At 46.5% G+C, this 70,441-nt stretch overlaps 3 protein-coding genes across 7 annotated transcripts; 2 read left to right on the plus strand and 1 right to left on the minus strand.

Annotated features, from left to right (window-relative positions):
* Positions 1–1,384: 1,384 nt before the first annotated feature.
* SNCB (synuclein beta) lies at positions 1,385–41,552 on the minus strand. 3 transcript variants are annotated; one of them, XM_079965142.1, is made up of 6 exons: positions 41,475–41,552; positions 24,905–25,039; positions 7,049–7,087; positions 6,338–6,456; positions 2,870–2,959; positions 1,385–2,173 (listed from the first exon to the last, which is right to left on the minus strand). In XM_079965142.1, exons 1-6 carry the CDS (start codon positions 41,524–41,526, stop codon positions 2,141–2,143), a joined length of 468 nt encoding a protein of 155 aa, XP_079821268.1. In that variant the 5' UTR covers positions 41,527–41,552; the 3' UTR covers positions 1,385–2,140. The 3 variants fall into 3 exon arrangements, with proteins under 3 accessions (XP_079821268.1, XP_079821269.1, XP_079821270.1); XM_079965143.1 differs by lacking the exon at positions 41,475–41,552 and adding an exon at positions 26,115–26,373; XM_079965144.1 differs by lacking the exon at positions 41,475–41,552 and adding an exon at positions 25,527–25,723.
* On the plus strand, positions 29,256–36,274 carry EIF4E1B (eukaryotic translation initiation factor 4E family member 1B). Of its 2 annotated transcripts, XM_079965141.1 has the most exons (7): positions 29,256–30,085; positions 31,554–31,642; positions 32,869–32,964; positions 33,460–33,523; positions 33,781–33,894; positions 35,147–35,286; positions 36,022–36,274. In XM_079965141.1, exons 1-7 carry the CDS (start codon positions 30,080–30,082, stop codon positions 36,134–36,136), a joined length of 624 nt encoding a protein of 207 aa, XP_079821267.1. In that variant the 5' UTR covers positions 29,256–30,079; the 3' UTR covers positions 36,137–36,274. The 2 variants fall into 2 exon arrangements, with proteins under 2 accessions (XP_079821267.1, XP_079821266.1); XM_079965140.1 differs by lacking the exons at positions 29,256–30,085; positions 31,554–31,642 and having other exon boundaries at positions 32,523–32,964.
* A 2,683-nt stretch (positions 41,553–44,235) lies between the features above and the next one.
* TSPAN17 (tetraspanin 17) lies at positions 44,236–66,083 on the plus strand. Of its 2 annotated transcripts, none has more exons than XM_079965139.1 (8): positions 44,236–44,354; positions 55,507–55,557; positions 59,839–59,985; positions 61,116–61,286; positions 62,780–62,905; positions 63,448–63,495; positions 63,858–63,974; positions 64,517–66,083. In XM_079965139.1, exons 1-8 carry the CDS (start codon positions 44,319–44,321, stop codon positions 64,580–64,582), a joined length of 762 nt encoding a protein of 253 aa, XP_079821265.1. In that variant the 5' UTR covers positions 44,236–44,318; the 3' UTR covers positions 64,583–66,083. The 2 variants fall into 2 exon arrangements, with proteins under 2 accessions (XP_079821265.1, XP_079821264.1); XM_079965138.1 differs by having other exon boundaries at positions 44,241–44,405.
* The last annotated feature ends 4,358 nt before the right edge of the window (positions 66,084–70,441 follow it).

Genomic DNA, 70,441 nt, shown 5'->3' on the forward strand with positions numbered 1-70,441 from the left:
ACCTCCCAGTGTTGCTGTTGGGAGGTGGCAGTCCTGGTCTAGGCAGGAGAACTGCTGGCACCAGGCCTGGGGAGGTTGTCCTGGCCTTGAGACAGCTCTGCCTGGTCCATCAGACTAAAGGTTTATCTATCCAGCATCCTGCAACCTTCAGTGGACAAGTAGACCCCTTGTGGGAACCTACAAGCAGTACACAAAGGCAATAACCCTCTCCCATAGCGGGTGGCGCTGTGGGTTAAACCACAGAGCCTAGGGCTTGCTGATCAGAAGGTCACGGTTTGAATCCCCGCGACGGGGTGAGCTCCTGTTGTTTGGTCCCTGCTCCTGCCAACCTAGCAGTTCAAAAGCACGTCAAAGTGCAAGTAGGAAGTACAGCGGGAAGGTAAACGGTGTTTCCATGCGCTGCTCTGGTTTGCCAGAAGCAGCTTAGTCATGCTGGCCACATGACCCAGAAGCTGTATGCCGGCTCCCTCGGCCAGTAAAGCGAGATGAGCACCGCAACCCCAGAGTCGTCTGTGACTAGACCTAATGGTCAGGGGTCCCGTAACCTTTTTATAGTTATTCCGTAACAACTGCTAATTCAAAGGCGTACACTTTCTGCAACTGGAGGTAGCATATAGTGACCATGGCTTATAGCCATTGATAAGACTTGTCCTCCACAAATTCCCATTTAAAGCTATAATGCTAGTAGCAATCTCATCCTGTAGTAGCATATTTCATAAATTAACTATGCACTGTGTGAAGAAGCACATCCTTTTCCCATCCTAAAACTTTGTTGGGTGATCCTGGGTTCTAATGTTAGGAGAGGGAGAAAGTTTTGCCCATTTTCTCCAAACTTTGCATAATTTGATAAATCAACATTTATCTCCCCTTACTTGCTTTTTTAAAAATAAAAAACCCTCCAAGCTCCAAATGTAGCCTTTCCTTATAGGAGTTCCAGCCCCAGTTATTTCTGTTATGCTTTTCTGCCTGTTTTCTCACTTCACAATATCTTTTTTTGAAATGTGTTGGCCTAAACCGTACACAGTTTTCTAAGGGTGGCCACATCATGGATATCTATAAAAGCCTTTATAATACTATCAGTTTTATTTTTGATCTCTTTCCAAGGTTGTATTTGCTGAAATGCCTGTTTCATTTTAAATATTAAAAGGAACCTTGTTGTCCTTTGCATCTGGGTACCTATACTTGAGCCTCCACTGGTGTTGAATCTGTTTTTACTTTTCCTTGCTAGAAGCGATGCCTCTCCCTACTCCTAGGATATATTCATTGCACTGTTTCAGAGTGGCTACAGGAGACCTGGTCTATAAAAGCCATCCCTGGTTGCAGCACACAGCAAGGCAGCTGCTTTCCTCTTGACTTGTGAACAATGTGGAGGCAGACAAGAAGGTACAGACAAGAGTTGGCTTTATTCATGGACACAGGGGCAGCTGTGTCACTGGCAGTTGCCCCAGGATTGCACACACAGCGACAGTGGGAGGTATATATCCATGCCACAGTCACAACACAGAGCGCTGGGGGCAGGAGAGGGAGGGTATTCCTTTTGTTTGGGATACACAGACACAACTTCTGAACCGTCAAAATCAGGGAGTCTCTGTTACAAGGCCAGGGGCGGGGGCTCAGGAAAGGGACAGATCACAAAGGCGTAAACAATCCATTCAGAGATATAAAAAAAAGTTCCACCAATGGTAATGAAGCGGAGTTGGCGTGATTCACGTGCAAGCAAATGTACAGCAGGCCCAATGCAGGGTCCTGGCCGAGGTGATGGAATGCTCTGCTTAAAAACGGAGGAGATACAACATGCTTCTTACTGACACAAGGAAGCCTGGCCTTACTGCGCTGGGAGGGAGACAGGGCAGTAAGGCTGGGCTCGCAAATGTGCGCGCACACAAACCGCTGCAGCCAGGGTTTGCCTTCAGAATTCTTCTCTTAATGCTAAAGACCACGATACATAAAACACAGATCCCGATGAGGTCCCTTGGAGCAGAACTGGAGGAAGAACTCATGACAGGATGGGGTGTTGGGGCTCCTCTCCATCGCCATCTGCATCAAGGCCTTCCTTTGGAGAGGTGGAGGAGGGATGGGAGGGGGAGGGTCATTATTGTTATTGTGCTGCTGGTGGAAGTGTCGGGAACAGGGGTAGCCATTATGCTTCCGGCTCATATTCCTGATATTCCTCCTGAAAAGAATAAATGTCATGAAGTGAAACGAGGGTGTGAGTCAGAACCCAGCACTGGAGGTGACCAGGTAGACCCCACATGGATAAGCTTACCTGAGATACAGGCCCTGGGCTTACTCCTATATTGCCCTTGCTAAGCTCCTGTTAGGTTGGCTGTGCCAATTGCATTAACCACCATACGTTATAGCTGTCCCCAAGCTGGGCCCTAACCAACTCAAACATACAGCCTTTCCCACATTCTGTTCAGTTACATTTATCTGCACAGATTAGACCAGTAAGAGCTGCTGTGAATGCAGCTACTCTACTCTCCTGCATGACCATACAACCAGTTTGCTTCCTCAAATTCCCAATGAAGCCTCCCAGTACACAAGACCAGTAGTCTATCACAGCTCAATATTGTCTACATTGGGTTTCAGGTCTCTCCAAGGTTGCAGGCAGGAGTCTCTCCCCAACCTACCTAGAGATGCCAGGATTGAACCTGGGACTTACAACATTTTGCATGCATACTATAGTATTTCCCCTTTCCTCACCACCTGCTTGCTTGTGACCTCTTAATGGAGACCACACCCATCCTGCATCAGTTGTTAGGACGTGTGTGGGTCTGTTTCACAGGGAGCTGGTGGGAGGCCAAGATACTTTATTTCACAGCACCCCCCCCCCATTTGTTCATCAGGTTGCCTTAATTTTTCCACTCACCTGCGGGGGTTCTTCGTAGTTCTCACCCTCAGGTTCCAACAGTGGCTCTATCAGTGGCTCCTCCACAGCTTCCTGACCAACCTCCTCAGGCTGTGGAAAGAATAACATCTTATTAAGCACTGACAGTGTCTTTCCCATGTGTCTCTTCTAGAAAGCCCAGCAGAGCCAAAATCAGCAAGCTGCAGATGCTGTGGGAGGTGTACTGTAAGATGTGAGCACCTTTTACAGTAATATTTTAGAAAACTTTTACTAAGAACAAAAAAGAGCAAGTACTTCATAGCACTGAGCATTCCTGACACTATGGAAAGGAGAAGTAAGTAAGCCCAGCGGCCCCTAACAACCCTAATTAATCAGTTGAATACTAATATAATTGGTATATTAGTTGAAAAGGAGAAGTCAAGGGCTGGAGTCCACCTCTGCAGTGATAGGGCCCTAATAACTAGTCCTATGGTCACATAGCTTTTTGCTTTTGGATATGCACATGGAGGGAGAGTGCAGATGAGGACAGGGTTTAGCCCAAGGGCTGCCAGTTGTTGCTACCTACTCTTTAGCTTTGCTGACCCTCATCCTGATTCTGTTGCAAGTGTTTTTACAGCTGCAGAGAGGCAGGCCTTATTTTCTGCAAAGTCCCAGGCAGGTTTATAGGCATCAGTCCCTAAGATGTTTTTTTTCTAACAATTAATTACTCAGGAGCTTTCTTGGAATGCCTCTCTGGATTCTCAGGTCTTGTTCTTGCAGGTTTGGCCAGCTGCCTTCAAGACCCACCACCTTGGTAGAATAACTGCCTTCATGCCCTGTATTAAAGTAGTCCCATTCTTATAGGCTCCTCTCTCCTCGAATTTTGGGGATTAGAATCTCTCTACTGTAGGAGGACAGGTAGTAGAGGAATAGGTCCCTCTGGGGCTGGGAAGACCATCTCCACTTTTCATTTGGGGAGGAGGGAGGTCCTCTCTTTTCAACCCCCAGGTGACTTACTGTCTTCATCACAGGCAGACTCCAGCATTTTATGAGAGCCAAACAGCAGTTGCCACCCATTATGGCAAGTCAAGCATTGGGAGAGTGGAACAGAGAGACCTCTCATAGCTTGTCTTGTTCCGATTCGTAGCTTGGCTGCATTGGCAGGGATAATTTGTCCCCTTACAGCACACTTTGCCTCTTTCCTGCATGACTAACGTCAGTGGGAGTTTGAAGTCTGGACCACTTCCATAGAGTGCCAAATAAGAGGAAGAGATTCAGTACCGCTGTCTATGCTCACTTCCCTCCTAGGCTTTCAAACAAAATGTCATACAGCTCCTCGCTGCATGAAATATGGTCATGGCAGATCTGCACAGGGACGTCTTGGCGGGAAACCCCCCCACAAGTGTTGCCCCAATGGGACAGGGTGGGAGAGCACTCAGGCAATCAGTGTCGTCTTCTCCAAGGAAGACCAGAGGGCATCAAGAGTCAAAACACTCCCCTACCCCACTGCAGTAAAGGGGGATAATATCCATCCTCACTTTGAAATTTCTTTGGATTAAAGCCGCCTTTGGCCACGGCCTCACCCAAGCATGCTGTAATATTCCCAGAGCAAAGAACAGAGCCTCAAGCAATACATTCCCCACAGGGCTAGAGGGAGATATCCCATGCATAGCAGCTGCAGAGGTTATCACAGCCACGGGTGTCACAATACATCTCACTTCCTCACACTCCAACAAAAGGGACACTGTAGGTCCAGGAGATGCTACTGCTCTCATTCAGCATCCTTGTTTATTTGTATGCTGGTTTCCCACAAAACTGTCCCACAAAAAGTGGCTCACGATGTATTGAGTGTATAATGATTCAAATGACACATTAGAAGCAATTAGAAATAATCGTAAGTAAATACAAAAAGTAAATATATGAACACAAACTAACTTAATTTAACAGCTTCAGGGTTTCCCAAACTTGGGTCTCCAGCTGTTTTTTGGACTACAACTCCCATCAGCCCTATATAACACGGCCAATGATCAGGCACAGAGGGAGTTACAGTCTACAACCTCTGGAGTGCCACAGGATCGCCATTCCTGCCCTATGGAATGATTTGGAGGTTCACCCCACACATAAGTGGAAAGGTGTGTTATTACTGCATATTTTTATCAATAAATTCATTTTTACTTAAGTCTGTAGTCTGCCCTTCAGAGGCCCAAATTCAATCTGTTGCTGCCTCTGTGGGCTTGCTTGTTCTAATTTAGAGTTGTCATTAGAAATGTTGCCTTGGTTTGAAGTGTCTCCCCTAAATATTAAAATTGGAGAATTGCCTTCTTGACCCTGGAGGGGCGGCAATCCCCACACATATGAAGAACAGAAATTGTCACTGGTACATATAGAATTTCCATTTTTGTTCCATGCCCAGAACTTAACTTCAAATATGTAGTCCGGCTGACCAAAAATGGCAGGTCAGGTGGCCTGTATTACACATGTTTAGATGTCTGGATGAAGCCTTAATATACGCTTAATTATTCTGTTTCCCCAGTTCAGTTGCAAAAGTGGCTGGCAGATCTACAACCTTCCGTTTGAGGAAGGGCTGAGCTGTGATTGGCCCTGCACAGTGCTTCTCATCGAGTGACAGGAGCTGTTCAGTGGGGAGAAGGGGGGACGCTGCACAGCTCCCTTCCCCCATGCTGAGTAGAACAGAGTGCCTGCTCCTGCCTGGCTGCGCTGGCCTCATTTCTTCTTCAGCTGTTGCTATTTTAAGCTAAGCTGGAAGCAAACGGCTCAGCTCGTTGTGGCAGCTCGGCTGCAAGATTCGAGAGCCCTTCCTCAGATCGACCAGCCCTGCAGCTGCCAGACCGTTTCAGTGCAGGCTGCCCGCCCACCCACCTACTGTGAGAAACACACTCATTCTCAAACGTGCACGTAGGCAGGCTTCAAAGCACATGCCGGCACAAACGTACATGTTCGCACACAACATGAATGCACACGGAAGTGAGATGCCAACATAAATGTATGCAAACATCCCTCTGGAATGTGCAGTTGTCACTGGCCTGGAGACTTACAATGTGCCCATGTGGGCATTCATCACATGTTGATATGTAGCACACAGTACACATATTCTCATGCAAGGGCATTTGTTCTTCTGCCCATGCATGCCTGTATCTGTCCACACTGCTTATGTACCTCAGTCTGAGAGGTGCCAGGACAATGGGCATCCTGAACATGTTCATGTCACTGTCACACAAGTTTGTTGCCTTTCCATCTTCTGCTGCTCAACCAATTGTGCTTATCTTCTGTCAAGAGCAACATACAGCAAAACTCCATACCATATCCAAGATTCTGTTTTGTGGGATAGAGCAAGGCAAGTGGAATCTTGCACCAATCCCAAATGCCCATCGTATCTACTGATAGTCCCAGTAGGCTCCAAGGATCAGCTGCCTTTCTATGGGAGACTTTTATATGGCCAAGGGCTATGTGCTTTTTCTCAAGGTCACCTGAAGAGTGTGGGATGCTCACCTTCAGGTCAGTGGGGAAATCTTCCTTCTTGACCAGGCCTGTGGCAGCTGCAATATTGCCGGCCCCTGAGAAGACGGCTCCACCCAGCTGAGATGCCTGCTCCTTCGTCTTCTCAGCAACTGAAAGCCAGAAGAAAGCGACCAACATATTGAGGCCACGCAGCTAGCTCCTTATTCTAGATTAACAGCATGTGGCCTTTCGCATCCTGAATGAGGGGCAAAGGATCTTATCATCTGGAAGGGAGTCTAGCAGGGGTCTGGTAACTGAAGGCTGCTGTAGCAGACGTATGAATTGTATCCATCTCCTCTGCTATCTATGTACATGTTTCACAAGGCCAAGCAATAATCCTTCTTCTATCACAGGACCCCCCCCCCCCCCGTTTGGGCCCTCACCCGGCATCACAGTTTCTTCTCCACCAATGTGCGTAAGCTCATTCCTTTACCCGCCCTAGTACTTTGCAAGTTCAAGTTCACCAAGGCTTCCAGGTTTGTATGCCTGCTTCTCTGGAAAGCTGGGGTCAGGTATCTTAGCCAATCCCCACAGCTGGCTCTGCAGACGCATGAGAAGCAGCTGGAAGGCTTTGTCCTGGGCCCAGTTACATAAGAGGTTTTAATGACAGCGCTTGTCCTGTTAGCCTGTGATCGCTTTAGCACAGCCGCCCACTCAGTGACCAGGCAAAGCATGGGAAAGGAGAACACAAGCAGCCAATACCTGAGGCCACACCTGCAACACCTTCCCGAGTTTTGCTTCCTAAAAAGAGAAAGAGAAAGGATGCATAGTTCAAAAACGTGTGAGAAGAGCAACGTCACCTGAGAAAATGTGCAGTGCAATAAATAGCCACACAGCATAAGGAGAAGCAAGTAAAGCTTAGCCAATGCCCTTCAGACCCAGCCCAAAATTTCCTCAGCATCCCAGCCGCAGACTCTTCTCAGAGAAATAATCTTCCTGCAAAATAAAAAATTTGTGAGAAGGAACACTTCCAAATATAGTTAATCTTTCATCCATATATTGGATATGGTCAATCCTATTCAAGTTGCCTTCTTCAGAACGTGGGAGGAAATTTAGGAGATCAACCCTTTAGGAAGCAGGCAGCATTTCAGACTTTGTGCCTATGTCTCAGAAACATCTACTTCTGACCAATCTTCAGGTTCTGTGCCAGAAATGTGGCCTTCATATTTTGGGTCTTCAACTCCCATCATCCATAAGCAACTGGCTGGGGTTCATGGCAGTGGGGTGCAAGAACATCTAGAGAGCCACAGTTTCTCCATTCCTGTATATTTTACCTCAGCAGGCTTGTTTGCCCAGTCAAAATACCTGAGATAAATCCTGAAGAGCCAGCTGTGTGCACATATTACTCACACATATTTGATGTGAATTACTACTCCATACTGACCTCCCCTCCCCCATTGTTCTTTTTTCCTGGTGGTGTTACAGTGTTATGTTAGGGTAGGAGTAGCCAACATAGTGCTCTCCATATGTTGGGACTACAACTCCCATCATGCCTGGCCATTGGCTATGCTGGCTGGGGTTGATGGAAGTTGTAGTCCAGCAACATCTAGAGGGCCACGGGTCCCTGCTCCTGACCTAAGTGCTCACTCAAAGGAAGGCCCCACTAGTACTTCAGCTGACCAAAAGCAAAGGAGAACACAGATCCTGGGTCCTTAATATTTGAGGAGGGGAAAATGAGGCTGATACAACTTGCCATATAAGGACACAATATGTTCCACATACTGAAATTCTTTTTGAAGGATAGAGTAACACAACTCTCAAAAGGAGAGGAGCTCACTTGATTTGGATCCCTCTGATCCTTGTTCATTGTTCTGAAACTTAATCCCCACCTCTTGGAGACTACACACCTGCTTTTGGCCCTCTTGGAGAGTCAGCCACCTCCCCATCTCCCAGAACTCGATCAACCAACCATACTGAGACCAGACAGTCACCCAAATGACTCCATGCCACAAAGAAGAAGGGTTATGGCACCAAGAGTAATAGAATGTAGGAAAAAAACTGAAAGAAGTGAATGCCCATATTTAAAATAATTCTATACTGCCTCTCCTGCTCTTGGGCTGGTTCACAACATGGTGGCAGGAAACACAGCCTTCTGTGGGGTATGTAATGAAGAGAAAGGAAAGAGTGATCAAATTGTATCTGTGCAATTATGCCCTTATTGCCATGGCCTTTTAGTTTGGAAAGGTAAACATGTGAGGTAGGAAAGGCTGAGAAATAGTGACTGGCCCAACATCACAGTTGGGTTTCTATGTGCAAGGGTACATCAAAAGCCCATGTGTCTATGCCCTTGGTCCTTCTCTTCCTTCACACAAAATAGACACAACCACTGGATTGTTTAATTCACATATTTATTAGGAGCAAGGTGTGCCATCACACTCCGATTCCCCACTGAATACAATCCAGCAGTTCCCTGTTGGGGAACTGGTTAGTTGTCATCTGAGGCCTCTCCCTGTGGCCTGCTCCTCCTCTAGTTCTTCTCCAGCACCTTCTTCCTGCTGGGCTTGGCTGGACCCTCACGCCCCTTACCTTCCTCCTCAGTTATAAGGAACTGCCCTGAGATCTACGGATGAAGGGCAGTATACAAATTCAATAAACAACAATAATAACTCTGAACCCTCGCTGTCCACACCTCTGTCTCTCCCAGCTGTTCCTTATCAGACCTCACTGCAAGGCAGAAAAATGGCATGGCTTGTCTAGCTGCCAGCTTGCCTCTCAGCCACTCTCCACCAGCAAGCCCTACTGACCACCAGGGCCCCCACCCTGCATCTATGCAAGAAGGAAGGAACAGGGCAGTCCCTGGCAGTTGTTCCTAGTCATGGAATGAGGTTCATGGCTCTAGCAATGATCGAAATCTGGATCTTTCAGTCCAACACTCTTAACTACTGCACCACCTATGACCACAAAGTCAGGTTGCAATCCTGAACCCATTGACTGAGACTTACCGTAATATGAACAGCTCTGCGGTGGCCAACTAGATGCCTACAAGCAAGACATGACTTTTACTGGTGATTACCAGCAGCTAGCAATCAGAGACATACTGCCTCTAAGACTGGAAGCAATGCAGACACCATGGCTAGGGGTAGCCGTTGTGTGGAATGTGTGACTTGAACTCTTTCCCCAGCACTTGCTTTTCTGCTCCCAACCCACCTACATTTCCAAACATTTCTGGAACCCCAAAGTGAAGGGTTGGGAATATTTCAAGGCAAGTGGTGTCCAGGTTAAGCACTCCCTTCCAGCCTTCCTCACTCCAAATCACAAGTAGCTCTCAGGGTTTGAATGGACATGTATGGTTACAACAAGCAATTTGTTCCTTAGGTCCTCCAGATGACACTCTGCCACCACACACCACACATCATTGAACATCGGGGGGGCACAAGTCCCCCATCCTTTAGACTGATGTTCATAGCGCTTGGTCCTCTAGTCAGACAAACTTGAGAGCTAGCCAAGAGACCGTGTCTCAGAAGGGAGGCAGGGGGCTGCGAAATTACTGTAGAGCGATGTGAGAGAACAGTAGGCAGCAGCTGTGGGGAGGGAAAGGTCCCTGATTCTAAACTTGCTGAGCTATAAAAAGCTGTCTAGCACACCCTGACACCACATACACACGGTGTAGTGTTAATAAAAGAAGATAAACCTCATTAACAAAACACAAGGCAGACAGATGATCAGCTCCCAAAATGTTGCATCGCTCACAAGGTTCTAGGCAAGAAGCTACAACTGGGGAGATTGGGTTTTAAGTTGAACTGCCCATGCCAAGTGCACAGATCTGACATCACCGCTGACTCAGAGGCACCAAGACAAGATCCAAATAAAATGAGGCTGGTTATCTCAAAGAACATGGGTGGTGGCAGCTGCCTATCATTCACCATGGAAGATGCCAATAGCAGGGAAATATGACAGGCAGAATAAAGCAGTTGTTGTTGGCAAGAGTCATACTCATTATGAGGTCTGCAACAAATACTGAAAGGTGGAGCTGCTTATCCCTTGACAGAAGGAACCCTGTGTACCAAATTTATTGGCCTTAAACTCATCTGACATAATGCAAAAGGCCCCCTTGTGGTGAAATCTGGCTTATTCCCAGGAGTTCATGACTGAAATTGCTACCCCTCTGGATTTTTTTTTTTTAGTATTTCAGTACACAATAAATGCACAAATGTTACACAATTGTTGCAGAGAACCCAGGTGTGTCTTTCTTCAAGGCAGCACTTGTGTTGAATGTATATTGCCCAGTTCCAACCTACAGACGACGTTTTGTCACTGAGAAAATAGCCTGACTGGTAGGCAAGCAGCAATGATGGTTGTGAACGATGTGGGTGCTATGTAGGTGCAAGAATATCACAAGCATTCATTGGCTAATGCCTGTGACATCACTAGGAATGATTGATGCAACTTCCCCTTTCTCCCCACATCTTTTTTAAACTCTAAGGAATCAACTGAGGATGCATGATGCAGCCACCTGCTGAAACACCAAGCTGTTCTTTGTCTGGTCAGTGCCTGGATGGGATTTTAAATTCTTCCTTGGAGGCAGAGTCTCTACCAATGAAGTGTGTGGGTCCACATGCACCCATTTAATTTTTTAAAAAATAACATCATCAAGCCCAACAAGATTCCACTGCCTTTTTAAAAATGGAAGCTTATTACCGGAAGATTGTGTATCCCACCTCAAGGCAGAATAGTGCCTTGCCAATGCTAGCATTTCTGCTTTTTTTTTGGATAAGCCTTTAGCTGTAAATTGCAGCTTGATGCTGAGGAGAATGTGAAAGAGAATACTCTATTACTTTCTGGAGTATACAGTAAATCTTTTGCGAAGGGTGATGATCTTCCACTGACTTCTTGTGGTGGGGCATTCCACAGGTAGAAACAACTATACAGTGGTACCTCGGGTTAAGTAGTTAATTTGTTCCAGAGGTCCGTACTTAACCTGAAACTGTTCTTAACCTGAAGCACCACTTTAGCTAATGAGGCCTCCTGCTGCTGCCACGCCGCTGGAGCACAATTTCTGTTCTCATCCTGAAGCAAAGTTCTTAACCTGAACCAATATTTCTGGGTTAGCAGAGTCTGTAACTTGAAGCGTATGTAACCTGAAGCGTATGTAGCACGAGGTACCACTGTACTATACTAGCTCAGCTCTTCAGTGTTGCGAGCCACCTCTTAAATTCCAAGTATCCAAAAGAGCAAAATGGAACCTGGTTTATCACATATACATAGATAAGCCTGAACTTCCTAGCTAACAGATCTTAACAAAGGCCAGATGAAAGTCCAGATATCACAGGGTTCTGCTAAGTTTTCAATTCATGAGGTACTATCAAAATCAAAGCTCCAGTTACGTCAGTTTCTGTGCTGTGAGATGATAAAGAAAAGCTACAAAATAATAAATCTTCATTCCCACATTCCAACCAAAGAGGAATGGTTGAACAAACTATGCAAATATTTGGAATTAGCAAAGTTAACTGATTTAATAAGACAAAAACCGAAAAGTATAATACAGAAACAATGGAAATGTTTAAATGATAATTTATGCAGACAAGGATCAAATACAAGGTTTTGGTTGTGTTTAGAGTAGACTTGTGAGAGATCTAGATAATTTATTGAATTGATCATCTATGTGGGATTCTATGGGAGAGAAAAATATGGAATAACAGATATACTGTAACTTTGTTTAAAATGTTTATAGGAAGTGCAGTGTAAGCGGTGGAAGACAATCAATGACATTTTATTATTATTTACTTATTGAAATAGATGTAGAATAAACTTGGAAGAAACTTCCTATTTTCTTCTTTTTTCTTTTTCTAATTTTCTTTTCCTTTTTATAGATTTATTCCTTCTTTCTTTCCTTTTTTCTTTCTTCTATAGTTTTCTTTTTTATTAATAACATTATTGAGAACTTTGTACATATGTTATATAATTGTAATATTTTGTTTTGATTTTGTAATAACTACGCTAAATTAATAAAATATTTTTTAAAAAACAATCTACATGTGAGGTGAGTGGCTGAGCTTGTCAAAATCCTAAGGACTCCACATCTATCTTCTGGCTGTGCTGTGTATATGCATGCACGGTACAGTCATGAGGGTGAGCTTATGCAAAGATGCATGCCTATGAAACAATGTGACTTGCAGTGCCATTTGACACAGACAGGTTTCACCATTAAGTGCTGTGCGGGGCTTCCAATGACAACCCTGGGGACAGGCCTTGTGTATCGGGAACAGTGGTATTTGTAGGTGAGCCTTCCTCTGTGAAGGGAAACCGCTCTTGGAATACAACTATCACATCAACATCTACCTGAATCTGCAGTGACTCATGCAGGAGGCCATTTTAAGTGTAACTCTCAAGGCTTGCCTGAATATGCAAAGAACGTGCTATGATCATTTACAGAAACCGTAGCAGGAGGTGTTTTGTGGCTTGAGCCATGTCTGGAAAGCTCTGCCTGCTCCAAAACCTAGATTTATGGAGGCAAACTGTTGAGTTCTATAACAGAAGGCAAGATAAAAATAAAATGAAAAAGCAGTCAAGTTAATTCAATCTGTACACATTCAAAGGCACTCCGCTTTATTAATGTTTCACATATGCCAAGGCTGAGGCCTTGTACTAAAAGAAAGCTGAGCCCCAAAAGTATATCACTGCATCTCCATGGAGCTTATATTCCCCCACTCCAACTACACTGCTTTTCATGGATTCTCCCAAAACCTTCAGGCAGGGGCAGAGAGAAGCTCTCCCAACTCTACAATTCTACACCCAACATTGTTTTAGTGCTCCTGGTTACACCACCCCCTTGTGGAGCATCCTGAAGCAGCAACAGGTGGGATCAACTTACCTTGCTAGCCCTTAACTCTGCTCCCCCTGAGCCAGCCCTGTCATGCACCAGGTGAAGCTATCTGCTTCAGGCAACAAAATGGGCAAGTGGGGAGCTGGAGGAAGGCAGGAACAGGTGTCTGAGTGGTGCAATAAAACGTTTTAAAATGCTCAACCACCAGGGAGCAAAAACGACTTTGGTCGACACACTGTGCTTTTCACATTGCCTTCTTCCAGGGAAGGGTGGCATTAATCATGCCCCCCTCCCTCCAGCAGTGCTTTCATTGGCCATATTTGTCTGGCCAGCAATCCTTTCCAAGCACTGCTGCATCCAGCATTTCTCCCTGAGGTTCCTCTGCCTCTCTGGAGCATGTGCTAGCAGAATCCATGCTTAAACATATGAGGCCACTGCATCTCTTCCTCCTCCTCCTCTGCAAGCTGCCCTGCTCATGCCTGGGGGCTTTGTTCAAAATAAAGATGTGTGCCTTGCCCTTGCAAGCCCATATGTGCAGGCAAATATAGCCTTCCAGGTCCTGGAAATGTAGCTAACACCACAGCACCCAGCCCTCCCAGCAGGGAATCCCATAATCAGCCAGGGGAGAGGGGTGCACAGCATCGGAGAGTGTGGTATGTGACGGCTGGAGGCCGCTGTCAGAGCAGTCACTGTAAGTCATCTCTTAGGCAGCGTAATCTGCTATGATCTGATCTCCCTTAACGGGTCCAATGGGGACATGCTGGGGTCAGGTGTGCATAGCACCTAAAGTATCCCAGACAGTCCTGGGCAGTTGGGGAGGGAGGGCTCCAGCATGCCGGAGGCTCCCGTCCACTACCAATACCTCCTTCCAGCAGTATAATTGGCACAAGGGCTGTTTTACTCCCTTGGAAGCTTTCCAGCAATTGTCCTGCAGATGCTAAATCCCTCCTTGGCAAAGAGCATTATCATGCTGACGGCCAAGAAAGAGGTTAGGCCACAGCCAAAGATTTCACACCCTGCCTGCTTAGCAATTGAGGTGACCTGAGCTCTTGTAAACAACCTCCATTCCAAAATGGATACTTTGTGGGCATCTGTCCCTTGAGGTCAAGTTTACACCTCCAAAGCTTCACCAATTTCAGCAAGTATTTTTTTTCCTACGGCAAACAAATCTGCCTGAAGGGAGATGCACAGTTCAGAACAGCAGGGATCAGGCATCAACACCAGCACAGCATTCTAGCCCCTCTTGTCCAGTTCTCCTTGATCCTGGGAAGAGTGGGCCAGGAGAAACTGATGGCTAAATTGGAGCTGAAGTTAAATCTTCCTTTGCATTTAACATACAGGTTTTTAAAAATGTGGAAGTGGTATCAGATTGTGGGTCAGGGAGAAAATGGGATCCGAGTAGGGTGAAGGGCAAGTAACTCTTTTCCGCTCCTGCTGCAGTTCTGAAGATCTCTTCCCCCATCTCCCTAAAGGTGGCATTTGATGGTGGGGGGATTTCCCATTAGCAAGTAGCAAACACACACTTAACATCAAGTGTAATTTGGGCTCCAGGCATGCCCATAAAAGACCTAAAAATCCCTCATCAACCATGCACTTATTGGATGGCTAATACTGTAATCTGCAGAATGAGGTATTGACAGCAAAATTCAGCATCCTAAGAATCTCTGTTTTCTCTCCCGACTTTCTTTTAAATAAGTAAGCATGTTTCTAGACCTTATGGTTGTAAAGATAGGCTTGAACTTGTATGGGTAATTCTCAGAAGTCAGAGTTGTTACTGTATAAAAAGCTCAGCGTTCAGTTCAGTGCCCTAAATAGCTCCTTACTACTCCATGGTGGGCAGAGCAGCTGACAGTGGCGTAGCGTGGGTTGTCAGCACCCGGGGCAAGGCAAGTAATTTGCGCCCCCTAACCCATGGATTTGCGCCCCCTAACCCTAACCCCCAGATGTTGCAGCCGGCCCCCCCTGCACCCCCCACGCTACACCACTGGCAGCTGAATAAATTGTGCATAATTAAGGGAGGGGGGAAACTGCTAATCTGTGTGAGTTATACAGGTTGCAGAATTCTACTCTTCTTACTGCAAAATCTGGGGGTCCCTTTGCATAGGATTTTCTCTCAAAGCTCGCCAAGCCTTGGGTGAGAGACTGTATCACCATTCACACTGTAAAATGGGGATATTAATGACCTAGCTCACCACCACCAGAACATTGAGACAAGAGACAAGGGCAGTGAAGAATAACAGTGTTTCACAAAAAGCTTCAGGCAGGGGGCTTATGAACATATAAAGCAGCCTATATCGATGCAGAACATTGGATCTTCTAACCCAACACCCTCTACTCAACTGATAACAGGGTCTTGATGCACATCAAAAGACTGAACCTTGGGTCTTCACTTTCAAAGCATGACCACTGCCACTGAGCACCTCTGCATCCACATAGCCGTGAGATGAGACCCTTGGGAGGCATTTCCAATGCAGCATGCAGGCAAGACCTGACGGTGCAGCCTCCCTCTTAGGACATGGTCTCCCAGTTCAACTGAAACACTCGCCAGTTTCCACATCTGTAGGGGAAAGACAGTGAAGCACTTTGCAGACTAAGGGTTGTATCCAACTAAGCTCTCTGCAGAGGAAACCCACTGGAATTAATAGACCTAAGTTAGTCATTTCCATTATCAGAATACGATGAACACGGGATAGAACCCTAAAAAACAGAAATACATTCCTCACACTTAGGGCCAGTGGAGGACCTACATTTTTGGGGCCCTAAAGCTTGATCTCTTATGGGGACCCCTTTGCAACTAGCAACAATGTCTAGGTAACCAGTGTTACCTTCTTCAATGGGGTTGTTCCATGATAGATCCCCACACCTTCACAACATCTGTGCTACTGACTCTCAAACTATGGGACTGTTGAACTATACACAGCCAAAAACAAATAAATAAATTTGAGTTGTGCAACTCAAATTGGGATTACTAGACCCCAAAATTTTAAGCAATGTGTACTAAATTCACTTCTGGGGCCCCTTTGGGAATAGGGGCCCTGAAGCTTAAGATTCATTAGTTTCACAGCAGATTCTGCCTCTACTTAGGGCCCGGGACTGAAGTGGTGGCTAGCTGCTTCTCCTTTGTGCTCTTGCTCTGATTTCTGTAGCACATCTAGCAGGGGGTGGAAAGGGCGTAACTTGGGAATTCCCTGCAGATGCCACTCCTGCCTTTTTCTACTGTGCCCTCCTGGCACAACTGGAGAAGCCAACTGGCCTCCAAGCACTCCCTCCCTCCTTCTTCCACTTCCCAGACCACATGGTCAGTGTTGCTGCCCAGCATCTTCTGGGATCGCTCTTTTTATTATTTACAAGCACTGGTTCATAAGGGTAACCGAGTCATTACAAAAAAAACAGCTTCAAGGGACTTGGACTTGCTTCCTTAGGACATTCCAATTAAGAAAGTAGCACCACGCCATATTGATAAAGTGCACAATCCAATGATTAAGTGCGCCGAAACCAGAGATGTCTGCATTAAGATCCCAGAGGGATCGCCTGCAGGCCCAGCGGTCTTCAATATGCTTTTTTAATCAGCAATCTGGAGAAAGGTCTTAAAATCCCTGCCAATAAAGCATGCCCAAGAAACAAAATGGCTAGAGTGGTAATTAAAGGGAAGGACCGGGCGCTTCCAGCTCTCTGAATTGCTTGCTATGCTGGGCCTGTTCCAAGAAACATGTTGCTGCAGCCAGATGCAAGGTCATCCCTCTAGGAACAACGAATGCAGGGCATACCTAGGGAACGGGAGACTGCCTGGAAAGCAGAAGCTCTCCCTATTAAACACCCTGCAGTACATGGCATCTGCCCCTCATTTCCCTCTGACATTCCCTGCTTGTGATAATTACCCTCCCACCAGTCTTTACATGGGTTGGTTAGGATTACGAGAAGCTGCCTTATGCTGAGTCAGACCCAATGGCCCATCCTGGTCAGGACTGTCTTAATACTGCCCGGTAGCTGATCTCCAGAGTTTCAAGCAGGAGACATCCCCAGCCTTGTTTGGAGATGTCAGAGACTGACCATGCAAGTCGGATGCTCTGCCCCTGAGCTGCAGCCCTATCCCAAATAGTTGTACTAGTTAAACCTTAAGCCTGCTAACCAACATTTTCTTCAGACAACCTTCAATATCAAAAGTTTGCAAAATGGTGTTTTACCTCTCTGTTCCATTACCCTGCTTGCATGCAGCAATAATGAAGATAATTAATTACTGGCTTGTGGACTGGTTGGGTTTTCTGCCGTGGAACAAGGCTAGATTCTCCTGTCAACCAGATTCTTTAGCCAAATAGAATTCTGTGCATTTGAGACAGTGATAATAAAAGGAAATGAGTGGAACCTGCAACGAAATGTTGCAGCATGGACTGCTCTTGTTCACTCTTCCATTAGTTAAGTCCTTCCCTATGCTGCTCCATTCTGTTCCCCCAATTAGTCAGCATTCTGTGGCCACTGAGTGTGCTTAGGTGCTATAAAGGGTTTGGGGTTTTTTTACTTCTCCAAATCTTAAGGTTCTCCCAACGTACTGATACGACCCTTTTGCATGTGGGAGGTGACTATTTGGCTACATAAGCCACAGAAATCACAGCCTGATATCAAAAACAGTATAATGGACAGCCTGATCCTATGCAGAAAATTGGACAGGATCTCAAAACTCATCTAGTCCAAGCACCTCCCAAGAAACACACTTGGTACCCAGCCTCTGCTTAAAAACCTCTAACAAAGGAGAGTCCACTGCCTTCTTCCTAATCTTTTTTCTTGTCATTTGAACCCATTGCTCATCAAATATTTGAAGGTGACTATCACATTACCTCTTCTCCAGGCTAAAAATTAAACATTTATCACCTCTTCACCAGGCTAAACATACCAAACACCCTGGAAAAAAACTCATTGGCACTTACTGGAAATAAGTACTAGTGCATTATACTGTACAGGACTTACTCTCAGGTAGGTGAACACAGGATTGCCACATTACTTGCTCCTGTGAGAATCCAGGCTAAGGGTGGAATTCAGCGCAGCGCTATGGAGATTGCTCTGTCTGTGCAAAGAGTTTCAGCTTTCCTGATGGAATGACCTCTTTGCTCTTCCCCCTGCATGCAGACCTGGGGCTTCTCCTCAGTCCCCCGATCTGATTGGGGACATGTTGGGCATGGGAAGGAGAAAAGGGGAAAGCCTCATTGTGCTAGTAGGACTCATGCCATCTCCTGTGATCACAACTATTAAGTTGACTCCAGCCCTAAGTTCTGATAGCCACAATCTTTACATAAGGCTATTATTTTTTGGTAACATTCTTCCATATGCACACTAGCATATCAGTGTGAAGGTTATATCTGGCCATTTTACCTGGTGTGATAATTCTGTACATGCAGGGAGGTTTGTTTGTTTTTTTAAAATATGGGGGAGCATTCAGAAATATGGCCCCACAGACCCACTCACAATCAAAAATGGACCCACTTCATTCTAAGTTCATTCATATAATCATTCAGGAATTATTAAAATATTGACATCCTGGTCTTCTAGTGTAAATATATCGGTCAGTGTGGTTTACAACATCTCTCAGCACAATTTCATAAAGCAATATGAAATAAATTATTGAAAAAGACACAGGATCAACATATATGTGCTTCATAAAAGCCTGCCAAAATTAAAATATATTCAGTAACTGATGAAAAACAGTAGGGGAGGTGGCCAAGATATCTTCATAGCTCAGTCAGTAGAGCATGAGACTCTTAATCTCGGGGTTGTGGGTTTGAGCCCCATGTTGGGCAAAAGATTCCTGCATTGCAAGGAGTTGGACCAGATGACCCTCATGGTCCCTTACAATTCTATGATTCTATGATATGGGTGCAACCACTAAGAAGCTTATTCCTTATTCCGCTCAGTTGTGCCTCCACCTTAGGCAGGGGACACAGAGAATGACCTCCCCTTTCTGATTATGGGCGACAGACAGGAATGAGATGGGAGGTGATGCCTAAGGTATCCTAGACCATTTTGGGCTTTAAAAAGTAATCATTAGCACAAAACAGTTGGTAATGGGCAAAATACCCTTAGATTAGTGTAATAAATGTTGCAAAGTTGGACCCAGACCTTCCCTATTTTATTCCTTCCCACACAGCCATCTTTTCCACGGAGATCTGTGCACATCATTACATGTGTGCAGCAATGGCAGTAGCTCCTATTCTTCCTCTCTATACCCGTAGCCTTCTTCTGCCACCTTGGGGCCTCACACCAAAAGGCCCTGCCTCTTTTCTTCAGGGCAGCTGTGGCTACAATAGCACATCTTAGCTGCAAAGGGAGGGAGAGTTTCACCTGCCTCAAATATTTTCTCTCTCTTGGATTGCCAGTAGTACATGTGAAAAGGATCTAGGTGTCTCAGTAGACTACAAACTTAACATGGGTCAACAGTGTGATGCAGCAGCAAAAAAAGCTGGTGCTCTTCTAGGCTGCATCAGCAGAAGTATAGTGTCCTGGTCAAAGGAAGTAATAGTCCTGCTCTACTCTGCCTTGGTCAGACCACACCTGGATTACTGTGTCCAGTTCTGGGCATCACAATTTAAGAAGGATACTGACAAGCTGGAACGTGTGCAGAAGAGGGTGACCAAGATGATCAAGGATCTGGAAACCATGCCTTATGAGGAACAGTTGAGGGACTTGAGTATGTTTAGCCAGGTAAAGAGGAAACTGAGAGGAGAGATGATAGCCATCTTCAAATATATCAAGGGCTGCCACATGGAAAATGGAGTAAGCTTGTTTTCTCCAGCTCCATAGGCTAGAACCCAAACCAATGACTACAAGTTACAAAAAAGGAGATTCTGATTAAACATCAGGAAGAACTTTCTGATGGTATGAGCTGTTGAACACTGGAATCGACTCCTACAATAAGTGGTGGACTCTCCTTCCTTGGAGGTTTTTAAGCAGAGGTTGGATGGCCATCTGTCATGTATGATCCAGTTGAGATTTCTTCATTGCAGTGGGTTGGACCAGATGACCCTCGGGGTCCCTTCCAACTCTACAATTCTATGATTCTATTAATTTCAGGTTTTTCTCCATGTCACCATGCAACCATTAGGCTGCCCCACTATTTGATAACATGGGGTGAGGAAACTGTAGGATATATACTTAGGGTCGGTGTGGGTTGAAGTCAAACAACATATGGGGGGGGGGCACAAGTTCCTCATCCCTGAACTGGATTATTACAGCTGGCTACTGTGAACCCAAGATCCACAAGTTTATAACAGTAGTAGCAGAGGCAGACTGCTTGGGTACTCTCTATGTAGTTCTTCAGTAGAGATAAGATTCCATATTTGTGCACTATTTTAGATACCCTCCTGCCAATTTTCTCTTCCCTTATTTTTATGGTGTTGCTGTATTTTATTATATATTTTAATTACTATTATTATATATAACTCTTTCACTTTTGATATTGTATAGAATTTTTACACTGTATAGATATTATCTATGAATATTTGTGTTCTATGTTATAAACTACACGGCAGTCTTCTGACAAGGGTTTTACTCAGAGTAGACCCATTACAATTAATGAACATGACTGAATTTAGGTCCATTCATTTCAACAGCTCCACTCTGAGTAACTGTTGCATACCACCCACAGATTCAGTGCTCTCCTAGCACCACCAAAACGTTTGGTACTTCCAAACAACCTGTTTGTTGAGCACTCATCCAGGTTTGTTTGCAGGGAAGTTAAGTGACAGTGGCTATTTAATGAACATTCATTCATTCTTGCTTGCTTGTGAGGAGGTGTGATGACATTGCATCAAAGCAAGGCTTACCCCCACACTTCCAGTGCATTTTACTGTCACTTTCCTTCTCACCAAAAAAGGCTGTGGAGTTGTTGCTGGGGTTCTTTACGTGGGTTTGTTTGCACAACACCTCCCAATCAGCTATAATGGCATATCCTGTATTTGCGGTATTAGATTGAATCCCACTCGAGACCTTTTGCATGCAAAGCAGATGCTCCAGCGCTGAGCCACGGCCCCTCCCTAATGAAGGTGGTTTGGGCATCCATTGTTCACTTAACATGTCAGCCCCAACCTTTAACCTCCAATAAACATCTCCCCATCCTTACAACTCCTATCCTCTTCCCCAGGCCTTTTCTATATGTTCTTTCTTCTATTGCTAAAAGGGGAAGGAAAGATCTGTAAATACTAAATAGAAGAAGAAGAAGAGTTTGGATTTGATATCCCGCCTTTCACTCCCCTTCAGGAGTCTCAAAGCGGCTAACATTCTCCTTTCCCTTCCTCCCCCACAACAAACACTCTGTGAGGGGAGTGGGGCTGAGAGATTTCAAAGAAGTGTGACTGGCCCAAGGTCACCCAGCAGCTGCATGTGGAGGAGCGGAGACGCGAACCCGGGTCCCCAGATTACGAGACTACCACTCTTAACCACTACACCACACTGGTGTATATCCATGCATGCAGCTATGGGTGGGATTCAATCAAGTTGCCATGTGCATGCAATGAAGCCTGCTCAAGCAATGGGACTTCCCTTCCCCCGTCACTGTGAACCACTTTAATCTGGTCTGGAGGATTAGGGGAACCCGAAGAACAAGTTTAGGGGCAGGCAGGGGCATGAAATGGGGGGGGGTGGTCCTTGCTGCACAAGTAGACCTCATTCCATGCATGCACACCCTACTTAGTGCTAGATTGAATCCACCCTATGCATGCACATGTCAAAATCCGCATAATCTATTTCAGATGCAGAATTGATTTTGTAGTTGCAAAAAAGAGTGCTTTTTTTTAAGCATGCCATTCCACAGCCCCTAATATTTTTATTTAAAGACATAAGCAGAGATACACAGAAAATGAGACAAAGAAAGACTGGGTGATACAGGCAGTAAAGTCTGAAGCAGGAAGATCTTTTGGAATACAACTCCCATTAACCACAAGGTAACAAATGCTATCTAAGGCTGATGGGAGTTGTAGTCTGAGACAGGGGCGTCTTACCCATAGAGGCTAGTGGTGCAGGGCGCCAAGTTCTGGAGGGGAAGAGGCGGAGGTTGGACACAGCACCTCCCAGCATCAGCTCGCCACCCTCGCCTGCCTCCGCCATGCCACATCGAAGCAGTGCCACGCCCGGAGCCTCCATCTGCCATGGCCACCGTGGCATGAAGCATACAGCTGAGCCGGGAGGGACCACGTCCAGCCTCCTCCTCTTCCCCACCGGAGGAGCCGCCCTCCAGCCGCTGTCCACTTCCTCCAGCCCCGCCATCCGGCCCTGGTCTGAGGACATCTGGTGGGCCTATACAGTACTGTAATATCTGCCCACAACAATATTCAAGGAAGGGTGGGTTCCTAAGTTTTCTGCTGTGAAGAGCCTGTCCAGACTGACATATAAACAACATGATGTGATGTGGACAATGCCATCACAATGTATATAATTTCCCCCATAAAAGTTTGGACCTCACTAGTGGACAGAAGTCTTACCCTCCTCTCACTTTCTCACTCTTGCTCTGTCCCTTATCAGAATCTCTCTCTTTTTCTCCCAAAAGCAAATTTGTGCCATTGCACCTGTGCACTTAAATCTCTTGCCTATTTTTCAGCAATGGCTTAATATTTCCTTCTTCCCATTTCCTCTCTTTTGACTACCCTTCCTGATCTACTCTTCCTGATCTCACCCAGGAATTCTGTTGCTACCTTGTATTTTTTTTTGGGGGGGGGGAGGTGGAATGCATCAAATGAATTCCAGTGGATGCCTGCAATTGTACACATTCACATTTTATTTTAACTGAACCTACAATTCTAGGAGGAAGAAACTCATATGTACAAGAGGACCGCCAACAATGAAGACCAGTGAGGGACAAAGTGAAATAAAAGTGACAGCTGACAAAAGTGTCAGTGAGAAGATGGTAGATGAAGTCCTAGAAGGAGAAGCACTCTGGATATGCATCTCATTGTCCTGGCTAGAGGGAGTGGTATGACAGAAGAAGATCTGACTTGCCCATGCTGATTGGGGCCATTTTGCTGATGAATCTGTAAGAGGCAAGGTAGGTCCTGAATGCAGAGCAGGCATTTATGAATATTCATCCATCTGGCTCTCATGCAGAGCCAGACACAAAAGCAGCAGACAAGAGAGCCATCCCCATGCCTTTTCCCTACCATGTTGCCCAATAAACTGCAGTGGTATACCCCACTTGTGCCCTGGCAGAAGGTTCCCCGGAAACACCAGCCTCAAGGTTGGGCTGGCATCTGCACACATCCCATCCAGAACCTAAGCAAGCCTTAAATTATTGGGGGCAGGGAGAGGAAAGGAGGACCATAAATGCATCTTACTATTCTGAGGTCCTTCTGCTTTAGCCACATTATGGTCCCTCTATTACATCCGAAGGAGAGAAGCTAAGAAGATTGTCCTCCTCTGTTCCCCGAAATACAGATCGCTGCATTGGGGTGTCTATATCTATGGGCAGCAGCTCTTGTATTAAAAGAAATTTCCTAGGGCAACACTGAGCCAAAGGCTTGGGCCTCATCGTTCTACATGCAGGAGCAGGCAGAAATTAATTAACATTTATTTATTTTATTGGACCAACCCGTTAAAAAAGATAAGACTTCCTAGCTCACAATCTTCATTAGGCCATGCATACATCATAATGTTCATAATGTTCATAATGTTTGCATTCTGGGAAACTAGAAAGCTTGCACGCCCATTTAAAACTACTATTTCATTTATTTTACATCCAGCTTGCACCTTGTGCCTGCTTTTTCACATGAGACCAAGAAGGCCAGGAACTTGAGAAGGAACGAAAACAGAATTAAGGAATAACCACGCAGTGTTGGGTCTTGTAGAGTTCCAATCAGCAGCCAGTCCATCAGGCTACAGGAGAGGGAGAGATGGGACTACAGGGCTTCTGCATTGGCTCTAAGAGACCAGCTTCAACAGGTCACTCCCTGAACTGTCATCTTATCAGCAGATGTTCCATCAGGCTATAAGAGAGGAAGCAATGTTTCCTCCATTGGCTTCTCTTCTCCAAATATTTCCATCCCAGCTAGTCACTACAAAAACTCTGAAACTTAGATCTAGTACCTGAGGTGGTTCCCCCCCTTCTCCCTACGCATTCCTTTTCCTTTTGTGTCATGTCTTCTAAAATTGTGAGCTTGCAGGCAGGTACTGTTTTGTCACTATTTATAAACCACTCCGGGACGCTTTTTGGCTGAAAAGCTGGATAAAACTAATTACTATCATCATCATCCTATGGGTATTCCTAGTTGTGTCATAGACCCCATATGCCACTATGGGCATGCCATTCATTCTGTATGCCTTGGTTAGAAGAGGATTATGGTTCAGGTCTACCTGCTAGCAGTGCTTTAAATACAGTAAACGTGAGATTCTTGGATCACCCAAGGACTGTGCACATATCTGAAAAACAAACAGAACCCCACAGGTATGCCTAAGAAGGTGATACCTTTTGCACGTTGAGGGACTTATGACATCAGAACCCCAGGGGGTGGTGGTGCTCAGGAAGGAGGATGCAGAGCATTGCTTTGCAGATACTGCCCCACAGCATCAGACTCCAGTTTTCTAGGTTGCCATCACCCTGTAAATTGTGTCCCTTCACCACTGAGGGGAAGAGGGAGAAATCAAACTGGGGAAGGGATGCCAATTTGCCAGCTTTGAAGGCCTGGCCAGAATGATACAAAAACCCAAGCAATGGGAACCATCTCTCCTCCTTCCCTCCCTCCCTCTAGCAGATTTGTTTCCTCCTGCGAAAGGCGGGCACAGCTAGCAGGGCAGCTCTGCAGCTGTGCCTGCAGCAGCCTTACCGACATAGAGCACGCCTTCCTTGGTCTTCTCCGCTGCCACCGCTACCCCTTCCTTAGTCTTCTCCGCTGCAGCAACGACCCCTTCCTTTGCCTTGGACAAGCCCTTCATAAACGCATCCATCCCGGCACTGAGCTCTGTGTGGAGGAGACAAGAGACCAGGCAAGATGGCTTCAGCACAGGGCTCTGCTGCTTCCAAGGAAGGGGAATGATTACATGGACTGCTGGGGAGAAGGAGCTGGAGGGATATGGGCTTTGGAGAGAGATGGAGGAAATCGGGTATGGTTCCAAGGAGGGACCTCCCTAGGCTGGAGCCACAGCGTTCCCAACAGCAAAGCATGAGGGCTGCTCCCTAACTCAACAGCCTCAGGCTGTATCTTACTGCAGCCACAACATCTTAGCTTGCTGTTGAAACAGGCGGGAGATTTCCACTGCCCAGCGGGCTCTCCCAAGGTGGAAGGCTGGGGGAGCAGGTGCAGAGCCCAGCTCGGTGCCATCGCAAAAGCAACCTTCTGCCCCAGATTCAACAAGTCTGCTGACAGCTGTTAGTGCTGCAAAGGCCGCCGTCACCCTCCATCCTCCTCCTAGGCTGCTGCCATGACCATCCCCATCCTCCCGGCCTACCTCGCCTGTTCTAATGGCTGCAGCTGCTCCCTTCCTGGGCATTTTAACGCGGGGGTGGAAAGCGCCGCTCCTCTTCAGCCCCGTTCCTCAAAAGCATCCGCTCCCGCATCCCCCGAGAGACAGGAAGAGGGAAGAGAGGCTGGGATTTAGCCAGGATTAAAGCCGTCAAAACAGGGATGACTCCGTGTCCTTGAAACCGGGGAGGGGAAGGGGAGGGTGAGGACAGGAGACGCTGCTGCGCTCTCCTTTTCTGCCAATTATTTGGGGTGGGGATTTTCTGGGGTGTGGTGTTCCTATCCAGGAATATAAGCCATCTCTTTTCTCCATCAGTATTCCAATTCCCGTGGGGGGGGGGGGGAACCACGCTTGCGGAGATGGTGTGTGGGTAGATATCCCACCCCCCTCCCGAAAAGAGAGATAGCGGCACCGTCGCCCTGCGCACTGATGGAGGGGGGAATTCACCTCCTGGCCAAACCTTATGCCACCGCCCGCCGCCCCCAATCCGATCTCCCGAGGATGCCTCCGATCCCGCGCTCTCCAAAGGGGCGAGCGAGTCGAGGGAGAGGAGCGCGCCCAGGCGCTGCTCACCTGCGATCGGCGATAGCGCTGGACTCGGGTGCGTCTCCGCTGAGGGGGTTCAGATCATTCCGGGCCAGAGCGAGCGAGCCGGCTGGGCAGGGTCAGTGGAGCAGGCGGCGAGGTGCAGCGGGGCAGTCAGGGCAGCTCTGCCATGGAGCAGCTCAGCGGGGAGGAGGAGGAGGTGGTGGAGAAGAGGAGAGCCGAGGAGACGCCGGCGCCTTCGCCCTGCTGCTGCTGCTGCTGCTGCTGCTGCTGCTGCCGCTGCCGCTGAATATTGCAATGAGCCGCCGCGCGCCCTATACCCGCTCGGCGAGGGGATTTCATCATAGCGCGCAACTCGCGCTCCCCGCCCCTCGGCCCTGCCCGGATGCAGCGGCGGGAGCCCTGGCGCGCAGAGGCCGCCGGCCCGCTGACCTGGGGCGGGGCATCCGATAAGAAGGCGCCAAAGGAGCCTTCCTGCCCCGACGCATAGGAGGAGCTGTGGAGCCTGCCGCGTGGCTGATGGCGGCGGTGATTTGGGGAGGTGGGGAGCAGAGAGGAGTCGAGGGCTGGCACGTACGGAGAGAGAGCGAGAGAGAGGCACGTAGTCAGTGGCTCACAGCTAAGAAGGCGGAAGGATGCAGAATCGAAGACGACGGATGATGCCACTTTTCTGGGTTGCCACACAAGATGCGATGTGCCCTTGCTTAGATCGTGGCTTTTGGAAGGGATTTGATACATGGAGGAAGGGCAGCAGTAGGCACAAGTTCACAGGGAGCGTGATGGAGAAAACTGTAGTGGGAGGGCTGTTCCCCCCCCCCCCGCAGTGTTTGGACAAAACATATTAGTTATGTATCTATTTATTTATTCCTTAAAGACTAAAATAGTCGCCCAATCAAGTGAAAGAACAAAAGAACAAAGCAAGATTGAAGACTCAGGAACAATGTAGTACATAGGACAGACTGAGAAGAGAAAGCGATAAGGCACTACCTGTTACCACCTGTAATTCCCAGCTAAAGCCACTGCAAGTTATCAATGAATTACAGCCTATCCTGGATAAGGACACTTTCCTCTCTCAGATGACAACATCAGGGGTTCATTTGTAGCACCCTGCTTGTGGTTAATGCTTAGCTGGAATGAAATATTCAACGCAGCAATAGAGAAATTAAAATAATTTATTTGTCAGTCAAATAAATGAGAGGCACAGTGGTATATGGTTACCAAGCTCTGGCCTGGCCTCCTGCCAATCTGGCCAGCACTTATATTTCCTTAATCCAGCCCCCTTGCTCCTCCTGTGGCTGCCTCTGTCCAATCAGCCTGGTTGAAATTCCTATTGGCTGTTTGCTAGAACCAATCACAAAAGATACACCCATTTCCTTTTGCCCTTTTATGGGAAACAAAAAGCTATATATTCTTCTATCTATAAATGACAAATGAGTAGTAATATATCTTACATGTGTCTCAACAAGGAACCTTAATTACCAGCTCACCTCGCCCTATTGCCCTCCAAAACAGATGGTTAATCTTAAATTTTTATCTTAAACAGATGTCAAGGATCTTGAGTTCACATCATCATTGAAAGATCTCCTTCTTTTGGAGGTCTCTAAACAAAGGCCTGACAACCATATGTGTGCTCTAATGATGTTTCCTGCTTGGCAGGGGGGCTGGGCTGATGGCCCCTGTGATCTCTTTCAACTATATGAAATAAAAAGCTAGCATAAGGATTTAACATTTCTTAGTTTCTAAATCCTTTGCATAATTACATTTAAGCCAATATATTTAATACATAACATAAATAACCTTTTAAAAGAATAAACCTTCTCAAAGTAAAAAAGGAAGGAACAGTTTCCAGCCTCAAAATAAGATAGGAAGAAACCTATCTTCTCCAGCCAAGCCAGTTGCCTTTTTCACTGCTCTTGACCTTTCAACCTTAGGAAAATATGGCTCAAGTTTAATGGGAGGCACATGGTTTTATTTTACTATTTACCAACTCTTAATTTAACCACTCTTACAGCTTAATTGTACTTTGCAACATGCAAGGTCAGTGTCCTCACTCTCAGCCTGTAATTCCCTTTTTACGACTTTGAGAATTGTTTTCTGCTAGAAATCAGGGGGGCCCCTTGTCCAGGAGAATAAACATTGCCAAGGTTCTTAGGCAGCTGGTCTTCTGCCTGGCATAAACATTTGAAAATCTTTAAGCTCATTTTAAAATACAGGCCCTGATCAAAAATATAAGCTTTGATAAAAATGCAGGCTTATGATTAGATGCCTCACATTCACCTGCTCATCTAATGTGACTTATGCCATCACCTGCCAATGACTCTACCTAGGACAAACAGGTCTATGCAAATAATTAAAGGGGCACAAATCTGACATCAGGAAGGACACTGCCCTGATTTCAGTCTCTTTAGACACTTGGTACTAATCTAAGTAGTCATCCTTGAATAAAAAACTTCAAAGGGAGGTCACTGAATAACAGTTTACCAAGAAGTTAAATTCTATTTAACCTCTAGCCTGAATTGAACTATAATCCCACTACAGGTGTTTTAATCCCACTACAAGTGTTCATTAGTTTACCAGTCCCAGGATCTTTGTGTTACCATCAAGACTGATATATGAACGGTCATTGTAAATAATTTTATGTGCATGCAAGCTTTAACATGCTTATCGTTATGTGTATGTATGTGTGTTTATAGGCTCCCTTCCCACTCTGTGATGCTACTCTGTATAATGTATATATGCATTTAATTTCTCTAAGGCATTATTGCTTATATCCTGCTCACTTGTCTTTCTGCTAAGCTAAAAAAGCCCCAAACATTGCAACCCTTCATCAAAGGGAAGTTGCTCCAGCCCTTTGATGATTTTGGTTGTCCTTTTCTGCAACTTTCCCAGCTCTACAGTACCCTTTTTGTGGTGTGGTTGTATCAGAGCTATACACAGAATTCCAAGGTTACTGCACAGATCTAATAATAATAATAATAATAATAATAATTTATTATTTATACCCCGCCCATCTGGCTGAGTTTCCCCAACCACTCTGGGCGGCTCCCAATCAGTGTTAAAAACAGTACAGCATTACATATTAAAAACTTCCCTGAACAGGGCTGCCTTAAGATGTCGTACTAAGTTGTACTATAGATTTGCCAAATACCTCTTTCCCCCCCTCCACCCACACACCAAAAAACCCTGAGGACAACACTAATGGAACCTAGAATGGCACACTTGGAAAATTATCTCCTCTTACAAGCTAAGATTTTTAAGGCCTGATTAGTAAGAAGGAGCCAAGCCAAGTGCACCTGGTTGCAATCTTCAGCAACAGCTGTCCCTTACATTACACAGACTTTGGAACCACCTATTTCAAAGCATTCTTGGTTACCTACTGGAGGTTGAGCTTTTCATGATACCTTAGTTCCATTGAGACAATCTCTCTGATGGCCCTATATTGTTTGCCTTTTAATTTTGACGTGAACACAGTGATCTTGTACAGGGATGGGAAACCTGTGGCCAGCAGTTGTGGTGCTCTAACTCCTGTCCAACATGGCCAATGAACAAGAATGATGAAGATATAGTCTAGCAACATCTGGAGGACAAAAGGCTCACCACCTCTGATCTAGTGTCTTGAACCCAGTGACTTTTAAGTGACCCCATTGGCCTAAATCAAGGACGGGAAAGTTGTGGTCCTCCAGGTGTTGCTGGACTAAAACTCCCGCTATCGCTATCCCCAACCTTTGGTCATGCTGACTTGGGATGATGGGAACTGGCCTCCAGCAACATCCAGAGGGCCATGGGTCCCTGTTGTGTTCCAGCTGAAAAAGAGAGAAGGGTTACAGTTTCTACAATGGCAGCATTTGAAGGAATGACAAAAGAAAGACCTGGCTCTTTAACAAAACCATTTTCTAGGTTAAAGGCGGTGCTCAAAGGTGCTTTCTATATAAAAAGGAAGCCTGGAGGGGTGGGCTCAGTTATTTTCTTGGAAGGTGGTGGCAGTAGCACTAATGATGGTAAGTAGTAGTTTTCTTTCTGCTGAGGTCTTTTTCTTCTTTCTCCCTAGGGTATAACCCTGCAACTGTGAGGCTGTTGTGTTCCTGAAATATAGTTCTACCTCCAAAGCTCCTTGTTTAGTTTTCAGGGACCTTATTGCTCTTGAAGGGTAGGAAAAGCTAGGCTGGATGTAGTCAAGTGTTTGTTCTGTATGTTGAACATCTTGTCTGATGCAAATTCTACAGTTCTGTACATGCTTATGTCAGCAAGTTATATTGAATTCAATGAGCCTGACTTCTCTGAGCAAGTGTGCACAGTACTGAGCTTTATGCTGGGATGTGTTCCAGAGTGTCTATTCCCAGTAGAGTGACCACTTTACTTTGTTATTGTGGTGAGCCTCTGCTATAAAACTTGTAGGAGGCCCAGCTATGGCTTGCAGGGCTGCTTCTTCCACGGCTCCTGTACCTTTAACAGTAGTCTGAGATACTCTTACCACAATGCATTGCATTTTGGGAGGAAAGGGAGTGTCTCCTACAGAATTTCTGCTTGTCATGCAGCTATTAAAGGTACATAGTCCCTGCCAGAAAAAAAGGTGGGGAGTTGTCAATCCTTGGTCTGCCATGTATTGATCTTGGTGACTCTAGTCCCTGGAGAGCCTAAATGTGTCTGTGCTTTAATGCACTTGGCTGTGAAAAAGCTAGGCAATAATTTGCCTAGTTCTCTTAAGGACCCAAAAGCTTCTTTTGGTTGCTCTACTTGGCTTGGCAAGGTCTTCCTCCTTCAAGTTCTTCTTCTAAATGTAATGCTGTATAGCATTCTTTGTTTGTCCTGAGAGAGGGCTGTGCAAAACCAATGTGGACAGGAAGCTTTGGAGCTGGCAGGGGTGCCCATTTCACCATCACTGCCATCTAGAGTGCGGTAAAGGGCAGAAAATAACATCAGCAGCACTTGATCTCTCTGATCCCGTTTATCAGGCAGCAAACAAGTGCCCTTTTGAATGCTCTGTCCTGTACCCTAGAGCAGGCTGGAGGAGGAGGAGGCAGCTGGTGGACTGTCCTTTTGTGTGTAGGGTTTTGATCCCTTTGCCCCAGGTACTGTCAACTATTTACTGGGCCCTAGGGAAGCTGGCTATGTTCTTCTTGAAGCCAGAATAAAGCTGGGAGCAGCTCCTCTTTCTCCTGTGAAGCGTTTTTTCCTGAAAGCTGTGTAAGAATATACTCATTTTCTGAATTCTTGGCAAAACACAGACATGAATTTCCTCTATAGAAGCGTGTTTCAGATGAAAAAAATAATAATTTCCCAGATTTTATTGCTGTCCTGAGAGAGATCAAGAGCTCAAACAAAACACATAGCTGCCCCAACTTATCTGGCTTTGCTGTTTGTCCAGCCAGTTGTAGCCTGTACAGGGGACCTCATGTCTGGGGGTGAATGTATACAAGGAGCTTGTAGTGCCTGTTGTAATGAATTGTCCACTTTTCCAAATGTCAGGCAAGTCCTCATGAGGAGCAGTGGATGCACAAGGCCAAGAGAGAAGAGGGGGCTGTGGAATGCTTCAGCAAGCACCCCCTGCAGAACAGGTAAGCACATCGGGCCAATGGCCCATCTGGTCCAGCATCTTGCTCTTACGGTGGTCAACCAGATGCCTGCAGGAAGCCTGCAAGCTGGGCATGAGCACCACAGCACTCGACCTACCTGCAATTCCCAGCAATTGGTAATCGGAGGCATAATGCTAGCAGAACGCCAAAATGCCTGGATCTCCCAGTGTGCCCGGATCTCCCCTCCAGTGCAATAATGTTAATGCTCACTTTCCCCCTGCTTGTTGATGGCTGCTAACCAAAAAGATCCTGGCAAGGTGCATCCAAATGTGGTCAAGGGAGCTGTGCTATGATACAGCAGATACTCATTGCCAAGAAACCCTTGCTATTTTTGGTTTCAAGGAACACTTCCGATGCTACTGTGTGCTTCCATAAATCACTGTTAAAAATGAAAAATCATTTACTTTCACCCTGTTCTTGCTTCCTCCTTTTCAAAGGAGGGAGGAGTTGGGAATGCTCTTAAAGAGTCCTCCTGGATCAGATGAAAGGCCTGTCTAGCTTAGAATCTTGTTTCCCACACTAGTTAACTGCCTATAGAGAAGCCCATAAGTTGAGCATGGAGGCAACAGCATCCTCCTTCTGTTGTTGCCTAGCAGATGATATTCAGGGGGCACATACTGCTTCTGATACTGGAGGTAATGTGTAGCCATCATGAGTAGTCACCATCAATCACCTTATCATCCATGGATCTGCCTAATCCCCTTTTAAAGCTGTCCAAGTTGGTAGCCATCACCTTTTATGGCAGCAAATCCTATGTCTTGTGTAAAGAAGTTATTCTTCTGTCCTGAATTTCCTACCATTCATCTCTTGAAACTACTCCTATTTTATATTCCCTTGCCCCTTCACTGGGAGAAGGAGAGAGAACCTGCATCTGTGTCTCTGGAGAAGTTTAAGAAAATATTTGTTTTACTAATTTATACAAATATTTATATACTGCTGTTCATACAAAAAAAGAAATCAGAGTGGTTTACAAAACCACATGTTTTGTCAGCACAACCCACATCCCACCTTAAGGTTGCCTTATTACAGTGGGTCTAATCAAATGTGAAATGAGAAGAGTGTGACACAACACCTTCCAGTCCAAACAGGCAGCATTCACACATGTGGCAAGATGTGCTAGGTGTTTTGTGTGTACACAGAACCTCACGCAGGGGAGTGTTGAAGTTCGTAGCTAGTGGCTTAATTTTGCCTTCCATTCATCTCCATAGGTGGGCCCTTTGGTTCTTCAAAAATGACAAGAGTAAAACCTGGCAGGATAACTTGCGGCTTATCACCAAATTTGACACCGTGGAAGACTTCTGGGCGTGAGTGCATTCCAGTCCTTCCTCTGACAGCTAGAATTCTTGGAACAGCCTTGCCAGAAGAAGGCAGGCCATTGTGGGATTGAACCAACAGTGGGGAATATTGTGGCCCTCTGGATGTTGCTGGACTCCTCACTTGCATCAGACCCAGCTGGCATGGTCAGGGATGATGGGAGCTGGGTTCTCCAATCCATTCACTTTTGAAAACCGTGTACTTGTATCTGCAGGCTAAACAAATTCTAAGCAGCACTTGAAAGTTAAAGGTGGTTGAGAGAGATGTGTGCTACAGGGAGCTCCGAATGAAGTTTCCTGTGTTTCCTGTGTTATTTGCCTGGATTTAGTGGAAACTCCTCTCAAGGCAGTTTCCAGGGTGGGCCACCTGCTTAGGGACTGTTCACGCAAGATACCTTGCATCAACATCAGGAGCAGTAGGTTCCTTACACAAGTCGACCCATTCTGTTCTCCTGACATGTCTGTATTCTCTCCTTGAGACTGCAGGCTGTATAGCAACATCCAACTGGCCAGCAAGTTGACATCAGGATGCGACTATTCCCTTTTCAAGGTAAGTCCTGCTGGTCTGTTAATGCTGCGTGCCTCCTATAGGGAGGGAAACAGGCTCTCAAGTGGTAGTCTTGGGGTCTCTTGTTGTATGGGCTTTCCCACGCACCATAGGGCTACACGTAGCTTGCTGTGGATCTAAGTGCATTGTGGTGGACTAAGAAAGCCTTGCAACTTCATGTAGGGGTGTGTGTGTGTGTGTGTGTGTGTGTGTGTGTGTGTGTAAGAGCTGTATATACTGAGATCCTGCATTTCCTCCAGGATGGCATTGAACCAATGTGGGAAGATAACAGGAATAAGCGTGGTGGGCGTTGGCTTATCACATTGTCCAAGCAGCAGCGGCATGCAGAGCTTGACCATTTCTGGCTGGAGACTGTAAGTAGGCAGAACGCTGTGTAGGTGCTTCTCCTTTATGAAATGTGGCATTTGCCCTGCTTTCTGGCCATATTTTCTGGGCTGGGCATCAGTGGCGGAGCTTCATGCTCCAGTACCAGGGGCGGAGAGCAGGTGGGGCGGGGCTGGCACTTGTCCTGGGGGCGTGGTGCATGTTCTGGGGGCAGGGCACGCCGCCTGTGGGGGCGGGGTGCCCAGCGCGGGCGGCAGCAACGATGGCACCCTGGGGATCATGCTGCTGGGGGCGGTGCACTCCCCCCACACTCCTCTTCCTCCGCCAGTGCTGGGCATACAGCACTTCCCATTCTCTCTTGGGCAGGTGGAAGCTGCTCCACAAAGTGACCCTCCTTTGTTAGTTCCCCTTCTCAGCTAAGGTCTTTGCCCGCCTGCTGCTCTCCAGGTGTTTTGGACTACCAACTCCCATCACCTGTTCTGCTGGCTGCGGCTGATGGGATTGGTAGCAGTGTTAGAAACTGAGATATGAAATCTAGGAGCTAAAAGGCACCTTAAACCTAGGTTATGGGCACAACAACTGAATATCTAGGCCCTTTTTTTGTTTAATAACAAGAATACAAAGCTGAAAATGAATGAACTGCAGCTAAAATATTATGCCATTTTTCGCATGGTCTATCCCTTTCCCTGCCCACCCCTCTAATATTCTTAAGAGGGTCTCTTCTCCAATCTGCAGAGAGTAGCTGGAAGTGGGCAGGCAGAAAAAGGTCTTCCTTTTCTTCCATTCTTCAGTTTTAATCTGAAATCTTAGGCACAGTACTACGGCCAGAGGTCAGAAACTGCTTGCGCTAATGAAATTCCCTGTCGCAAAATGTGCCTAGAACAATGGGAGTTTTAAACACTGATTGGTAGTCCAAAGCATATGGAGAATGTCAGGTTGGTGAAGGCTGGCTTACTGTGTTCAGGCAACTTGCACCACATGGCAGCATGAGATGAAGGGGAAGAGGAAAGGATGCTTGGCGTTTATCTGCTCAGATGGACTTTCCTATCTATACACACACACACACTCATCCCCAATCCCTCTGATGCCTGCTGGATTTCTGAGCTGAGCCAGCTATTCTGATCTTCCCTGAATAGTGTAGCTCTTTTGTTTGGGCAGGAAAACAGCTTAAAGACCCTTATGAGGCAAGAAATATTCCCCACTGTATTTAACCATGGTACATCAAGCAGTAGCTTGCATCTGGTACCCTGTTCGCTTCATGGGTTTTCCTTTTCTGTGTAGCTGCTGTGCCTGATTGGAGAGATGTTTGATGACTACAGTGAAGATGTCTGTGGGGCTGTCATCAACATCCGTGCTAAGGGGGACAAGATCGCAATCTGGACCCAGGAGGCAGAGAACCGGGATGGTGTAACACATATCGGGTAGCTGACAGACAGTTCCCTTTGTTGAGATGTGTGTGTGAAATGCTGAGCAACACACAGGAGGGCTAATGCCAGCCACCTTATGTAAGGCAGAGCGTGTTTGTATAATTAAACACCAACAGGATTACTAAGGTGCTTGTGCGTGTGTGTGTTTGAAGAGTTTGAAGCCTTCATGCATGAGGAATGCCAGCTATACCATACAATGAGTTTGTAGGTGTCTATAGCAACCAATAGGGACACGGGTGGCGCTGTGGGTAAAACTTCAGTGCCTAGGACTTGCCGATCGTATGGTCGGCGGTTCAAATCCCCACGGTGGGGTGAGCTCCCGTCTTTCGGTCCCAGCTCCTGCCCACCTAGCAGTTCAAAAGCACCCCTAAGTGCAAGTAGATAAATACTGGTAGGTACCGCTTTATAGCGGGAAGGTAAACGGTGTTTCCGTGTGCTGCGCTGGTGCTGGCTCGCCAGCAGCTTCGTCACGCTGGCCATGTGACCTGGAAGTGTCTCCGGACAGCGCTGGCCCCCGGTCTCTTAAGTGAGATGGGAGCACAACCCTAGAGTCGGACACGACTGGCCCGTACTGGCAGGGGTACCTTTACCTTTACCTTTTATAGCAGCCTAGGGAAAGGACTCTTTGGTGTAAATGGATGATATGTGCGTACACACTACAGAAGAGAGATGAGCTAAGATAGCCAGCTGTCTTGAGTACAACTTAATTATTATTTTTTTCTCTTTCAGGCGTGTTTACAAGGAATGCCTGGGCCTGTCTTCCAAAGTTGTGATTGGTTATCAGGCTCATGCAGACACTGCCACCAAGAGTGGCTCCCTCATGAAGAACAAGTTTGTGGTGTGAAGCCACTATGATAGACCCTTGAAGTTGGCAGGATCTCTGGGGAAGCAGGATGGATGAGTATAGCATGGCATAATACTCCCATGGCTTTTGTTGGCTCTCAACATTATTAAAGAATTGAGGCTAAACAGGTTGTATTCTTTTGGTCCTGAGTTGGAACTTTGGAGGAAACCACCCACTCTTGAGAGTCAACATCCATCTTCTAAGTTTTGTTTCCCTTCCTCTGCGCTGAGAGGATTTGCCTGGAACTGAACTTCGTTACTAAGTGTGCCATTTGCACACAAGTCTGCTGTTCTTACATGCACCCCTGACATATGGTTGGGATCTTTTTTGACACTGAGATAGAGGCATGTCTGCAAACCTGAAGATTTTTAGAGCCAAAAAATACCAATCACGAATTCTCTCCCCCCACCCCCAGTAGTTGGAGCCTTCCTAGCCTTTCAGGTTTCTGAATAAAACAAATGGATTGCTTGGATCACCCTGGTTTTGATGGAAGGAAGGCTGACTTCTGCTGCCCCCATAAGGAGAAATGTAGAAAGAGTGGCCTACCCATGCTCAGTTATTTCATATGAGCAACTATGTATTTGCTAAATGCAGGAAGACTTAGGGTCGGTTCTAGTATAAATACTTGTATTGTGGTAGTTTTTAGGTGGGTATAGTCCGCAGCATGGGCATAGCCAGGATTTGGGGGGGGGGGCAGGACCGACATGATTGGTCATTTAGTTAAGTATTTCTATTGTTTTACTGCCCCCTGCCCCCCCCCCCCCCCGCTATGCCCAGGGTCTGCAGTAGAGGCTGGTCTGTTAAGGCAGATGCAGCACTGACCCTCCAACCTCAGTGTGCCCTTAGCGAGTCACTTCTCTGCTTGCTTCCTTACAAAAACCAGTCTAGGGGGTAGCAGTGCATGCCAATTCCTTCCTCCTTAGACTCAGTGCTGTCCTTTATTAAACTCAGCAGGAAGGAGATAGGGGCAAAATCAGCTGACTGTCTGTCACTGACTCTGGTTCCACCTGCTGTTGCTTTCCCCTCCTGACCCAATGGGCAACAGCCACCACTGATCTTGATGGAGTCTAATCTGCTGCTGCCAGACTTCAGCCACCTGTCCTTTAGACCTCCCTGCAGCCTGGTGCTAACGGGCTGGCCTCTGCTGCAAGCAGGAGCTGCTGAATTAAAAGGATTGCAGGGCCTGCTTCCTGTTCTGAAGCAGCTTGTATGGCTCTTAAGGAGGTAGCAGAGCTGACTTGAAAGTCAATGAGGTTGCTTCCTGGGATTAGCCTCTGTAATAAGAGATGATATCAGGCTTGCTCTTGCAACTCAGAGCTGCGGCTACCACAGCACTATCCCATTCATGGCAACTGACAAAGTGAGCAGCAGGATGTCTGGTCATAACAACTACGGTAGCTCTGGATGGTTCTCTTCAGTGAAAATACCAAGAGCCCAAGTACTTCAACAAAACTATGATGCCTATATGTGTTTGATGAGGGGCACTGGGTAACTGTGATATAGGAGGCCCCTTGATGGGTGTTGTTACTGAGCAATGAGTCAATGCAAGAGCAGCTTTATCTTCTGCAGAGGCAGCCTTTGTTAATCCTCTGAATATAGAGGTGTGTGAGTAAGGACAGTGGAGGCTGGTGCATTTGGGTGAATGGGTCAATGTCCCACCAACCTTTATCTAACTCCTTTTCCTTATTCTTATTTGCAGTCAGTGCATAGAGGGCCACTCTGTGTTACAAAGCTATTATTGCTCAATAGGCATCATAGCAAGTTATAAAATATACTTTAACTGAGTGCTTTTGCCTTAATTGTTGGCCACCCAAATTCTGTACGAATGATCAATTAAAAAACACCACCACCCATGATCCATAGGCAGCAGGAGTTTGTTGGGTTTATTAGGTTGGATCTAGGCAGGCATGCTTTGAGTGGATCTACTGAAACCAGTGGAAGTTGAGTTGGTAATTATTTGTGTCCTGTTGACTTCAATGGGTTTACTCAGAGAATGACTAAGTCTGAAACCAACCCATAAAAAAATACAAGAAGTTGCTTAAAAGGTTCAGTGATGGCTCCAGGTGCATTCTTCCTCATAAAAAGGAATGTCTCTAAGATGCATCTACAAACAAATCATGTTTTTTGCTTCAAAATTACTGCTTTGCTCATGCACAAATTTAATTGAGTAAAACCTACACAACCAATCAACTAATGCTTCCCTAAGTTGGCCCATGCTAAGGTTGACAACAACTGAATGTTAGCACAGTACATAAAGAAAGGCAGAGGCAGCAAAAGCATGTATTATGGGCAACTTCAGTTACCAGCAGGCTTAAATGTCAATTCAGGTCATGACATGGATACAATTTCTAGATTCAAAAGGAGATTGTGCTTTGTCACAGTTAATTATAGAAGCAGCAAAAGGAGACGGAATTTGATTCAACTAACAATGGATTCCTGCATGTCAACTCAGAAATGGGCCCCATTTGGTTCAATGGGTCTTACTCTCTCAGGTAAGTGTGATAGGATTTGCACATTGTGGCGGGCAAAACATGGTACACAAGATTTGTGCTAACACACACAAAGAGAGAGAAAAATAAAAGCTGTGCTCTGTTTCTGAAAACAGAGCACACTTATATTTAGTGTTGTGAGAGAATTTATCCAATAAGAGGATTATGTAATAAGAGATGAAATGATACAGTTAGTGTCACATTCTTTAGGCAGCAAAGCAACAGCATAATAGAGCCTGAACACTTAGGCTAATCAAATAGAAATCTGCCAACAGGCAAGCTAAGTAGAATTTGGAAGACCAAATTGGTGGTAATAAAGTAACAAAATAAAAACCCTTTCAGTTAAGGAGGAAGAAGCTGGCCAGAGCTGTTAGATGACAAACATGTAAAAGGGAGTGCTCAAAACAGAAAGATTGGAATAGCAGCCCCTGGTTTTTAGCTTCAGCTAGGGAACTGGGTCTGTATACAGTATTTGCATCTTATCCTTTTTCTGCTGACCCCTCTCCTTGTTCAAAGACAAGGGTGTAACTTTCTGGATTTTGAAACAGGACATTGTAATATGACTGTATGCTCTTTAAGGACAGCTGCGGAAAGAGCACAGAGAGTCCTTCAAATAACTAACCAAAAGAAGAAAATCAAAACCAAGGGAATCACTAAACAGGAGGGTGTTGGTTTTGAGGGCCAAGACAAAAACCCTAAATGAGGCGCTTCTGAACCGGAGGCCTTGAGCTTCTCAAGCAGCCTTGCAATTTGCCATGGGAGAATGTGTGAGTGAAAATGGTAGCAGCCTCCATACCAGAACGCTTTGTGTTTAGGACAGAGCCTGGTCTTGGAGATTCTGTATGTTTGGCTTTTTCATCTGTTCCCTAGTATATTTTATTTAAAAAGTCAGCACATCTTTAACACTGCAGGCAATGGAACAGCTATGCACACATTCAGACCCCGTGCCTCAGTTGTGAGTTAAATACAAGGTTCAACAATGTCTGTTAAAACATAAATGGAGGTAGCTTTGTTTCATGTCAAAGTGCCAGGTGTTATTCAATGACAGAAGAGAAGGATCTGGGTGAGTCCAGTTGTGAAGTTCTGAGGCTGGGCTTCTACTCCCAGTCCTTTTTTAAGAGAAGCAAATGTAAATAAAAAATAAACTTAACCTAGGATGTGGATACAGAGAAGTACTTAAAACGACTACTATCTCAGATAGTGTCTGGCCACATTGGTAAATGTGCAATGGATATGTGTCCCAGGGAAAAGCCTTATGCCTCTGCTCCCCCATTACAAAATTATGCATTTTTGCATGCTTGAAAAATCCTATCACTGGAACAGAAGTGCTAACTAGACTAAGGGTGTTTGAATTTCATGCAACAAGTAGCTAACATTTATTAAGATTGATTGCATATTTTATCATCTAGACAGGAGAATGCTGAGTGATTCCAGCAGAACTTCAATAGCTTTCACTTTATCATCAACCTGAGCCTTGATCAGTCCATGCGAAAGGTTGACTTTTTGGACGCTGCAGTGTAATTTCCTAGTAGACATATAAGCACCACCTTATATTGATCACGATACATACCTACATGCTTTCAGCTTTCACCCAGAGCAAAATCCACTATATACAGTCAAGGCCTATGATACAATTGTATCTGTTCAGATGCACAAGATTCTTTTTTTTTAAATCAGGCGTCCCTCTAACTATGATCCCCAACCAATGAAGAGGTAAATCAGAACAACAAGGGCAGACATAGGAATAACTTAATATAAAACCCAGAAGAGAAAATGCCAGGACACCAGTTCTTATCTCTGACAGTTCTTAGCTGAAACCACTCAAATGTATAATTGATGATCTGCAGCCCATTCTAGAAAATGACACTCCTCTCACAGGCCTGAGGTGGGAAGCCTGTACTTGCTTATATGCAGTGTTAGAAACTAAGATATGAAAGCTAGGAGCTAAATGGCACCTTAAACCTAGGTTATGGGTGCAACAACAGGATGTCTAGACGCACTTTTTTAAATAACAATACTACAAAGCTGAAAATGAATGAACTGTTGCTAAATGCTAAAATGTTCATTTTTCACATGGTCTAGTCCTTCCCCTGCCTACCCCCGAGTAGTCTTAAGAAGGTCTCATCCATTCTTAAGAGAGTACTGGAAGTGAGGATGTAGAAAAGGGTCCTATTTCCTTCCATTCTGCAGTTTTAATCTGAAATCTTAGGCTCAGTACTGTGCCCAGAGCTCAGAAACTGCTTGTGCTAATGAAATTCCCTGTCACAAAATGCACCGAGAACAATGGGAATTTCGAACACTGTTTATATACAGTCCCCTGCAGAGGAGCCAAGTCTTAGGGGCTGTGGGGGCTTCATACCCCACAATAAAATATTTGAGGGGACCAGGCCCCCACAAAGTTGATGGACATTTACATTCAAATGGTGTGTGCGCACTGCATCATGTGATTGATTATGCAGGGCGGCAGTGGCGTAGCGTGGGTGGTCAGCACCCGGGGCAAGGCAAGTAATTTGGACCCCCTAACCCGTGGATTTGCGCCCCCTAACCCGTGGATTTGCGCCCCCTAACCCTAACCCCCAGGTGTTGTGCCCGGTGCAGCCGGCCCCCCCTGCACCCCCCATGCTATGCCACTGCAGGGCGGGGCTTAGCTGAGCCTCCACAATATTTTATTCAAGTTGGCACCCCGGTCCCCTGATTTAAAAGAGCTACTTGCCAGCAACAACAGGCCATGTGACATATGAACACAGGGACCAACTCTTGTAGCAGACCCAGATGCTAATTCTGTCCCCATGTGTTTACTCTGGCAACACCATTAGAGCAGGTAATAATGTAATCAGGGGTTTATTTACCTGTTCCTGTTCTTATGTTACAATTGCCACTGCCAGCAATGTTCTTCTGCATTCTACAGAGGGCAAGCACGTCCGTCTCTGTGCGAAAGAACAGCTGGGAAGAAATCTAACATCACAAATGTCAACATTTAAAAAATAAATAAATGGTGGACCAACATTTCAGCATTCCAGGACACTCTCTGTAAATGACTCTTAGAATGGCCATCCTGGAGCAAAGAAACTTCAAAAGGAGAATGAAACATGAAGCTGCTGAAATGCAATACAGCAAGTTGTTCAGTGCTATCACTTGTGGACTGAACCGAGACAAAGGATTCGTAACACATTTTTTGTGCTAATTGGCTTACCAATGCGACAATGCATGTGTTATCAACAACACAATTGTGACCAGAAAGTAAATAAGAAGAAAAAGGAAATAGGTTATGTGGAAAGGGGAGCTGCTGAAAAGGAACATACCAACCACTGACAACACAGTGCTGCACTGCGCCTGCCACCTTGGTTTGGACAATTTTGAAGTTGATAGTACAGTGGATTTAAAATGTTTTGTTTTGTTTTGTTTTTTTATTTGCATTTTCTGGTTGGTGAAAGAACAACTTTACTTAACCAAGCGAGCAGAATGTCACTTGGACGAGGAAGATGTCATATAAAGGTAAAGGTACCCCCGACCATTAGGTTCAGTCACGAACAACTCTGGGGTTGCGGCGCACATCTCACTCTATAGGCCGAGGGAGCTGGTGTTTGTCCGCAGACAGTTTTTCCAGGTCATGTGGCCAGCATGGCAAACCAGAGCAGCTCACAGAAACACCGTTTACCTTCCCACTGGAGCAGTACCTATTTAACTACTTGCACTTGACGTGCTTTTGAACTGCTAGGTTGGCAGGAGCAGGGACCGAGCAACGGGAGCTCACCCCGTTGTGAGGATTCGAACCGCTGACCTTCCAATCGGCAAGCCACCCGTGTCCCACTTAGATGTCATGTAGATGTCATATTGTTGTTGTTGTTGTTTAGTCGTTTAGTCGTGTCCGACTCTTCGTGACCCCATGGACCAGAGAACGCCAGGCACTCCTGTCCTCCACTGCCCCCCGCAGCTTGGTCAGACTCATGCTGGTAACCTCGAAAACACTATCCAACCATCTCATCCTCTGTCGCCCCCTTCTCCTTGTGCCCTCCATCTTTCCCAACATCAGGGTCTTCTCCAGGGAGTCTTCTCTTCTCATGAGGTGGCCAAAGTATTGGAGCCTCAGCTTCACAATCTGTCCTTCCAGTGAGCACTCAGGGCTGATTTCCTTCAGAATGGAGAGGTTTGATCTTCTTGCAGTCCATGGGACTCTCAAGAGTCTCCTCCAGCACCATAATTCAAAAGCATCAATTCTTCGGCGATCAGCCTTCTTTATGGTCCAGCTCTCACTTCCATACATCACTACTGGGAAAACCATAGCTTTAACTATACGGACCTTTGTTGGCAAGGTTATGTCTCTACTTCTCAAGATGCTGTCTAGGCCTGTCATTGCCCTTCTCCCAAGAAGCAGGCGTCTTTTAATTTCGTGGCTGCTGTCACCATCTGCAGTGATCATGGAGCCCAAGAAAGTAAAATCTCTCACTGCCTCCATTTCTTCCCCTTCTATTTGCCAGGAGGTGATGGGACCAGTAGCCATGATCTTCGTTTTTTTGATGTTGAGCTTCAGACCATATTTTGCACTCTCCTCTTTCACCCTCAATAAAAGGTTCTTTAATTCCTCCTCACTTTCTGCCATCAAGGTTGTGTCATCTGCATATCTGAGGTTGTTGATATTTCTTCCGGCAATCTTAATTCCGGCTAGGGATTCATCCAGCCCAGCCTTTCGCATGATGAATTCATGGATCCCCTTCATGGATCCATGAAGATCCATGGATCCATGAAGATCGCATGATGAATTCATGGATCCCCTTCATGGATCACTGCCTTGCCGTGGCGAAGGGGCTTGAAGAACTCAGAGAAGCTATGAACTATGCCGAGCAGGGCACCCAAGATGAACAGGTCATAGTGGAGAGTTTTGACCAAACGTGATCCACCTGGAGGAGAAATCGGCAAGCCACTCCAGTATCCCTGCCAAGAAAACTCCATGGACAAAGACAACAGATGTCATATAGATGACACTAAATCAGCTGACGTACACATAGATTCAAAGTTACATTAAAGGCTTTAATTTAAAGCCGGGGTGGGCAAGCCTGTATTCTTACCTCATGTGCTGCAGCAGTGTCGAGCGTCCTTTTACAGTAAATGGCACACAGTATCTAAGGCCAGCCAAGTTATTTTACCTGAGGAGGGAAATCCCACAAGCGCCTTTCTCTCCTCCCTGGCACTAGAGGTGCAGCAACAATAAATTTAATAACCCATAATTTGCTGCCCTTCCTTCCATGACACCCCAAATCAGCTTGCGTGAGGGACTGCCGCCTCTCTATGCCCAAGGGCAGGACCAGCCTTGTTACTGAGGTAATGTGTGTGAAAAGTGTGGAGTACTTATACCGCGCTACGTTAAGTATTTATTACCAAAAAAAACCCCAACAACCCAGGTCACGCGAGTCTAGGTTCGTGTTCCCTCCAAGTCAGGTGTGTGTATGTCTGCCTGCCTGTCTCTTTCTCTGTCTCTGTCTGCCAGTTCTGCATGCGCGCGCGCACAAGCAGCAGCCCACCCGCCGCTCCCGGAGCCTGGCTCTGCAAGCGGCAGCGGCCTCTCCTTTCCTCTAGGGGGCGGGCTAGACGGGGCGGAGCGGCGGCGACGGCGGCGGCGGAGCTGCTGGGCCGCTGGCTGGCGGGCGGCATGGGGCTGTGAGCCGGCCGGGCAGCGCCCAGGCCCCGCGCCCGCCATGCCAGGCAAAGCCCAGCACTTCCAAGGTCCCCAGGTCAGCTGCTGCACGAAGTACCTGCTCTTCGCCTCCAATGTGCTCTTCTGGGTGGGTGAGCGAGCGGGCGCGCGCGCGCGGGACGCGGCCCGCCTCGAGGCGTCGGGGGCGCGGTGGGGCGCGCAGTGGGGAGGGGGCTTGCGCCGCCCGCTTCCCGCGGGGGTGCCGAACTAGGAGTGGGGCGTGGGGTGGGGGGAGAGACGGACGGGTCTCCCCTTATTTTCGGCTGCAAGGTCCGGGCCTGGCTCGGGGGTCGCTGGCCTGCTGGGAAGCAGAGGGGGCTCTCTCTCTCCCCTCTTCCTCCTTGCGGCGGAAATAATGGAGAGCCGTCTCTCATTTTAAGGGTGCTCCGGTGGAGAATCTGCAGGAAACTGAGCTTGGTGTGGGGGTGGTGGTGGGGTGGGAAAGGTTCCTTCTTAGGAGCGCCCTTTCCCTGGGACGAAGACGCTTCCAGCTAGGGATGGTCATTATACCTGGTTTGGTACATGAATGTGCGAAGCTAGACTGTGATCCCTGTAATCCTCTGTCTCTGTATTGTCTGACCGGCAGCATTATACACTTCGGGCAGAGCAGCGGTTTCCCCCACCGCTTACTACCTGAGCTTTTTGTATGCAGAGTATGTGCTCTTCCCAGATTCTTCCTCCTGGTAATGCTCAGCTGTATTTATTGCCAATAGAGTGTCATTCCCTTGCCCCCCACGCAAAAAAAGTTATTCTCTGGCTCAGAAGGTTAGAAGAAATTCTGTGCATGTGTGAACAGTGTGCAGCAAACCAGGTGCCCGAAATCAGCTGCTTTGAAGGCACGTGCGCCAATGTTCTTTAACTACTTACTGTTGGTGAAACTCCTGCTGAGGGCTTCTTGCATTGGTTGGTTGCCCCTCATCCAACTTAACCCCCCCTTTCTTGTTCTCAGGTGTGTTTGTTGGGAAGGGTAGTTGCCTTTGCAAGCTGCCATCCAACAAAACTACAGTTCCCAGGGAGCAACAGGATGATCTGAGTGCACCCAGTGCCATCAGGTCACACGTGCCGCCATTGTGAGCTTGACTAGGAAAGAACTTGCATGTAATGCCTTGGTTCTCTTCCATGAGCGGAAAAGCATCTTCCAGTCAAAGAAGGGCTCTTTATGTCATGATGGCCAACATGTTGGCTTTGAAACAGAAGCAGACAAGTTCAGAGAGAATAAGAACTGTCGATAGTAACTACTCGGAAACGCAGTTCGGGAAGAGTTTTGTTGTGCTCAGATGGGCTTCCCGCAAGGATTTGCACAGCCACTGTAAGAACAGGATGCTGGACTTGATAGGCCATTGGTCTGGTCCAGCAGAGCTCCAAATCTGATGAGCTTTTCCTAAGCGTTCTCTGAGAAATCTCGTAAATACCATGGTTGTTTGAGACAAGGGGAACTTAGCCACCCCTGCTTTCAGCCTCCACTGTTCTTGCTTGCTTCACCACCCTCGGCAAAGGAAGTTGTGCTATGGGAAGGTGCATCCATCTGCCTGTTTGGTTGTATCATATGCTTGTGGTTTACCAGTCGCAGCACTGAGACTCCCTGCATCTGTTTGTTTGTGGCTTTTGCCATTGACTGACATAACCCCCAGAAGGCATTGTGGTAAAGATGGGAGTGGCCCGCGATGCTAGACACCAGACTTGCCCTCTGACTCATTTACCACAATATTGTGCTAACAAGTGCATTTTCTATATAAGCCGATGTTGTGGGTTTAGTTATGGTAGTGTGTGTCTGATTATGACAATACCTATGTATGCTTGTTGTAAAATTGTTCTTAACAGGGGGAATAGGCCCAGAGGGGAAGCCATTTTGCAGCAGGACTGTTGTTTTTACAGGGAAGTTATCCCAAATCCCAAATACATATTATGGTGGCGCAAGCAAGTTAAAGGTAAAGGTAAAGGTAAAGGTACCCCTGCCCGTACGGGCCAGTCTTGACAGACTCTGGGGTTGTGCGCCCATCTCACTTAAGAGGCCAGGGGCCAGCGCTGTCCGGAGACACTTCCGGGTCACGTGGCCAGCGTGACATCGCTGCTCTGGCCAGAGCCAGAGCCAGAGCCGCACACGGAAACGCCGTTTACCTTCCCGCTGATAAGCGGTCCCTATTTATCTACTTGCACCCGGAGGTGCTTTCAAACTGCTAGGTTGGCAGGCGCTGGGACCGAGCAGCGGGAGCGCACCCCGCTGCAGGGATTCGAACCGCCAACCTTTCGATCGGCAAGCCCTAGGCGCTGAGGCTTTAACCCACAGCGCCACCTGCGTCCCGCTACTCCTTTGGAAATGCAAAAGAACTTTGCTTCCAGCTATAATCTATAATGAGACTTGGGTATGCTTCAGAAGTGACAAAACTCTTACACAGAAAATGCTTCCGTACAGGAGACATTGTGAAACTATCCCCAGAATGCGTACACTGCATATACATTATACTGAAGAGCTGTATATGTGCACATTCACATGTGACGGTCTACCCCATGGGTAGGCAAACTAAGGCCCGGAGGCAAAATCTGGCCCAATCACCTTCTCAATCTGGCCCACGGACGGTCCAGGAATCAGTGTGTTTTTACATTAGTAGAATGTGTGCTTTTATTTAAAATGCATCTCTGGGTTATTTGTGGGGCACAGGAATTCGTTCATCACCCCCCCCCAAAAAAAAATATAGTCTGGCCCCCCACAAGGTCTGAGGGACAGTGGACTAGTCCCCTACTGAAAATGTTTGCTGACCCCTGGTCTACCCATAGATTGCATTGCCTTCTGTTTTGCCCACAAGACAGCTTTCCATGTTGTCACATTTGAAGCTGGCTTGTTTTGACCCGCTGTGATTGTTCCAACCTCTACCAGTCACGTTTGGGAGTGAAAATAAACACAGTGTTATTAGGTATGCCTACAGTTTCCAGGGAAGCTGGGATTAGCTAGAGTTGCTTCCCTTATCACATTGCCTGCCCTGATGGGCATTGGAATCCTGCACTTCCTGTACAGTGAATGTTGCTGTTTGTGAAATATTTATTTATTTTAAAAATGTCTCTGGAATAGTACTCTCTGGGCAAGGCCACACGATGCAATTAAAGATGAAAACCTGCATAAATACTAAAATCACAAAAGCAACTATTAAGTCAAGATCATAGGGTGGAGGAAGAAGTGAACCCAAGATTTCTCCAGATTAAAAATTCCTTCAAGCTTATCTGAAGGGAAAATGGTCTTGACACATTTTCTGAAAACCAGTAAGAAGGATGACAGATAAACCTCTTGGGGCAGGGAGTTCTACACTTGGGTACCACCAGAGAAGATCTAGATCAGGGGTGGGGATCCTTTCGGCCTCCAGGTGTTGCTGAACTACAGTTCTCAGCAAGCCCCAGCAAGCACAGCCAATGGTCAGGGATGATGGAAGTTGTGGTCCAGCAACATTTGGATGGCCACAAATTCCGCATTACTGACCTAGATCTTGCAGGTGGCTAGATCTAGCTCAGGTGGCTGGGGGCATTCACAACTGATTCTCCTTGGATGATCTATATGTGCAAGGTAGTAGGAAGCATTCCTTCAGATAAGAACATCTGGTTCATGCAACAGACTTGTTTCAACCTGTTGAAGGATGAGGGTGAGTCATCTCTGATATTTTGATAAGGCAGACAACCTGACAGAGTGATCCAGAAATGGGCTGTGCAAAGGTACAGATGCTGTTGTTTAGAAATAAGTTTCCTTGGGTTTTGTGAGTGCTTTGCTTATCCAGAGTTTACTTAAATCTTGGTGTGTTTACAAACCTGTACATTTGCCAGATACTGAGTTGGGCTGTACTATCTTTTTTTTTATTAAAAAAATAATATTTATTCCAGTTTTAGAGGTTACAAAAAGAAAACACTAAATTAGGCATGAAAAAACAAAGCAATACATCACAATAGATACAAACAGACAAAAAATAGAGGGAAGAAAGAAAGAAAGAAAAAACAACACAGAAAAATGCGAACAAAAAACAAAACAAACCTTCCCATAACTTATTTTTCATCAGCTTATTTCCTTGACCTCCTCACACCTCCCTTTTTTGTATTCTAGTTCAATTAGATGTTTCAGCAAATCCTTTCCAACTTTGTTTTTATCCTAATAATTTATCTTGATATACTGTTATTCACGTCTTTCACAAATTAAGAAGTCAATTTTAACCTAATCCTTATATCATTTCTGCTAAAACCACATTACTTCATTCCAACAACCTTCTAACATTCCTTAATTTTACAATGTTTCTGTAGATAGACTTTAATTTTTTTCCAATCTTCTTCCACCGACTCTTCACCTTGGTCTCGGATTCTGCCAGTCATTTCCGCCAATTCCATATAGTCCATCACTTTCATCTGCCATTCTTCCCGGGTGGGTAAATCTTGTGTCTTCCAATACTTCGCGATGAGTATTCTTGCTGCTGTTGTTGCATACATAAAGAAAGTTCTATCCCTCTTTGGCACCAATTGGCCGACCATGCCCAGGAGAAAGGCCTCTGGTTTCTTCTGAAAGGTATACTTAAATACCTTTTTCATTTCATTATAGATCATCTCCCATAAAGTCTTAATCCTTGGGCATGTCCACCAAAGGTGAAAGAATGTACCTTCGATCTCTACATTTCCAACATTTATTATCGGGCAAATGATAAATTTTTGCAAGCTTGACTGGTGTCATGTACCACCTGTATATCATTTTCATTATATTCTCTCTTAAGGCATTGCATGCCGTAAACTTCATCCCAGTACAGTACTATCTACTGTGACTGGCAATGGCTCTCCAAGGGTGAAATATTTCCCAGCCTTGGTACCTGAGATCCTTTCACCTGGAGAAGCCACGGATTGACTTACTGTTTACAAAGCATGCACTCAGCCACTGAGTTATGCTTTCTTTCCAGGTGTCCTCCAGATGACTTGTTTATTGAGCATTCATCCTGATTTGCTTGCACAAAGCTTATGCGGAGGTTAGATCATACCTTGTTTTTACGGGGCGGTTATACAACAAGGAATGTTCATCTTGATTTGCTTGTGAGTTGTTTACATGTCTTCCCGTGCTTCATTCGTCCCCTACGTTTCGGTGCATTTTCCTGCCAACCAATCACAAAGTCCATTTTTTAAATTTCCAAAGTGGATTTGCTCTGCAAGGGACAGCAGCCTTTTAATCCGCTTTAATGGCACAAACCCAAAGTTCTGGTATGCACCTGAATCCCTTTCACAGAATAGTAACCATTTGGAAGCCACGTCAGTTAATTCAATTTCTTTTAGTTAATTGACTTATCTGCTCTTGGCTCCTTCCATTTTGCACTGTGGGTTTTACAGGTCATTGTGTACCATGGCCAATTCCAGCTCTCTCACGCCATTTCCATGTTTCTGGAATATGACTGCCTGTATACAACAAGGTTAGCCAACAGAGTGCTTTTAAATGTTTTGGACTGCAACTTCCATCAGCCCCAGCCAGCATGACCAATGGCCAGGAGTAATGATAGTTGTAATTTAAAAGCATCTGGATGGCATCATGTTGGCTAGCCCTGTTGTATACAAACAGTTCTGTTCCAGAGACAGTGTGGTAGCTTGTATTGTCCATGGTACACAATGACCTCCAAAACCCACAGAGACTAGCTGAAAAGGGGAAAATGCAGTATAGGACACTCTCAACTTACTTCCAGAAATAGTGTGTAAAGCCAAAACTGAGTTCAATGTCAGGTGGGATTGCTAAAGTACTTTTTCCTGGATGCCCGCTCCCTTTCTATTTTTTATTTTTGCCAAGCACGTAAAGCTGAATGGACACATGCTAAAGGCACATAAGCTGCGAGTTACCAGTACTTTTACGTTACCTTCTGTGTGTACACAACCCTAATCAGTGTCCCCTCTAGGTAGGCTGATGTCTTAACTATCTCCATTATACACTGATAGAATTTTGGTGCTGGCTGCTGCATTTTGGGGGCAGACAACGAAATGGCTGGCAAAGTTCCAAATGCAATAGCCCCTGGTCCTGAAAACTTTTCTTGGCTTTTCATGAAGTCAGATCAAGGGGTACTCATGCTGGGTCAAAACAGAGAGCCAAATACTTCAGTGGAATTTGAGTTCCCAGTTGAAGTGCTTATTTTTGCATTAGGATATGGTGGGGTGTGCGTAAGCAGCGGGTGTGTGGGTTGGGGCTGAGAGCTTTTATTGGCATGACAGGGCCTCCCAGCTGTGTATTATGCAAGTTTGATTTGTGTTGCTTCCAGAACCTTGATCTTTTTCTCTAGGAAGGGTTTACTTGTCTATCACAATACCTTGTTTGATCTGTCTCCCACCCCTTTTCCTTCTTCTCTCCAGAAGAAAAAGCATAAAAAACCAGAGAGGGAGGAGAAATCACCATAAATGAGACACAAAGAGGATCACCTGGGTATGAGTATTGCATCAGCAAAAATGGTTCAATAGAGAAGGTTGGCATGGGAGAATCAGATTCACTCCATACATCAGTTAATGCAGGATTTGAGGAAATTATATTTCCTCAAACCTTTTTGTCTGCATTAGCTTGCCTGATGGAAATTGAGAGATAAAGATAACTAAAGATGAATGCTTATCCTTTCAGAGTCCTAGTGTATTTGAAACATTTTTGCTCCCCTCTTTAGCCAAAGAGGCTCCCCAAGTGGCTTACAAAAAACTGTGGTAAGACATTTGCTTGCCTCAGACTTTAAATCTAAAAGGCAAAACACACAAAGAAAAAGGGATGGGGAGGGAGGAGGCCTTGGGACCAGTTCTTAAAGTTATTGTTCTTATAACACAGTTACTTAGTTCTATTTGTGTAGATTTTAGCTGTGTAAGAGAGCAACTGCTCTCTGGAAAAAACTCTTTTCCTTCCCCACCACTCATCAAATCTGGCAGCTAAGCAGGTAACACGCAGTTCACCCAGGTTTAGCTGTCGGAACTCAGTGGCAGCTGAAATCTGCATCGAGGGCAGGACTTGATGGAGTTGCCCTCCCTTGCTCATGTAATGGTGATGAAAGAAGCCGTACTTCATTGTATTATTACCTAATCCTAGTGGGTGGCAAATTGATCTTCTGAACAGGATTTGTTGCTGGCATCAATCTTTGCTTTGGAGATCTTTAAGCTATAGCATCCATCATCTTAGGTCAGAAGGTGGTAGAAATAGCAAGATTGAAGTGTCCAGGTTGACATTGAGGGATAAGGTTGTCCAGGATTGTAGGGTGAACCATAAGCAGCACCCTGGAAGGCCTTGTGGCTACAGGCCAGGATGCTATTTTTTAACAAGCTAAAGTCATCATTACAGTCGTACCTTGGGTTGTCCAACAGAATCCATTCCAGAAGTCCATTCGACTTCTAAAATGTTCGCAAACCAAAGCACGGCTTCCGATTGGCTGATTGGCCCCAGAAACAATGGCAACAGCCAAAACAAACGTTTGGCTTCCAATAAACATTCACAAACCGGAACACTTGCTTCTGGGTTTGCAGTGTTCGGGAGCCAAAATGTCCGTGTTCCAAGGCATTTGACAACCAAGGTATGACTGTAATGGCTTTTGTGTAGTCAGTAGTGTATTTGCATGAGTCCCAAAGTAGTGACAAATTAGCATTACCAAACCAGGGCAAAGTTTTTACAACAGTGACTTGATTTTCGAAAGTCACTTTGTAATGCTTTTACTGTGCCAAAAATGTGTCAGGAATTGGGCCTTAGCCGAGATGGATCTGAATAGCCCTAGCTTTGCCCAAACTCTGCTTGTCTTTGTCTGAGGCATGCAAAATCACTGAGAGACTTTGGCAGACCACATGTGAGGATGGCTTTAGGCAGAGGGCTGGTTCGGATGTAATGATCACAGCTTAATAAACCATGATTTATTAAGCCAAGAATGAGTTCTCTGCTTCCTCCTCCTTTAGTTCACAGGCTACACTTATCCTGTCCTGATTTGTTAAACATTGAGCCACAGAATATGATCCTAGTTGTTGCGATTAAACCACAGTTTCCCTGTTCACATGCAACAGGAAACTGCAGTTTAAACAAACCATGATAAAAAGGTTGAAGTCCTCATGCAGGGTTGGCGGGCTCAGGCATGATGCTTGTTCTTGGCTTAATACACCTTGTTTTATTAAGCCAGAATCTTTCCGTCTGAATAGGCACAAAGTTAAACAGTACTCTGTGTACTGATGTTGCTTCTTTTGCATATCATCAACTCCATGTTGGAGCATCCCCGGAGCTCCTGAGCCCCTTGTCTCCCATCACATAAATTTCCTTTGTGGCACCTACATGCAGCTCCCCACAGACAGTGGGGTAAGCATGCAGCAATTGCCCTAGGAAAGGGGCAGGGCCTTATTTGTGGGCAAGGGGAGAGCTCTGATCAATGCTGCTGCTGTTTCAGGAACGTTCCAACTCCTACCATGGGAACAGAGCAGCCATTGTCTGCACTGTGCCAGGCTTTGAATTGCTCCAGACGCTGTGTCTCCAGCCTTCTGTTTTCCAAGACTGACAAGCCAGGACCCATACCGGGGGTGGGGGTGGGGGGTGGCCTGTTAGTGTCAGTGGGACTGGAAAAGTGTGGCAATTCAGTGCGTTCTATCCTGCAGTGGTGTAAAGTTGGCCTTGTAAGATATCTCTCAGAAAGAGAAGTTGATCCCCTTTATTAAGAGTCTCAATTAGGTGTTGGCTCCAAGGGTGCAGGGCTGGGAGATATTCTAGATCAGGGGTGGGAAACCCTTCTCATCCTCTCATGCACAAAGCATCAGTGGGAGGTCCGAGAAGCAAACATTGGCAGAGCAACTCATGTACATTTTACCTTTATTTGGCTAGACTAGTTTCTACAGGCATTCTACATGCCCCATCTCTATCCTCCATCTGGACAAGCAAGAGGATTTATCAGAGTTCAGGGACACATTCCAGCCAGGCAAAAACCCTCAGGGTGTGAAGTAGGCCCATTGAGGGGTGTGGGCTGAGGGGAGGGAAAGCCAGATAGCGAGACCTAGAAGGCCACATTCAACCCTGAGCCCTGAGGTTCCCCATCCCTGGCCTAGATGTCTCATTCAGAGTGGGCCCCCTCTTAGCTGGGGAGATGGCGGTCTTGGGATTGAGGCACACAGGAAGTAGCTGCTGCTCCATAACAAATTCATGGAGGAGAAGGCTATCAATGGCTACTAGCCACAAGGGCTATATTCTGCCCCCTCTGTCAGAGGTAGGAGGCTTCTAAATACCATTTGCTGGACCACAGTAGTGGGAAGAAGGCTGTTGCCTTTATGTCCTACTTATGAGATTCCTGAATTTGATTGGTGAATGTGAGGACAAAGATGATGGACAGATGGCCTTTCGTCTCATCCAGAAGGCCTGTTCTTAATTGTGTGAGTTTTGTGCTCTCCAATTGCTCCTACTTAATAGGTACAGCAATTGCTTTCTTGCTGCATGTTCTGAATGGGTACCTAATGCTGTAATATATCCATCAGACATCCGGATCCAAGGATATAACAGTGGCCGCAGTTTAGATTTGTAAAACTGTACATCCTGGGCTCCATGTTTGGAAGTTGAATTTCAGAAATACTCAAGGAAGCATGTGGTGCCCCTGTCTTCCTCTGTTACATTCTGAAGTTTGGGAAATCAAAAAGTCATTTTGCGAAAAGGATCGTTAAAAAACAAAACAGAAACAGAGCATGTTTTGAGTTGAGCTTCTTTCACTCAAAGTTCCAATCTGCTAGTCATGACCTCCATACCTCTTCCCCTTTGTTCCTGACTCACCCTTCCCCTGTCTCAAGATGCGGCAGTGAGATGAAATGACACTAATTCCTTACCCAAAACCACAAATCAACTGCTGTCCTAAACACCCACTAGGGAGTAAATCCCTCTGGACAAAGTGAGGCCTACTTTAGAATAAAGATGCATAGGGTTGTGTTGTCAATTATGCAATGGAAATAAAAATGCTGAGTGTGTGTGAGAGGGAATATGAAATGTTTCCACTTTCAAAATTTAGGTTTTTAGATTTTTTTTTCCAGGCAGGATATAGGCCTATCTGATTGCTAGGTTCTGGGACTCAAATCAGAAGAGGATACACACTGTTTTGGTCCTGCTGATCCTCTAACCAAAGTCCACTGAAAGGCACTATCACTCCTAGGGATGGATTCAGTTAAGTTCATTCACCCGTAGGAGCCAGCACAGCAGAGTCCTGCTAGTGCAACGGGACTTCCTCCTTGCACTTCCACCCCACCCGCCATTGGCTCTGGAGAACCACCAGAACAGCACAAAGCAGGAGGAGAGGGGGAATCGTTCTGTCAGGCAAGCTGAGATGCTTGCGCTGATGGAACAATTAGAAGAGCACAACGCTGAATTCTTCCCTCAGTCTCAATCATGCTGCCATGCCTGGGAAATGCCATGCATTGCTAATGAGTTGCAGGTGGCTGCAGTGCTTAGAAGTGGGCATGCGTTGGGGAGCAGGTGCTGGAGAGACTGGAGGTCCCGTTGGTGGGATGGAGTGCAGTTCCTTGGCAACATCTTCACCTAGCCTGGTCCTCACTGATCCCCTGCATCTAGGGGAACTTGAACATACCTTGTCAGGTCTTAACTGACTCTAAAAGCTTCAAGCCGTGTGGAAGATGATAGAAGATGAATACTTCTTTATGTTATTTCTCAGCAGTTTGTGCAGTGCATGGGAGATTGCTGTGTGTTTTGCATGGGAGGCAAATGGTGAAGTGGATCCTGGTAGACTTATGCCTTGTGCGACACCCTTAGGAGAAGAAAAGGCTAAGGAGTAAACCTTACACAAATCCGGAATGGGGTCCCTAAAGTGATTGGATGGCTCCTTGTACACTTCTTTCCGGCAACTCCTGCAGCCAAGCTGGTACCAAATGTATTGCTCTGCTTTTCTTTGGACCGCATCAGCAAGGCCAAGAGGCGGGTCTTGTCATCTGGGCAGTCCAGGCCCTCCATACACACTGCCCAAGGGAGGCCACTTCAGTGCTGCTAATGCAGCAGGAAGCAGCCATTACGAGTTACTGGTCTCTGCAGCTGCAGCAGGCACTGTAATTCTCCAGTGGTTTATCTTCATCCCCAGAGGCGCACTCCATTGTCTCTCGAGACAGATGGATGCCAACAATGCAACAGATTTGGTGCAAAGATTCCTGTAATGTGTGTAGGGTGTGCTCCTCCTCCTTGCTGTGTTCTCCATAACACTGTGCTCTTTCCTCTTTTTCAGTTGCTGGGGGCTGCCTTCCTGGCCATTGGTCTGTGGGCCTGGGCAGAAAAGGTAAGTGTGGCTGCTGCCTTGGACCATAGTAATGATGAATTTTCTGGCTGGTGCTTTTTAATGTTTTCACTGGCGTTCAGGATTATAGATGGCTCTAGTATGTACTTCTGCTTCATTGACTATGCAAAAGCCTTTGACTGTGTCGACCATGGCAAACTATGGCAAGTTCTTAAAGAAATGGGAGTGCCTGATCACCTCATCTGTCTCCTGAGAAATCTCTATGTGGGACAAGAAGCTACAGTTAGAACTGGATATGGAACAACTGACTGGTTCAAAATTGGGAAAGGAGTACGACAAGGCTGCATTTTGTCTCCCTGCTTATTTAACTTATATGCAGAATTCATCATGCGAAAGGCTGGGCTGGATGAATCCCTAGCCGGAATTAAGATTGCCGGAAGAAATATCAACAACCTCAGATATGCAGATGACACAACCTTGATGGCAGAAAGTGAGGAGGAATTAAAGAACCTTTTATTGAGGGTGAAAGAGGAGAGTGCAAAATATGGTCTGAAGCTCAACATCAAAAAAACGAAGATCATGGCTACTGGTCCCATCACCTCCTGGCAAATAGAAGGGGAAGAAATGGAGGCAGTGAGAGATTTTACTTTCTTGGGCTCCATGATCACTGCAGATGGTGACAGCAGCCACGAAATTAAAAGACGCCTGCTTCTTGGGAGAAGGGCAATGACAGGCCTAGACAGCATCTTGAGAAGTAGAGACATCACCTTGCCAACAAAGGTCCGTATAGTTAAAGCTATGGTTTTCCCAGTAGTGATGTATGGAAGTGAGAGCTGGACCATAAAGAAGGCTGATCGCCGAAGAATTGATGCTTTTGAATTATGGTGCTGGAGGAGACTCTTGAGAGTCCCATGGACTGCAAGAAGATCAAACCTCTCCATTCTGAAGGAAATCAGCCCTGAGTGCTCACTGGAAGGACAGATTGTGAAGCTGAGGCTCCAGTACTTTGGCCACCTCATGAGAAGAGAAGACTCCCTGGAGAAGACCCTGATGTTGGGAAAGATGGAGGGCACAAGGAGAAGGGGACGGCAGAGGACGAGATGGTTGGATAGTGTTTTCGAGGTTACCAGCATGAGTCTGACCAAGCTGCGGGGGGCAGTGGAGGACAGGAGTGCCTGGCGTTCTCTGGTCCATGGGGTCACGAAGAGTCGGACACGACTAAACGACTAAACAACAACAAAGTATGTACTCTTAGCCGTGGCGTTAGGTTTCTGAAACAAACATGCCTGTAAACTAACCCAGGTTCTGCAAGTAAGTAGCTTATCCCCTCTGACTAGGTGAAAAGGACAAGTGATTGACAGGCCTCTGCCTCTGAGCGCTTTGTGGCACATAGCTGTGCTGCCAGCTCTTGACAAGTGAGCTGAGGTAACCAATCATTTTCTTCCAGCCGGCAAGGATACTCTAGTTCACCAGTGAGCGACGTTTGTTAGAAACACCAAGGAAGGGATTCAACATTGCAACTTCTCTGATGCTTCTGTCAGCACAAGCATTTCTGCTTGCTGGGTGAAATTATCTCCCCTCTCTTCCATGCATTTTTCTGGGGACCCTGACCCTCCAGAGTGGATCTGGGGGAGGTGAAGGTGGCGGGGGGGGCAGAAACCCCACTGCACTCTTGTAACCCCTTGCTCTGACTTCTGCTAGCATGCTAGGCTAGTTGGATCCAGGCCCCAGATCCTCTATTTCAGGGTTGGACTGAAAATACAGACTCATTCAATGATCTTAAAACACACTTCTGGATGTAAGTTTCATAGGATAATAGAACTGTAGAGTTGGAAGGTATTTCTAGGATCATCTAGTTCAACTCCCTACAATGCAGGAATCTTTCTCCTAACATGGGGCTTGAATCCTTTTGAAATAAGTGTTACTGTTTTCCAGGTAAAGTGGGTGGTATTCAGCCACGTTTTACTAAAAGTAGGCCCACTGAAATTAATGAACATTACTAAGTTGCACCTATAAATTTCAGGAGGTTGACGGAGTAAAACTTAGTTGAATACCATCCAGTGGGAGGAATTCACCATAGAGCTATGGCAGTCATTCTGCAGGGTCTCTCAACACCCCCTTGAGCCTTTTTTTGGGGGGATAGGGGGGGTAGGGGTAAAGCCCCAAAGCACTAGAAGGAGCGCTTGTGCTGGCTTCCACTAACGAGACTTGTTAGTTGAATCCTGCCCAGTATCTTTGTGGTGCCAGCTTATACATTAAATTGAATTTCCAAGTTTCAAGTCCTTATCAGGTATACAGCAGGCCTATGTGCAAACTGAGGACTTCAATACCAGGTGACAGGTTGCATGTTTGAAATGAGCTGTCTGTCAGAGTTTATGACCACAGATGGGCCTTTCATATGACATGACATCGCCTCAAATACGGTGCTTTTCAGTTGAGTAGGCTCAGGCTGCCCACTGTTGAAAAATCAAGGGATAGCCTGCATGTGTTTATTAGTCCTTTGTGAAGGGGATCGATTTAGGGTACGCTGCAGTAATGCCTACTTCCATTCTTAACCCTGGTCCCTTGTGTTACAAGCTGTTTTACCCATGTACAGCAGAGCTCCCACTCCGAAACATCACTTTTATTGTACTTGGCTCTGCAGGATAACTCCCCTGGGATTTACAGCAAATCCCTTCCTCTCCCTAGAGTCACTGCACATTTATACTGAGAGCCTCGTTTTATTCCCACCTCCCCTTCTAACCCCATCCTAAATCATCCTAAACAGAATGCGTGGTGTCCTATCAATAAAGAAGAAATATTGAGTCCTGTGACTTGTGAATTTCAGGTCCTAATGCCCAAAGAAGGATGCAGCTGTTCCTTGCAGTGCTGGGAAAGGGTTGTGGGTAGCGGATTCTGTATCCCAGTGGTGGCTGACCTTTTTTTCTTTTTGGTTCAATGGCCACATTTACCCTTGGCCAATCCAGTGGTGGAGGTGACCAGAACAGGGTTGGCCACTCCCTCTCTCACACACACTTTCACATGCACACTCACATGTGGGAGACCGAGAGGCACATAGTGTCCCTCCTTAGCTTATCCAGGCAGAGCAGCTGAAGAGGAGGGTTTACTGCCCTGTACTGTGTCCTCTTCAATCCCCCTGTTTTTTACTTCTGCCACCCAAATTGGCCAAATCAGCCCCTGAACTGGGGGTTAGCTGCTTCTCCTGTATCCCAAAGATGTAGGATGAGGTTAGAGCATAAGCATCAAGAGGTTGGAATCACCCAGCACTCTTTGAGCCTAGTTTAGACATAATTAGTAAACCATGGTTTGTTGTGTCATCTAAGCAGGGACTCTTGTATCCAGTGGCTTTTGGGAAGCGCCAGCTCCTCTGAATCTAAATAATGGACACGAGAATGTAAGAATTCTTTTGATGCATCAAACCAAGGGTCCATCTAGCCCAGTAGCATCCTATTTCCTTCCAGCAGTGGCCAGCCAGGTGCTTCTGGGAGCTCCCCAGCCTTCAGCTGTTGTCCTTAGCACCTGCTGTTCAGAGGTATGCTGCTGCTGTCCATGGAGGCTCCAATTGTATATAAGAACTAATATCCAACACTACGCTTATCTCCCATGAATCTGTCTAATCGTTTTAATGCTGTCTCAGCGAGTCGTTGCCACACACCCTAACCCTGTTGCTGTCCCTGGCCTGCAAGGTCGCTTCCATATAAGCCACAGGAGTAGCAGTGTTGGTGCATTACCACTAATATTACTATAAATTGCAATAAAACTCCTATTCTGTGTGTGTCCATGGTGATGCGCTCCCTTGGAAACAGACTCCTGTCTTCCCCTGCTCTGCTCTTGGAACATGGCAAGACAAGCGATGGTCTCCTTTCTGCTACCTACTCCTCCATCTTCTCAGAGAGTATTTAGCTCTTCAGAGCAGGTACCGCACCTGCCTTTCTCAACCTGGTGCCCCCTGCAGCTTTGATGGCTGGGGGTGCTGGGAGCTGGAGTCTGAAAACATCCTGAGCTCACTGCATTGGGGAAGGCTGTGTCAGCCACTTCCGCTTTGAAGAAAAAGCAGCCAGTTCCTTCCTGAGATTAGTCTCTCTCCCCACTCCTACTGTTTGACCCCAAAGGGGCAGTTTACTGCGCACAGCTCGTATTTTTTTAAAGCCTCAATAACATAACAGGTAGTTTGACCTTCACTCTGTTACGATTATTACTGCTTGTAGTTAACCAGTGAGTCATTTGCTGTAATAAATGTTGTGATTTACATGATCGTAGCATTCAAAGTGTTACACCATCAATGCTGTGAACTTGGGAGTCATCCATCCCTTCTCCCCCCAGGGCGTGCTTTCCAACCTGTCGTCCATCACAGATCTGGGTGGCTTTGACCCTGTCTGGCTCTTCCTTGTGGTCGGAGGGGTGATGTTCGTCCTGGGGTTTGCTGGCTGCATTGGAGCCTTGAGGGAAAACACTTTCCTGCTCAAATTTGTAAGTCTTTGGGTCTTCCTGCTTTCCCATTCTGGGTGGTGGGAGCTGAATAATGTGAGCTGGGCGCCTCTTGCTCAGATCTCAGCTTGGCAAAATGCAGCGCATCAATACCTAGGAGTGGGCTACTTTCTGTCTCAGCCTCCTTGGGCCTTAGGAACTAATGCTGGAGCCTGGAGGGAGGCTGAGTGCAGGCATTGCTGCACAAGGAGGGCCAACTGCAATCAAGGGTTTCCCTAGATAGTACAAGGAAGATCCCAGGGCAAGCTGGGGAAGGAACACTGGATCTACTACTTGGAATGGAAGGACTGAGCAGGGAGCCAACATTTTTTGGGTGGGCTGTGGAGGTTAGAATGAGAAGTATGGTTGGGAATGAAACTGGAGTACATGCATTCTGTTCTTAGTGCTGCTGCTGCATTTTAACCTCTGTTACCTTCCTTTGGAGGAAATATCGTAATAACACCTTGATTTCCTTCTACTTCAGAAGTTTCAGAGGAAGTGGGAAGCACTAGTATTGAGTATTAGCACAGCATTTTTAGGTTTTTGATATCTTAAAGGTCAAGGTAAAGGGACCCCTGACCATTAGGTCCAGTAGTGGCTGATTCTGGGGTTGAGGCGCTCTTTTCGCTTTCTTGGCCGAGGGAGCCAGCGTACAGCTTCCGAGTCATGTGGCCAGCATGACTAAGCTGCTTCTGGCGAACCAGAGCAGTGCACGGAAACACCATTTACCTTCCCGCTGGAGAGGTACCTATTTATCTACTTGCACTTTGACGTGCTTTTGAACTGCTAGGTGGGCAGGAGCAGAGACCGAGCAACGGGAGCTCACCCCGTCGCAGGGATTTGAACCGCCAACCTCCTGATCGGCAAGTCCTAGGCTCTGTGGTTTAACCCACAGCACCACCCGCGTCCCTTTTGATATCTTAGTGTGATTTAAGAGACACTTACTGTCTTTCTTACTCTTCTGTATTTATCATCTGCCTTAACAAACAAGTTCTCGGGGCAGCTTACTTCCCCTGTGAGATGTGAATATCTGATAAATGTGAGGGCGATCCTTATTCTGCAGCCATGCGCTGCCTGGACATCCCCAGGATTCCCCTGCCTTACTCTCTGACCTGTCTCTGCTTTGCCCTCAGTTCTCTGTGTTCCTGGGGCTCATTTTTTTCCTGGAGCTGACGGCTGGTGTCCTGGCCTTCATCTTCAAGGACTGGATCAAAGATCAGCTCAATTTCTTCATCAACAATAACGTCAAGGCCTACCGCGATGACATCGACCTGCAGAACCTCATAGACTTTGCTCAGGAATATGTGAGTCGTACGATCACCCTGAGCAATCTGTTTGTTCTAGGGCTGGTGGAGTGTGAGGCTCCGTGGTATAGAAAGACCCTGCTTGTGCACATGATAGTTTGTGAAGCCATTCTGGCCACTTCTGGAGATTCCAGTGCTGCTGGTTGGCCTGTTCTTTCTCCCCAAAGTTGTATTTTCTGCAGTCAGAAAAGAGATGGAAGAAACATAGGGAAAATGAAGGAGAACTGTGATGTGATGACAGTGTTAACATAGATACCTATGACAAGCAAGTGAGCAATGCATGGTGTTTCCAGATTAATAGGTACCCAGTGTAAAAGCATCCTCTGCATCCCGTGGGATTAGAGTGGTAATGGTTACCAAGCACACACCAGAGCTGACTCTGCCATCTGGTGGCAGTTGATGAAGCTGCAGGGTTGCAGAAATGCTTCCTGCAGCATGTATCTGAAAGTGACAGGGACTCTGTGCTGTCTTCTGTGAAAGGCCTCATCCTATATAGCCGGGGTTGGAAACGTCCTGCCCGTGGGCCTAATGAGATCAGCTGGGTCTCCCAATTTGGCCTGCTACACCATTTTGCCCAAGCCAAACCTAGGTTCCCTACACCTGACCTCGTGTACAGAGCATGTAAAGATGCAGCTGGGCCCAAGGAGGTTTGCAAGCGCTGCAAAGCCCTGTGCACAATGCTACGTTTAGACTTATAAAGTGCAGTGCACAGACCTGTGCAAGCCCTGCCGATCAGCTGATCGTAAACATGGGCAAAAGCAGGTCACATGACACCATTGGGATATCAGGTGATTGGCAGGTGGACAGTCCTACCCACCTTTCAAATTTGGAGTGCTGGGATGCAGAAGATAAGGATTCAGCCCATGGGTCAGATCCATTTCCCCACTCCTGCTGTGTAATATTTTGCCCACAACAGGTCCTTCCTTTTGACCATATCTGTCCCTTTTGTCCATTTTTGTTCCTTACCCATCTGATGCTCTCTAGATGTTGATGGACTCCAACTCCCATTGACCCCAGCCAGCATGGCCTAGTAGTCAAGAATGGCTGTAGCTGTACAGTGGTGCCTCGCAAGACGAAATTAATCCGTTCCGTGAGGCTCTTCGTATAGCGGTTTTTTCGTCCTGCGAAGCAAGCCCATTGACAGCTTAGCGGATTAGCGCTATTAGCGGTTTAGCGGCTTTTAGCGGATCAGCTGATAAGCGGCTTAGGGCTTAGGAAAAGGGGGAAAAAAGGGGGGAAACCCCCGCAGGAACTCGCAAGACATTTTCGTCTTGCGAAGCAAGCCCATAGGGAAATTCGTTTTGCGAAGCGCCTCCAAAACGGAAAACCCTTTCGTCTAGCGGGTTTTCCATCTTGCGAGGCGTTCGTCTTGCGGGGCACCACTGTAGTCCAAAACATATGGAGGGCACCCATTTGAGGAAGGCAGCATTGGTGTTTTTGTGGGTAATTGGTTGCTGGACACTTACGCTGGTTAAAACTGTCTCCCTGTACAGTGGTCTTGCTGTGGGGCTCATGGCCCTAATGACTGGAACCTCAACATTTATTTCAACTGCACTGACTCCAACCCCAGCAGGGAGCGCTGCGGGGTGCCCTTCTCCTGCTGTGTCAAGGACCCTGCGGTAAGGAGCTAATAGGAGAGGGGTGGTGAATAGGCCTTAAACCTCAGGAACAAGGGGCTACAGGATAGGGTGAATTCTTTGCTGCTCATTCGCTCAAGACCTATGGAGAGCACGCTTAAGCTGAGACATTAATAGAGCAATTGCTCAAGTGTATGAATCATTGCCTAATGGCAGAGATGAGGAACATGTGACCTTCGAGATGTTGTTGGACTCCCATCAGCCCCCACTTTTGGCCATTCTGGCTGGGGCTGATGGGAGCTGGAGTCCAAGAACATTTGCACCTAGTGTACATAGGAGGCCAGGTTAAAAATACAGTGATATGGACGGGCACAACTTTCTGTTTCATGAGCTATATTGGGTTGGGTTGGGGGGGGGGTAGATGGTGGAACCAAGGGCTGTAGCTGAGGTATTTGGGAAGGTGTGTCATGCAAAGCCACGTGTTGGAGAGATTTAGGGGGCAAAGTAGTGAGACCTTTCTCGGGGAAGTGGTTAGAGAGCTTCCCAGTATGGTTTGATTAGCTTTGGGTCTGTTGTTTCCGCAGGAGGATGTTCTCAACACGCAGTGTGGCTATGATGTCCGCCTTAAACTGGTGAGAGCTGGGTTGGTATGTCTGGGCCCTGGGTGGGAGGAGCCAGGCAGATGTGCTTCCTTGAAGGCACATCATGGGACCAGGCACAACTGGCAACGGAACAAGTTAGCATTCTGGGTTAAGGGCAGAAATAATAAAGCAAGGGGTGCATGTTCTAAATGGGGGATTGTAGAAGTGAGACCAAATGGCTAGGTTGGGGTGGGCTGGGACTAGTGGCCACAGAGCAAATATTATTTTTGCCACTGGGCACAGAGGATTGTAGCATTTTGGCTGAAGTGGTTCCCTCGTCTCTGGGCAGAAGATGGTTCTATGCATCCCTCCTTCCAGAGCTGTTCACCTGCTTACCTTTGCCTTCTCTGCAGGAGCTGGAGCAGCAGAGCTTCATCCATACCAAAGGATGTGCTGGCCAGTTTGAGAAATGGCTCCAGGACAATCTCATTGTGGTAGCCGGGACTTTTGTGGGTGTTGCACTGCTCCAGGTATGTAAGCTGCTGCTGCTGTGAAGCTGAGGTGGTGGTTGTTTTTGCAGGATAAAGTGCCTCTGAACTCCATATTGTAAACCAATAACCTGCAAAAAAGGCATCCCAAACTCAAGCCCATCCAAGCCTTGTTCAGATACTTAAATTCACATGTTCTCTATTGTGCAAAGGGGCAGGGCAGGCAGGCATGCGCTTGTTAGCCTTGCCCCCTCTGTCGCATCCCCATCGCTAGCCCCTTCGTCTTCCACACATTGGAAGGCAGACATCTGCAGTGGGGATCCTGCACTCACTCCACCTCGAACTGCCTTTTCTCTCCTCTGTGCCTGCCTCTCATTCTATTTACCATTGTACTTCAAAGGCAAAACTGCCCAAGACTTCCCCCTCGCCCCTGTGAGTGGCAGTAATAATACTGAGTTGAGAGCTGTGAAAAGATGGAATCAATATCCTTCCTGATGGTCCCAGCTTTGTATAGTGCTTGTGTGCATGTACATAAGTGCTTCTCATTATTTTTAATGTGCATCATCCTCAACTTTGTATTTCAGATCTTTGGTATCTGCATGGCACAGAACCTCGTGAGTGACATCAATGCCGTGAAAGCCAACTGGTGACACCAGAGCAAGGCCTGTGCCGCCTTCCCCAGGCCCACAGCGCCCTTTGCAGGACTGAAGCCACAATCCTAGCCACAGGATGCCGCTGTGCCATTAACCAGCTGTTTTTGTGTGGGTAGCCAGCGCTACCAGTATTAATGGCTCCCCGGCGCCCTTCCATATCGTCCTCTTCCTGGTTGGGGTGCACATGGCGTATGAGCTGCGGGTGGCCAATGTAAATAGTATTTATTATAGGACATTCTGGACAGGACTCCTTCCACCGCTAACCTCACTGCAATATTTGTGGAGCCAGGCAGCCTGTTGCACCTGCAGGCCAGAGACTCTGAAGGCCAAATGACACAGGGAGCTCTGGAGCTGATTGGTGCCACAGGGACCCCAGGCGGATAAGGCTCAGCCCCTGCGGCTTCTCGTTGGGAAGCTGGTTGGAACCACCATCTTGTTTCTGCTGCCTGGTGCAGCCCTGACATTTGTACCCTCCCTTAAGCCTCTACTTCTGGGAGGGGAAGTCTGTGGCTCATCTGACATTGTTGGACTCCAGCTCCCATCGGCCCTAGGTGGTGGGCAAGGAATGATGGGAGTTGTAGTCCTGCAACAGCAGGAGTGCCATGGGATCCTCATCCCTGCTGTACTTGAATTTTCTGTGCTCCCCTCTCTCTCCATCTGCTCAGGTCTCCTCTCTGTCGGGGGATTGGATTAGGAGGACACGAGGTTATGTACCCTGCTCTCCCCCCCCCCATTGGAAACCAATATGACTGTTGGCTTATGTGGGTCACACTGTTGGTCTCTGCCCCCCCCTCTTAGGATCAGAATCCAGCCCAAAGTATTAAGCATAGGACAAGACCCACTGCCACATCCCCTTTCCCATCACAACTCAGCCCTACCTGCTTTGTTTTCCAAAGGGTCTTCAGAGGCCCCGTTTCGACAGCTAAGCACACACAGTCAAAGCTGGACATGGGTTCAGCTGCTTCCCCCAAGAGAGAGAGCCAATCTGTACAAAAGCTGTGTTGGGTTTAAAAGACTGGAACACGACTAACACCTGCTCTGGCACAAAGAGTAAGACTCCCTTGTGTATCAGAGAGAGAGAGAAACTACATGTTTCTTTATCTCCAGGCTTAGCTGGATTCACTTGTGTAAGAAATATGCAAACCTTTGTATGCAATTCCACCTCCTTTCATGTATTTGTCTGTGGGACCCACAGGGAGCACTCCTGGCTAAGCTGAACAAAGTTTTGGCCTTGCCTGCACCTCGTGCTCTGTCCACCCCACAAGCCCTCAGGACCCCCACCCCACCCCCAGTGCTTCTTTGGGGGCCGGCTGATGGCACTTCTGAGAGGGCACATGGTCGGGAAGTTGCATTTTGTTCTGCGCTTGGATTTACTGTCATTTTTTCGCTCTCTTTCGGTTGGCATTCTTCCCTAATCCCCCTGGACTCTGCTGCTAACAGGACTGATCCGACCGTCTGGGATTTTGCTGTACCCAATAATAAAGCAACCCCTACCAAATGATTGTTACGCTCTTTTTATTCTAACCCCCACCCCCCAAAAACAGGTTGGTCTTTGTGTTTAAGCAGTGATTTCTCTGCTGTTTTTAGGAGCATACAAAGCTGCCTTATACTGAACCAGAACTTTGGTCCATCTAGCTCAATATAGTCTACATCAGTTTCCCAAACTTGGGTCTCTGGCTGTATTTGGACTACATTTCCCAACATACCTGACCACTGAGTCCTGCTACCTAGGGATGATGGGAGTTGTAGTTCCAAAACAGCCCGAGGCCCAAGTTTGGGAAACTGGTCTACATTGACTGGCAGTGGCTCCCCAGAGTTTCAGGCTTGATCCACTCCCAGCCCTATTTGGAGATGCTGGGGATCAAACCTGCAAAAGCAAGTGCCCTACCACTGAGTTGTGGCCATTTTCTGTTTGTCGTGCTCTTGGCAAGGTTTCCCTCCTGTGTGAAGTGGGTGGCAGTGTCTCCTTGTCTTCCTCTCTACAGAAGACCTGGTGCTTTTTCAGTTGCAGTGTCAGCTTCTCTCCACGTGGGGGTGCTCCTGGCTAGCTTTCCCCCAACAGTTACAAACACCACATAGCTCTTGTGCTTATTGCTTGCGGCATAGGCAAATGTATGCTTTATGCAAAAGTTGGGGGGGGGGGGAGAGGGAGGTGCTGGTAGAAGCCTGATGCTCAGGCGGTTGCTGCCTGCTAGGGGTTTCCTGGTTACTGTCACCTTTGGCAGTGACAGTGGAACGGAAGGTTAGCAACGCTAAGAGAGAATTTGCAGAACTCAATTAAAACAAGGGTGAAGCACTAAAACTGCTAGCACATTTGCAAAGCTAAAGTGGTTTCAAATTGGATGGGGGACCACATGTTGAGATTGCTGCATTGCAGGGGGTTGGGCTAGATGACCCTCACGGTCCCTTCCGACTCTACAGTTCTGAGAGTCTATGCATGATTATGTACTTCTCAGTAGCATTCTGCCCCCCCCCCCCGCCCCCGCACCCAGCCCTCTGAAAAAGGGGGGAAAGCTATTATGAAGCTATCGGCGTTTATGAAAAGGAAAACTAACTACTGCATATGCAAAAGCTACAACCTATCCATCTTAATCTAGGGGGAAACGATAACTTGCTAAGCAGATTTACTTTCAACTCAGAAAGTCTACGGCATGCTTGACTGTTTCAACACTTCTAAGGCATAGTAATACAAATATGCTTCTAGTCAAACTACAGGCTGCCATGTCAGATCACATCCAACTGCTCTTTCTACTTAGGATTTCTCACTCCATTCATTTGCATCTTGCTGCTTTTTCCAGTTTATTCTTTCTGCACTTGGTTATTTATGCTCTTTTCAGGTGAACTCTTACTCATTCCCTTATCTCCTTCAGCCCTGCTGCCAGTTGTACTCGGTTTTGCAATGTGGGATTGTCATCTGCAGTTATTTGGTGGCCCAAATAGGCAGGGGATTAAAATAAATTAATAAACCCACTTCTGCTGATGAACTGCTTTGGGGGTGCATCTTTGTTTGGTACAGACTCTTCCTTCTCAGTAATGTTTTTCTATATGCATGTCTTTATCAACCACCCACCCATTTTTTTTAAAAAGCCTTCTGTAGTAGCTTACATTGTGCAGCACTCACTTTATACTGTGGCATCTGCAGTTGTTCTTTATATCTGAAAAGTTTTAAACTGTAGATTGGTTTGGTTGTCCTCTGTCCTATCTGCTGCTGCCCTATCTCATTCTGCTTAAAGGAGAATAGTGTGCAGTGACAACTTGTATATTTGTCCATAGACATGAGAGAAGTATAAATAATTATATATACGTACGTACGTGTGTGTGTGTACTGTATAGAGAGAGAGAGGAAAAATATATTCTCATTTGGGCTGCCAAGTAATAGCAGATGACAATTGCATGCTCCTGCTTTTACAGTCAATGTTGTAAGCCACGCAGAGATCTTTTTAGTTGTCAAATGGCCTATTATTTTATCTACATAAAATATTACAAACCCCAGCAGGCTGCAAGCATATTTTAAGGCAACCTTCCTTAATCTGGTGTCTTTCAGATGTTTTGGACTCAGGGCCATCTTAAGCATATCCGATGCCATGGTGCAAAAATCCCTCCGGTGCCCCTGCCCCACCGTTTCCCAGAGTTGTCGACTTGTCGGCGTTTTCCCAAGCCTCTACGGGGATCGCTCTCTTCCCGTGGAGGTTTGGGAAGGAAGCTGCAGCCCGCCAGCCATATAGTTGACAGGACACAGCTGGCGGGCATGCAGGGAAAGGGGAGGCCGCCGGCAATGCCCGCAGCTCCCCCACTCTCTGGGGCGCCCCTGAGAGGCCAGCGCCCTGGTGCAACGCGCCAGTAAACCCAATAGGAAAGACGGCTCTGTTTGGACTACATCTCCCATCAGCCTTCACCTCCCCCACCCCTCCAAAAATCTGAAGCCACCCAAGTTGCAAAATATAAATGGAGCAGAGAAAAAAGCAGGGAGGATGAAAAATGGTTTGATAAAGACCACACATGACATACACTAAGGAAGCATCTCTCATTTATAAATCTGATACAGTCATTGTCCACAGTGAAATGCGGCATCTTCACGACTCTATCCTGTACCAGGAAAGAAAGAAGATAAGCACATTAGGTGAAAGTTGGTGTTTGGAAGAAGTCCCCTGAAACAAAGGAAGAATCAACCAGGAATAAATCCACAAACAATTTAAACTGAGCTCAAGCTCATTCAGCGTCTCCAGAACTGTTGATAGATTTGGGGGAGGTGGGGAGGGAATGGTTTTTTAAATAAATATTTGTGTTAATCCAGTTGAATGAATGGAATTCAATAAAAGTTTAACGCACTCCACTAATGCAATATAGTGGAGTGCGTACAGCTGGTTATATGTTGGTAACAATCTGTCATAGGCAGCAATCATCCGGACTGTTTCTGGTCCATCTTGGGAAGGGCCTTAGCTCTGCTTTTCATGCAGAAGCTCCCGGGTTCAAGCCCCAACATTTCTTGGTAGGGCCGGGAGAGACTCCTGCCTGAAATCCACTGCCTCTGTATTAACAATACTGGGATGGATGAATCAATGGTCTGACTCAGTATAAGGCAGCTCCTTGTATTCCTAACCACATGTAGGAAGAATAAACTATGACGAGTTAAACTAATATATCACGCCAAGTAAACATGCTTTCAGATGAACACTGTTTTAGACAAGGCTTAATTAATCCCATCTGCTTAAATGATGACACGTACATGCTGAGGAAATACAGGCAGGATTGTGAGATACAAAACTGGGATGTTGGAATAATGTAGCAGGTTACCTTGGGTTACTTCATTCCCAATTTTAGGATTCTGGGGCCCATCTACACTATAAATGTCTCTTAGTTTTGTACCAGCCTGAAGTTTCATGGCTTCTGGCAAGGAACCTTAGCTGTTGCATACCTGCAACTTGGGATAACACTGTGTGGTACAGTGGTACCTCGGGTTAAGTACTTAATTCGTTCTGGAGGTCCATTCTTAACCTGAAACTGTTCTTAACCTGAGGTACCACTTTAGCTAATGGGGCCTCCCGCTGCTGCTATGCCGCCAGAGCATGAATTCTGTTCTCATCCTGAAGCAAAGTCCTTAACCTTTCTGGGTTAGCGGAGTCTGTAACCTGAAGCGTATGTAACCTGAAGCGTATGTAACCCAAGGCACCACTGTAGTTGCTATGTGTGTCCATGAAAGAATCATGCATACTGGTGGCCCCTTTCCATTTCTGGAAGACAGTGCTTTTCAGATAGTGTGATGAAAGCAATATAATTGTGTTCCAATAAATCCAAGCGGACTCATTCTACACCATGGCTGTAAGACAGAATTCTTTTACACACATACTTTCTCCCTGATTTCCCAGCCATATGCATGTGTGTGTGTGTATATTCACTAATCATTAGCATTTCAAAGCGGTGTATGTAAAAATAAACCATACGGAGAATAAAACAATAAAAAGTCATTATCAAACCAAAAACCACTTTAAAATGCCCACTGCAACAAACAAGCCTTTGTAATTCCCCTTCCTTTTGCTGCATTGTAAATGGTACTTGCAGAGTATAAAAGTCTCTTGTGATGCAGCAAAAGGAGGATGGGAGCACTTTTGGAAGTGGGGGTCCACTGCACACATGCACCCCTTGTAGAAGTGCCAGGTTCATTCCCTGGCAACTCCATGGATCTTAAGCTGAAAGTCAGAAGAACTGAACCTGTGCCTCCAGAAAGCTGCAGCCAGTTGTGGTTGACTGTTTTGGGCCTGAGCCCATGGCAGCTCCTGGTAACCCCTGGTCCTCTGGCCCACACATCTCTTGAGTCAAAAGTCCAAGCGTTTAGAACCAAAGCATTGAAAACAAACA

The sequence above is a fragment of the Podarcis cretensis genome, assembly GCF_951804945.1.
Source record: "Podarcis cretensis genome assembly, chromosome: 2".
NCBI classification, from domain to species: Eukaryota; Metazoa; Chordata; class Lepidosauria; order Squamata; family Lacertidae; genus Podarcis; species Podarcis cretensis.

Coding starts and splice junctions, on each gene's coding strand:
- SNCB (XM_079965142.1), bottom strand. CDS start 41,526: ATGCAGAAGAACATTGCTGGCAGTGGCAATTGTAACATAAGAACAGGA. Junction 25,040..41,474: donor TAACATAAGAACAGGAACAG/GTAAATAAACCC, acceptor TCCTCCACACAG/AGCTCAGTGCCGGGATGGAT. Junction 6,457..7,048: donor TGTTGCAGGTGTGGCCTCAG/GTATTGGCTGCT, acceptor TCTGGCTTTCAG/TTGCTGAGAAGACGAAGGAG.
- TSPAN17 (XM_079965138.1), top strand. CDS start 44,319: ATGCCAGGCAAAGCCCAGCACTTCCAAGGTCCCCAGGTCAGCTGCTGC. Junction 55,558..59,838: donor TGTGGGCCTGGGCAGAAAAG/GTAAGTGTGGCT, acceptor TTCTCCCCCCAG/GGCGTGCTTTCCAACCTGTC. Junction 62,906..63,447: donor GCTGTGTCAAGGACCCTGCG/GTAAGGAGCTAA, acceptor TTGTTTCCGCAG/GAGGATGTTCTCAACACGCA.
- EIF4E1B (XM_079965140.1), top strand. CDS start 32,762: ATGTGGCAAGATGTGCTAGGTGTTTTGTGTGTACACAGAACCTCACGC. Junction 33,524..33,780: donor GCGACTATTCCCTTTTCAAG/GTAAGTCCTGCT, acceptor CATTTCCTCCAG/GATGGCATTGAACCAATGTG. Junction 33,895..35,146: donor ACCATTTCTGGCTGGAGACT/GTAAGTAGGCAG, acceptor TTTTCTGTGTAG/CTGCTGTGCCTGATTGGAGA.